At 39.6% G+C, this 72,089-nt stretch overlaps 1 protein-coding gene and 2 long non-coding RNA genes across 7 annotated transcripts; 1 reads left to right on the top strand and 2 right to left on the bottom strand.

Annotated features, from left to right (window-relative positions):
* Positions 1-25,584: 25,584 nt before the first annotated feature.
* On the bottom strand, positions 25,585-27,967 carry LOC113945397. The gene is made up of 2 exons (XR_003527068.1): positions 27,684-27,967; positions 25,585-27,498 (listed from the first exon to the last, which is right to left on the bottom strand). It is a non-coding gene; the product is annotated as an uncharacterized LOC113945397 (long non-coding RNA).
* A 4,750-nt stretch (positions 27,968-32,717) lies between these two features.
* LOC113945398 lies at positions 32,718-34,731 on the bottom strand. The gene is made up of 2 exons (XR_003527069.1): positions 34,593-34,731; positions 32,718-32,968 (listed from the first exon to the last, which is right to left on the bottom strand). It is a non-coding gene; the product is annotated as an uncharacterized LOC113945398 (long non-coding RNA).
* Positions 34,732-46,184: 11,453 nt separating this feature from the next.
* DAZL (deleted in azoospermia like) lies at positions 46,185-57,689 on the top strand. Of its 5 annotated transcripts, none has more exons than XM_027639486.1 (11): positions 46,185-46,298; positions 48,372-48,506; positions 48,828-48,919; positions 50,237-50,288; positions 51,438-51,504; positions 51,831-51,970; positions 53,281-53,361; positions 54,161-54,217; positions 55,295-55,396; positions 56,144-56,239; positions 56,838-57,689. In XM_027639486.1, the coding sequence occupies exons 1-11, from the start codon at positions 46,293-46,295 to the stop codon at positions 56,889-56,891; spliced, it is 882 nt and encodes a 293-aa protein (XP_027495287.1). In that variant the 5' UTR covers positions 46,185-46,292; the 3' UTR covers positions 56,892-57,689. The 5 variants fall into 5 exon arrangements, with proteins under 5 accessions (XP_027495287.1, XP_027495286.1, XP_027495288.1 ...); XM_027639485.1 differs by having other exon boundaries at positions 56,141-56,239; XM_027639487.1 differs by lacking the exon at positions 46,185-46,298 and adding an exon at positions 47,003-47,135 and having other exon boundaries at positions 56,141-56,239.
* Positions 57,690-72,089: the final 14,400 nt, after the last annotated feature.

Genomic DNA, 72,089 nt, shown 5'->3' with positions numbered 1-72,089 from the left:
GACTTAGTTGTCAAGGAGTATGACTGTACAGGGGAAGAAGGAAACAAGACCAATCACATGGAATGATTATGAATGCAAGAGCTCCTCACATTCACATACAATGAGGAAGTAACAGACACAGGCTACAGAAGAGATTTTCTCTTTCAGACTGCATTACCAACATTGATATGTTCCATATGTATTTTGTCCAGCAGAAGCAGCTGAGACCTAAATGCATTCTTGGCTATTTGACATTAGTCATTTCAATTCTTAAAGTCACTTTCTGGGGAAAAGGGTTACTTTGGGGGGGAAGGGTTGCTGCATTTAAAATTCTCTCTTTTTTCCCCTTAAGTTCCTAAGTTCTTCCTAAGCAAGAAACAGAACATTTATTTCCATATCTATGAAAAATAAGATCAGATTACTGACTTTAATATTTTTTAAACTAATTATATTTGTATCTGCTTTACAGAGAAGACTAAAGGCTCCAGTCAAGATCAAGGCTCATTGCTGTTGACAGTGTATAAATATATGGGATTGTCCAGTTCTGAGCTGGCACTTAGCCATCCTGCTTGGAATACAAACAGTGTGATACTCACAGAAGACCGCATAGACGTTCTCTGGGTAATTTAGGAACCGAGATCTCCAAAATTTCTGACCCTCTTCCTGAGCACTGGATCATCTTTCTTCAGAATGTCCTTCCCTAGAGAAATGTCTTCTGGTGCATATATGTGTAGCTAGAAGGAATTTAGGAAAAAGATCAGTGAAGAACTGAAGCACTGTATGTGCCAAAAAGATTCACCAGCATACATCCACCCTGATTTCTACCACTCTGCATCTCTTTTTTTTTCATTTGTTTTAATTATTTTAAGGCACCTTATACACTTTAATCTGATTTGAAGTCTCAAGTAAGAGGTACTATAACAAAAACAGCCATTTTGCATAAATGATTCTGTACAGGTGCAAAGGGTGATGGTGTCAATGAAAGGAAAATCATCTCAATCTTTATTAAGTACAGCATTTTAACATAAGTTAGCAAAAAAATTCAGGGACTGATTTACTTAACTTCATATCTTTTAAAACCTTACAAAACTTCCCTGGGTATTTAGAGATGCAGGTGTGTTTAACCCAACTCCTCAGAACTAAGTTCAGTTCTTTTTTTGACCAATTATCTCAGAACTTTCAATTCTGCTGATTTCAGCAATTCCTTCTGACTGAAGAGGCACTTAAAATGCTTAAATATTGTTCATCTGGAAGAAAAAAAAATTTCTTTGGCTTTTTCTTTTTTTATCTAGCTTGTTGAATTATTAATAATGCTTTGTTTCACGTTGCTTATCAGCATGATTCCTGGATTATGAGTACGGACACACATACACACACATTCCCAACTATTTTCTTTGTTTCTCCATTCTGTGGTGAGTATCCTTTGGTTTTCCCAATAAAATACAAAGCTGTGCTCTGGAAAAAAAATAGATGAAGTTACATGAAGCAGATGAAGTAGATGTTTCCAGCAAGACAAACTACGTGAAAGGAGCGAATAAAGCTAAAGAACAATGTACTGCACTGCTCCCCAGTATCAAGCATGGAAAACACCTCACAAATACTAGTTGTAAATGTAAAAATTAGTTACTCAAGGAAAAGAGAAAAATTGGCCAGAAAAACCGTAGGTTCCATAAATAGGTACTTCATTTGAATTTCTGGGTTTTGGAATCAACTTAAGATTTTAATATGTGAATGACTTACAAATCCAGTGGGAATCCAAAATTAATTCAGTGGAAGAAACATCTTTAACCTAAGGCATTAAGATTGTTTCATTATATGTGAACTAGTTTTCCTGAAATTGTCTAGTATATTTTTAAATTTAAATAGGGGTAATGCAGGATATACAGATATACTACATAGTAATTCTTTCTCTAACTTGTAGTTAAAGATTGACCTCTCAGTTCACTAGCACAAATTTCTGTGAAGTATCTGACAGGCAGATCAAAGCTTCCATCTTGGTTGTACACTTCAACACAACAGTTTGACCATTACAAATCAACAAGTATTAAAACATACTATTCTACATTCTGCCTTCCTTTCAAATGTGGACTGTAATTAGCTGTAGCCTCCCTTCTGCTCTACCTTAGCCTAAAGAGTAGTACTGGCTGTGTGTGGAAGTATGTACAGTTAGATATATAGCTATAGTTGATATAAGGGTTCCTTGGTTCTCAGGCTGGCAAAAAGCCAGTCTAACAAAAACAGGAGGACAGTTATTCCCAGTTATGCTCAGCATAAAGTGCTGGGCAGCAGCATGACATTACATATTTTACATCTTATTATCTGTGACTTAATTAAAACTACAGAAATTATCTGAATATCTGTATTTTGTTCTGTAACTTAGAGCTCTCAGGGCATTCTTTATCATGCTTTGAACTAAGAAAAATTACATACAGGACATTTCTTTCTTGTACAAAGGCAGCAGTTAGAAATTCAACACATAAATTAAAAACTCTCTGTGTACTAATACGAGCATGAGGTTAGGTTGGCCAAACCAACTGAGAGTATGACCTGCAAAACTACATCTACATTAGCTACCCCGAAGGGAATTCTATTTGATTCATAGTGACATGCTTGGGCTCACCTTATATTCATTTTCATCAAGGTAGAGAGGATCACTTGTACTTAGATTTTTCCATTTTTTGCTAAGAGCAATCATCTACGATGGATTTTTGTGGGCTGCAGTTCGTGGACTTTGGACCCTCCAGAGAGATGAGGATCAAGAGGGAAAGATTGTACTCAGTCCTTCAGGCATGCTGGTTGTCAAGCTCCATTCCTGGGACTCCAGAAGCAGTAACGCACAAAATAGCCCCCTACTGCAAAATGAGTGCAAAAAACCCCCTGTAACTCTGAGTCACTAATAAGTTAATCATGATCTCTGTCAAAGTCCCTCTGCTTTTCAGGCCTATTCCATGTTTCAAGTACTTAATCATGTTTCCTTTCCATTCCCTAGTATTGCTGCCTTTATATAGCAATAGTCCTGTCTGCAGTAATGCCAATCATTAATGATAAACTATATTCCTTAAATAAATGAACAGCTATATTATAATGTGAAACTGTCCTTTTTTATTTTTTACTTTTCCTTTCTGGGACTCTGCAGACTACAGCCATTTGCAACAGGTTTTCTTAGGACCTTGTCTTACAGAAGACAAAATGTTCTGGCCCTAATCCAGGAAAGCACTTAGATACATGTTGACATTTAAGTAGATGAGTGGCCTTAGTGAGGTCAATTGGACTACTTACTTGTGTAAAGCTAAACCTGTCCTGAAATATTTTGTTTGATGGACACAGATTATTCAGCACTTTGAATGATTGAACCCTTCATGAGATCATACACAATTATTATTATTGCACAAATATTTTATGCAATAATAATTTCCCTCCAGATTATTTGAAATAAGCAAGTTTATATTCAGTAAATAATTAATGTATCAAATTTCAATCCAACCCCACGGAAAAGGTATATGATTACTCCCAGTAAGTATAAGGTATTTCTCATTACTGTTGTGTTTTCCTGCTGTGTTTTGGTGTGTTGAGATTGCAAGGATAGGACATACAAGGGTCTGAGTGTGACCTCAAACCTGCCCCCCAGAGAATGGCTAAGTCTCTGTCTCCCCTCTTTTGCTCTCTGGCAAACACTTGCAGCAATGCTAGTTCCCGCATGTTTGTGAGGGAGTGTTTTTTTTAAAACAGGGCAAATGACCAGACCCCAAACTTGTTAGCATTTTTGATGGAAAAAGAACATCAAGATACCTCAGCATTATGTTGCCTCTCTAATCATAAGCTAGTATTGCAGCATGGAAGCTGAATGTTGCTTCTTTGCCTAATCCAGTAAGTCGATTTTTAAATGATGTGAGACACAGTTCAGACTTAGTTTTTATTCTTCCTCTACATTCACTGAATGGCTGTCTGCCCTCATTACTGGTGCATTTTTCCTATACAGCATCGTTAACAGAAATTCACAAAGAGTGAGATTTTGTGGTCACTTACAGGTTCTTTCTTGGAGGTACCAAGCACAGAAGGGAAAGAGGATACACTTTTTCTGAGGCCTCATAGGAAAGTCCAGCCCTGTGTGGCACTTACTTATATTCCAAAATAACCTGCTTCTGCTGGGACATACTGACAACAAGGCTTTAAGATCTCAGTGAACCACTCTACTAGGATAAATTAATTTGTTAACAAGTGAGATGATCGTGGAGCCAGAACAGCAGGGCTTATCTTCCAGCTTCCTTCAGACTTTCATAAAATAATTTAGATTGATGATTTTAGCAAAAATCCCAAGGCTTTCTATTAGAGAAAAATGTCTTCTTGGTCCTGATATGTATACATTACCTATATAAGTAAACAGGAAATATTAATCAGTGAGATCCTAACTAAGAATTTTTTATTACTTGTTTACTTACATTTTTTATGATCTTCAAGTTGTTATAGAAGAAGAAATGTGAAAAGCTAACACACCTATTTGAAGGGTATCATCTTCTTTATGCATTCTTTCTCCTGCCCATGAACTCTGCCACCAGTTGAACGCCACAGAAAGTTATTACGGAGGAGTTTGTTTCTGACCTTAATTTTTCCAGTACACACTAATCAGTGAAGTGATCAGTGTCCAAAGATGTGTAGCTCCTCCTTCCTACCACACTGGTGTTCAGCATGAAATAAAGCCAACAGATAAAGCCAACAAGGTTTACAAAGCCTCTGAGTTTAACTAGCTGCCAGAAAAAAAAAAAAAAAGTTACATTCAGTTCTATTCAAATTAACACCTTGAAATTTGAAGACTATCTCAAATCACACTTGGGCTACACAACCCTTTTCACTTCTCAAAACAATGTTGCAGCAATAAACTGCCTCGGCACTTCCTGCTCGCTTTACCGCGAGGAAGGCCATGCGAAAAGCCCGTCTGCCTCTGACACTGGTCGGCAGCAGGAAGCCAGGGAGGCATCACAGAAAAACACGTTAACCCAGCTGCTTAAAACCCTCCTGAGCACTTTGTGTGAGCTTGGCCAAAGGTTAAACTGGTTCCTATGAACTAATCTCTTCTGCCTTGATTTTATGCTGACTTTCTGTTGCTTGTAAAACAGGAAGCAATGGCCAGACTGAACTTCAGCTAAAGTATTTTCTGGTTTTGTTTCATGACTGTTTGTTTGACTCAGCAAATCTATTGTTTGTTGATTGTTTTTATTACGATACCTAGGACTTCAGTAATTCAGAAACTGTCAGAGCATTTTGGCTTTGAAAATATACGTTCATGACCATTCACAGTTCTTAAGAATATCCGTTCAAAACACTTCTGCATATTTGTTTTGTTACAACACTATCAATGCACTATTCTAAGGAGAACACACCTCCAAAAAGTATTAAAGAATGCATATTAAGAAAAAAGGAACATTTCTCTTTCCAAAGTATGCAAATTGTAAACATGGCTTGAAAAAATAAGCCTAGTCATTAAATTCCAACACAAGAAAATACCCTGCTGCATTTTTCAGTGTGAAAGAAATTCACAAAGCCCTATGAGTACCTTGACCCAAACTCCTCTTCAGATCTACCTGCAACAAATACCAGTTTTATAAGGCTTCTGCTCAAGTGTGTGCAGTTGAGCTTTCTCTTTCTCTTTTTCTATCAGTGTTTCCAAAGTGCCTCCCTCTTGCTTGTTACCAGGCAACAGAACAATATTGCTCTGCATGCACATCCAGCAATAAATGACATTATACTCTATTTTTGCAGAGTTTCTCAAAGAAAATAAAGGCGTCCTGAAATACTGTCTTGTGAGATAAATAGCTACTGCCCAGAAGACATTTAAATGCTTAAAATACTGATTTCTTTCTTCATAGAAAGGCAGAGATTGGGGGGGAAAAAAACAACAAAGAAAAAACAAACCCCTTCTCTAATAGAGGAGCTCCCATCCAAAGTGAATTTATAATGCTTAAATAGACCACACTGCAGAAGAAAGCTGCTTCCGTTGTTATTTCAGACAATTAACAGCCTTTTAGGTTCTACAGCCACTTGCATAAGCCTTTATTTTACAATCAAGGCAAAACTAATGAAGCAGCAACAGACATCATCTTAAAGTACTTTTCAGTGTCCTAAAGACTAAAATGCTGTCTTTATGACAAACCCTTTTTTTTCCCTGTTTCGTTTTCCGGTTTGATGTCAATAAAAGCCAAGAAAGTTTAGCCGTTTGCCCAATAATCTTTGCTTTTGATAGCAGTTCTTAAAGATGGGCCCAGATCCAATCTAACAGCAGACCTTCTCTTAACCCAAATCATCATTGAGGGGGAAGGATCGTTTGCAGCCCTTCATCTGGAATCAAATCGCATTTAAGAAAGGTCCGACTCTAGGCCTTGACCAAAGTAAGTCTAGGTTCTTCTGTGTAGTTTTGATTCAGTTTCAGATCTCACATCAGATTCAGGGTCAGATTCACTTTTATGTAACAGTAAGAAAAGAAACTGAAGGCTTTTGCAGTTTTTTCACCTCCCCCCCCCCAAAAAAAAGAAGAGAAAATTTAATTTGAAACAAATAGCCCATATAATCCTACCAGAACATGAAAGGTACTGAATTTTTAATCCCTAATTCTTGCATACAAAGGTAGGCAGTGGCATCAGTGAACACTCTTACAGGTGTGTTACACAAATTTTTCTTAAAACAATGTCAGGGGTGAAATCTCAGAATACTCATCAGCCTATATTTTGATTCTGCAGTGCTCAAATTGCATCATTCTAAAGACATTTTTAATTTAAATTTTTAAGGGTAGCTTTCATTTTTGTTACACTTCTGTTAGACTTTTTTTGTTGTTTGCTTAGGTTTAGATGTAAAACTGTAAGTGATTAATGTTTTCAGACTAGATAAAAATCTATTCCCAGAATTATTTGACTCATGACCTTCAGGATAGACAGTGCATCAGGATATATATGACACCTGAAAAAATAGCTCCATCTCCTGCTGCTGTTGATTTAAAGGTGGTATACAGTTACTTGCTAGATAACAGGAGAAAGATTTGTGGTTTGTTTTCTTGGATCTGGGAAAATGCAGTACAGCAAAATGATGCATTGTCAGCTTGTCTAGATAACATAAATAGCATTGCTCAATGCATATATTTGACACCTTATTTACTCCAAAAGTCAGCACAGATGAGCATGGAGTCTGTACAACAAACATCTTGGTTCTGTCTCTAGCTCTTGCAAGAGGAACCAAGTGCAAATACAGGATTAACTTATTTACAGAATGGCTGGAGCATTAGCGGGTGATTGCCTGTAGTGGGAATACTATTCCTTGGTCAAAAGAAAGACTCCACTCTGCACTAAAATATAAATAGCAATCACAAGAACTAACACCTCAAGGAATGACCTGGCTTGTAGTCTACTGCCATTTCTTGTATACCAGTCCTTCCCCATGTACAGCTTGTTTTCACCGAACAAAAAGTATTATTAGCTTCTTTTACAATTCATAAAATCCAGTACACTCAACTGTACTTGCTGAACCTTATATAAAATCCCCAAGTGGTAGGCAACAGCATATTTTCTCTGCAGAAGAAAGCAAACAATTATATCAGATGAGATGAGAGTGAGTGATAAGATGATATGTCTAGAGAAAACAGCTAGATCCCTTATGTGTTCATTCTAACAGTTGACTTTATTCATCGAATTTTTTTGAGAAAAAAAATTCAAGTCAGACAGTTCAAGTGGCACTTGAACTCCTCTGAAGACAACTTCATTTTTTACCTTATCAAAGTTATAATATTTGAGTAGTCCTGCTAAATAACAGGGAAGAAAAAACACTTAAAAGTATTTATTTTTTATATGTTGCCAATGATGAGGAACAATATTTGCATATTGAGTCCCTTTCCACATATACAGGCATAAAACTTGCAATTCCAATTATTTTAAGCTAAGCTAAATGACAAAATAGACTGTGCTATCTCCTAAAAAACAATCAATAGCCACTGTAAGGATCAATAATCTAAAAAAATATTGACTGCTCATGTCACAACCTGTACTTTCCATTACACAATAAATACAACTGTAGATCAATATTTGCCAGATGTCCTTTTGGAAATGAAACATCCTGGCTATGGTCTCTGTCTTTAACTTGCAAAAAAGTACTGGTTCTTACATTTCATTTAAACATCCCTTGGTGTGCTGCAATATTCCAGTAACAGCATCTCCCAGAAGTCTCGTTATCTTCCTTGTCTAAACTTAGTGAGGGAGGTACTTTCAATAGCTTTCATTAATCCGCCCCACATCGTACAAATCAGACTTCACCATTCTGACAGTACAGATGTGTATATTTGGAAAGGGATGAGAGGAAAGTGCCTGATCCAGTAATGAGGAGGAGTTCCTTATCTTTAAAGATAGCTGACTATCAAGACTCACACTTCGCTCAAGCAGGTACATTTCTCTTATACATCTATGTTATTGACACAGGTGTATATCCTAAAAACAATCACACCTTCATTAAAATGAAAGGCTGAACAGCACAAAAGCTCCTCAGCTGTTAAAATCCCACTGCTGCTTCCCCAGACAGATTTGAAGCACTGAATTTGTTGAGCATGGAAATGTTCCCATCTCTCAGTTTCAAGTGGTATGGGCACAAGGCGCTCAGAGCTGCAGCACTGACCAAGGCTCCACTGGTGGGGCAGAGCAGTGGCACTGCTGACAGGATTTCTCTACTCTGAGAAATGCGATGAGAACTGAGAAAGTACTGTGGCACATCTGAAGGAGGAGCTGGATTTTGTGTTGTCAGAGAGGGAGAGAAGGTTTAAATATGAAATTTTTAGAGACTGTCAAAACCAAAAAGTGCAAACATTGTTAACATCTCTTTAAAATTCTATCAGGGAATAAAAGCCACCTGGATATGTGTCATCCGACAGTTGAAAAAACGTTTAGCAAACCATATGCTGCCCTAGAAGACAGGTCCTAGACAGATCCTCCCTGACTGGTCTGAGAGAAGCAGCCAGTAGCCATTGCCCAATCCATGCAGCACCACTGTGTTTCCTCTTTCTGCAATAGCTGCTGCACAAGGTCCTAGAGATAGCGTGCACTGTTAGGGAAAGTATGGATGCATCTGTTTTCAAGTGCGCATAGTACCTCTTTCCATTTACATTCCGGCAGTAGGGATTCTAACATCCTCCTGATTTACCTGTGGTTATTAAATAGAGTCTAAATTTCCTTTGCATTTGATTTTGCACAATATGATTCTATATAGAATAGTTCCCCTTTATCAATATAATTCTGCAGTAACTTTACGAGCATCCTTAGTTCTACATCAGTGAGAAATGGGTGCAAGTGATTTCAGTCAAAGACTAATATGGAATATGACTCTGAAAATTAAAAAGTCAATTGCTTACATTTTACTGTCTTGTCTGAGCAGTCCTGGTGAATTTATCGGTACACTAGTGCCTCTGAAGCAGGATTTGGCCCAGTGATGCAAGATGCCATTAGCATTTCAAAACAGGCAATGTTTTGCAACAGTGACAAATATCCTATAACTCACATAAGTTACATATACTTGCACAGACTTCTGTTTGGTCATACAAAAGATTGATTTTTCCCTTAGATTCCAAATGGCTTAATTATGGATCCCTTATTCTCAATCCTGCATGCCTACCATCTCAACATTAATTAATTGTATGCTTCTCAACCCTGTATCTTCTCAGTCTCATAAATTATTCTGGCCCTTTCAGCCTGACATTAATTAAAGCGCCTCACGATTCATGCTGACACACTTTATCTTGGATTCAAACTGTCTTTTAGTTCCAAATGTACATACCAGTCCTACAGTTCATACTGGTCTCTCCCATCTTTAGTACCTGTAGCCTATAATGTATCCACCAGCTTCATCACTTTATCTTGTCCACTGTCCATCACTGCTCCTTCTGCATTTACCTAGGTTCTCCACTCCTTTTTCAGCCTCAGGGAGGAAAGTCCATAGCCCTGAATGCCAGGTAGAAGGAGAAAGAGGGCATTTTAGCAGAGACTGGGGCACAGGGAAAGCATAAAAACATTGAGAGCTTTTCTTATAGACTAATTTATTTTCTTAGTGGATTAATACAGAAGTTGTTTTGAGCTATGTATTCATACGAAGGTCAGTAATTTTTCAGCTACTAGTTATTTCTGCTATTTTGAGGAAAATGCAAAGTTCCCAATAGTGACTAATTCAGGCATCCTGGGCGGGTTTGCTTAGCTGGGTAAAAGAGCAACAGTGTGGTCAACTCCTGTGGGAACTTTCCAGCCCGATGGCTCTGCAGCATCTGTATTATGGCAGCTCCTGGGAGCACACAGCTGTCAGCTGGAGGCTAGTACAGCCTGCAGGGATGATCTCATGCCAGCAAACACCCTGGAGGCCTTGCTGCCTTCCCCAAAGGCTTCTTCCCAACTACAGGATGCTGGTGCCAAGCAGGAAAGCCAAAGCCCTGGAGGCAAAAGAGCAGGGACACAGAGAGGTCTCAGGAAAGCTGCAGCAGCAGGAGGGTTGCAGAATATCACACTGAGAGAAAGAAAATCATGAGATGAAGGTAGGGAAAAAACCCAACCTATTTCTAGCTATGTACAGTGTTCTTCCTCTACTCCTTCATCTCTTTTTTAGGATTTTTAGGAAGAAGCTGACCCCTGCCACTCTCTCAAAACCTTCATCTTCACCGTGAGCACATTCCCAGGAGCCCACAGGAGTTCTGAAGCTCTGGCTGTGCATTTCGGCCACGGCTACAATAAGACTGTCACAGTCACAGGCAGACCAACCCAAGGATGGCAAAGCCTATCCTGCTGTCTCAGGATGCTACTTCCATTCCACATAGCTGTAGTGAGAGGTTTGAGCTGGATGTCTTACTGTAGCTGGGGAGCTTGGCACCATGCACTGCCACACTGTAGTGAGAAGCAGGATTGGAGGTACAGGATTGAAGCAATATGCTGTGTATAAGAGCTGTGTTGTCCTAAATGTCGCAACTGTTGGCCCCTTTGTGACAAGAAAAGAAGCAGAAAGAGTGGAACAGCAGAGCAGACAGAGAAAGAATCCAGGCTTGGGGATAACACCAATAAGGGAAGGATTATTTCCGGTGAGAGAGCAAAATTACAGCTCAGAAGGAGGCACTGGGAAGGGACAGTGACCATGGAGGAAGGAAACCTGCTCAGAATTTGCATTTTATTAGAGAAATCTAATACGATCTTTACAGACATATATGCCAGATCTTTCCCTTAGTCCAGCAGGTTATTATTCTCCCTCTCAGCTTTACAATCAGAGGGCTAAACACCGTAGCAAGTCTCAAACCTTTTTAAAAATAGCCTACTTAAACTCTTCTTTATTTCATTATAGGACCATGAAAATTTCCAAGTGTATTTTTTGAAATTACGTTGCCAAGAACCTTAGAATCCTAGCTGTAACTGTCAGCTAATGCAATTTTTCCGAACAGCTGTATTTCAAGGAAAAATACCAGCATCCCAATCCAAACAACAATGACTTGGAGAAGCCTGAGCAAAGAACATGATGCAGAATGCTGTAGAAACCATCAATATATTTTACTAATTAGACTAGAATTAGCTGGAGTTTTAGTCAAAACATGTTAACATTTACTGTGCTAGGTACCCTGCTGACGTTAACATGATGTTGAATTACAGCTACATACGAATAAAAGCTTTTTCAATGAGCAATGAAACCAATATTTTCCTAGTGAACTTTTGAACCTCTATTATTTCGAAATGTATTAACATTGCTGGTAAAGAAAGAGAGAGATTTATGACTGATGGTTTGGAAATTTTTGCTTTGTGAGGGATTCTGAGGACAAAACAGTCATGAGAAATCTACCCCCTATCTGCCCAAGCAACTTGTGCTCCAAAGCCAACCAGGAAACAATCCCAGCCACTATTCAAACAGATGCCAAGAACAAATATAATCTGTTCAAGAAAGTATGTTAATAATTCTTTAATCCTCAATAGATGTGATCCATATATAAAAAAGCCAACAAACATATGGCCGGAGATGTCACCATGAAAGACTGGAAAGAATTGAGCTATCAAAATCTATCCTGACAGTCATCAAGTGACATCGCATGCTTCTATAACTTGCTGAAGAATGTTTCTGGTATCATTGGTTACAGTATTACCCAGTAATTTATAACATAATGAAATATTCAGTGCAATTTCCCCATTTGTAATAGGAATAAGGGAAGTTTTCACTAGTTTATTGGAAAAGTTAATTCAAATCTATTAATGAAAAGCACTTTTTTTTTTAACAGATAAGTACTGACCTCAGTTTTCCTCCTTGTTACTGTCTTTCTTGTATCCCAGTTCTCATTGATACCTTCTTATCTTCCATGTTATCTTCTACTGAATGTGTTGGTAAAGACTGTCTAGTCTGACCACAGGCATGACAGACCAAAGAATACAACACAGCCATCTATGGATCAAGCCCATAGAATCTACTTGGGTTATACCCAACAAAAATGCCTGGTTTTCACTCTTTAGTTTTAGTGCTTTTTCCTTACTCTTTTCTTCTCCTCCAGCAGGCTGAAATAATTCATATCACCAGAGACATAGGAGCCGTATGACGCATTTCCTTGCCTGTGGGGTCCGTCAGCTGAGATATTGTGTTTGATTTCTTTTTCTTTGTTACATAATTTAAAAATATAGTAATATATAGTAGCATAATTTCGAAATTTACCACAGGCCACAAAGAGAAGTAATGCATTTTATTGGAGTGGAGTCTATCTGCACAGATATTGTAACTACTGAAATACCATGTCTCAGTTTAATGAGACTGAAGTGCTTTGCTAAGGAGGATGACTTATGAGGAAGACCGAACTCCTCCCTCTAAGCAATTGTAAATCCGAAATTAAGAGGCTCCAACTGAGGAAGTATGGAGAAATAAAAAATAACAGCCCTTTATTAAAGGATATATGTGTATTGGCAGAACAACAAAAAAGCACAAAACCAACCAAACAATAATCCTGTACCCAAAAATCCCCTTCAAAAAGGAAACAGTCCAGTACTTTCTGCCTTTTGGAGCAATTCTAACCACGGCCAGCAGGGGGCGCTGTCGGATCTGGAGGAGCAGAGCCTTCAGTTGCTCGGTGTGGGCCAGCAGGGGGCGCTGTTGGGCTCTGGAGGTTGCCACGTGTGGGAGAAGCCGAAAATGGAGATCTCCCCTCCCACTGAGAAGGGGAAAGGGAAAAGGCGAAAAAAGGGGGGGGGGGTTCTTCCCACAAAACTCACGCTATCTGCGGATGGCTGTGGCCAGGATTTCCCCCTCTTTGTTGATGGGCACACGCCGCTGCCAAACACGGGAGTGGAGGAGGGAAAGGGCGACCTCCTCCCCAAAAAGTTCCTCCGCAGGTGGGTCAAGCCTCTCCGGTGAAATCCGAGCAGGTCTGAGCTGGGGGGCAGCACAGGGCACAGGAAAAACAGAGACAAACTGGGTCCAGAAAGCAGCCAGATGACCAGGCCGAAAACAAAGTGAACCTCGGACCCCTCCAACCCACCTCAACAGGGCAAAAGTGAAGTGCCTCCCCTTTCCCAGAAGAGAAGAGAAAAAAACTTCTCACCTCCAACTTCCCTTCCCCCCCCCCCCCCCCCCCCAGTCTTCTCAGGGCTGTCAGTCTGGAATGTGGTTCCTTTGTGTGTGTCAATCACCCTAGGCAAACACCTTCCTCCTCCCTCCTTCAACATCTTTCTTTCACAGGATGCGGTGGAAAGAAAAACACTCCCCTTTGTTTTTTTAGAATAAGTAAACCTATGACACCATCTCTCACAAAATCCATAAGCTGGGATTTGACTTAATAGACTGGGAATGTTGTTTAAATGGTTAATTTATTTACTGCCTCTCTAAAAAAAATTATGTAGAGAATTCAAATTCTGTTTATTCTAGCCATGCAAAGAGCTTAGGGAGTATCTGATAAAAGATGTAATTAAAAGTATATAGTATTGTATATTGATAATGCATTCAATTTTTTTAAAATAAATTACTTTTTTTCAGTGGATTTATACTTACAGATCATCATAAAATTTTTTCTTCCCCCTCTCCTTACTGTCCTTATCTGCCTTTCCCACTCCTTCCCTTATTTTTAAATACCTCCCACATTTCCTGGCCCTCATGCTCCCCCTCCCTCCCACTTCCATCTTTTCCACCTTTTTTTGCACTATTTTCGTTTTCTCCATTCTTTCTTTTGACATCCCTTTGAGGATCTATGAAATAATTCCTTCTGTACTGTTCATTATTCCCCACCTCCATACAATATCCGAAATACCATAAATGTCTGCCTGCATCTCTCGCTCCCTTCTCAGAGCCCCCGTGCCTCAGAATGCTTTCTGCACATGCTGCATACCCTGCAATCTTCTCCTGTTTTCCCTCCCGCTATTCATTCAAGCTCTTGAAGCCCATCCAGTTTCTCCTCTGTACTCTAGCTCTTTTTGCTGCCAGAAAACGGTTTAGTTCTCATATTTCTGGGCAAGGAAACAATCTCCATTTCCTATCTCACTTCCTGGATACTGTTTCACCATCAAATGTCTCTGTCCTTCATATTCAACCCCTCTTCCCTCTCAGTCCTAGCAGTTCTTGAATTTCTGTCTTGCTTTCTGCCATTTAGAAGTTCAGATATCACAGCATCATTTATCCCTCATATGTCACTGCCTCTTTTATTTGTAACTAATCCAATGTCAAATATAGATAACCAACCTATCCCAAATTCCTCCCAGAGTACATAGTTCTTGAGAGACAGTTCTTTCTACACAAATTATTTACAGGTCCAGTGTCATTGTAGAATAAGGAATGGTATTTCCCCCTCTCAAAGGTACAACTGAAAATCCCATTCAATACAGTTTCATGTTCTGTGGTGCTTTGCATTTAAATCACAAAAGAGATTTTCATTAGCATGTTGGCCAAGTTAAAATCCTTGGAGAACTAGCAGTTATTTTCCCTGAATATCTCGAGTTTCCCCCAGTGCTTGTTCCCTATTGTAAATATCATACATTTTTTAGGTGATAACTGCTCTTTTGGTCAGTTCTGTTAGAGCCTTGTACATAATTTTGATCATAATTTCATTCTAGTGTCCCACATCCCTAAAACCATGGTCAACCTTCTCTTTTTTCCTCTAGGAATGTCTACTTTACAGCTTATATATTTAACCTTTAACTCAAGAAGGGAATTCTCTGCTAGATTTTTCTGAGATGACAGAAGTCATATGTGGCCTGGCTGTTTGCTGCCTTTTTGAAGAATTAATTAAAGCAGTGCTTGCTTCAATTCTAATAAAGTAGCAATATTCCTAGATATAGTATAAACTTTCATATTCAAGGGAGGGAAAAAGAGCATTTCACTTGGGCTTACAGTTAACTCCTCTAGTCTAGACTTCAAAGTGAGACTGTATTTATGAGATACAGTAAGTCCTGAGGGCTCTTAGTCTGAAAGTCACTGATAAAGTCTCTGAAAAGCAAAGAGTATGGAATCTTCCCTTTTTCTTAGAACAAAGTTATGATTCATGATCAGCAAGAAGACTAAAATAAAATTAAAAAAAAAATCAAAAAGAAAAACAGTGATTAGAGAGTCCAGTCACATCAGATCTACCATATTAAAGTTCAAGTTGTTAATTCTGAGTGAAGGTAAATTCTGCATTTTCTCCTAACAACTGCTGAAGAGATCTTATCCAGACTGCTGTCGTTATGGACAGATATTAATCTCAGCTTCTTAGAAATGTGTCTGTAACAGTAACCAGGGATGAACCCTGTGTTATTTTTCAGTGCTGCCAATTCTACACTTAGGATAGAAACCTGAAGATTAAACTTGTCCATCATCTATACTCATGATCGCTGCAGCTACTTGTTGCTCAGGATTGCCCTCTTTATCTTAGAGGAAGCTTCTTGTAGGTCACAAAAACCAGAAAGGTCTTCAAATAAATCTGGTCAGAAAATTCCTGTCCTTCAGCCCTTTTCCTTTGCTTTGATATACCAACCACAAGGAGAGGGAAGTAGGAATGTTCCTGGATGGTCTCTACAGCACACACACACACACACACTTCAAAAGAAGCAATCCTCCCTGCTTACTCACCAGTTACTTGGTCAGGGGGCAGCTACTGCTGTTATTTTATAGCACAAAGTGGTTGTACAGCATCAAAGAGCGTGACCGATTATTTTCATTATTGTCTATACAGCATGTAGCAGGCTGCTGCCAGCTTGTAAATTCTAAATGCTAAAAAGTAGTTTTGATTATATTTTATTATTGGAAGAACAGTCCACTCTTCTTGGAAACATTTCCTCCTTCTCTCTCCTCCAAGACACCCATAAATAATTTCAGTCTTTTCAGAATAGGGATTTCAAAGTGCCCTTTCAATTAAAAAGTGTTTTTACTAGCTTGGGTGGTTCTCTGGTTACAGTTTGGTTTTTATAGCTCTATTTATAGGAATATGGTAATCTGAAACTACAAGGGAGGGAATACCACTGGTTCTTCCAGCAGCTGGAGATGAAGAACATTCCAGGGTTAAATGGCTCTTGGTTAATACTTGCAGTAAGTTTGTCTATAATTGTTCTAAATGCCTCAGAAATGTCTGCATAAGTGGGAAGATTATGGTTTTGTGGTTGTTTGGAGTTTCTGAAATCCCCTTGTTTCACTGTGTTGCATCTGTGAGTCTGCTAAAAAAGATAAAATATAGCTGAAATTTGACATTTCAAAATATATAGCTGGTGCAAAATTTCAGGAGTAAAATTTGTGTGGTGTAATTCAAGAGCAAAAAGACAGCTGAAATTCTTCCAGACGTGCCGTCCTCAAGTACATTGCCATAGACATTCAAGATCGAACACTTCTCAGTTAGCAATAGCTTCAGGATGGATGTACCTGTATTCTCCCTCCTTCCACACTGGGCACAGGTATACAGCATGCATTATGCTTGCTCACTTGCACAACCCCAAGAGACTAAAGAAGCCCTGAAAGATAGGAAGAAGAGCAAATGATCAAAGTGCATATGGACAACTTATCTTGAAGGTTGCTGTTTACAGAGTGGATCTGTGCACAGACTGCCATGCTCACTGTACGCCACAGGCACAGACAAAAGAAGAAAAGATTTAATTATTTTCAAATAGAAGGACAGAGCTTGTTTGACATCCCAGGAGTGACACGATGCCTTGTCCCTAGAAATGAAAAGTTTCTGAAAAAATATCAGTAGGTTAATAGTTTGATTTTCATGAAAATCTGATTTAGCATAGGCAGAAACAGTCTGAGAGGAAAAAAAACCCACACCAATTTCACTTATTTTGTGAAAAAGTCTAAACCCACTTTTTTGTTTGCTTTAGAAAAAAACAAACAACAAAACCAAAAAACCCCAAACAACAACAAAAAACAGCAATGTGGATGACTAGTGCTACAAAAAAGAACTAACCTAAAGTCATACTGAGGAAGGTAGAAGAGAACAATAACTTCTCAAAAGTTTTGAAACTCTACATGGGACAAATCAAACCCACAAGACCAAGCAAAACTCTGAGCAGCGTAACAGCAATCACAATCTCTACTATGAAATTCCCAACCTGATCTACTGTGGAATTACCCTCAACTCAGTTCAGTCAGTATAAATAAGCAAGATAACCGAAAGTATGATTTATATTTCTCCACTTTTCAATTGTTTGTTTTGTATGCCTTCAGGTAATTTGGGCAAGACTCTGCCAAACTTTTACATTAAATGCTCCAAGAGAAGAGGGGAAAAAATAGGAAAAATGTTTTCCGTGCTTAGGTAGATAGATAAGTGGATAGAGAGATAGATGGATAGAGAGATAGACAGGTGCTGAGCAGAGATAGAGGGTATATGACATGGAAATGCTCAGTTGCAAAAGGGAGGAGATGAGGTAGGTGTGACAGGTAGAAATGTAGGTCTCCTGACCCAGTTTTAAAGCTGAATATATATCTTTACCTAGGTCAGCAAATGGAGATCAAAACAAGACTCTCCAAAACCTTGTTCATAAACTAAAAAAAACTTTCCTGCCCTAGTGTATCAGTTGTATTCAACACCAGTCATATTTTATTTATTGTATTTTTATTGTTTTTGCAGCATATTACATAATACTGTAGGCACTACGCAGAGACCCTAAGCCTAGCTTTATGCTAGAAATTGTACAAATACATATAAGGAAATGCTTTTTCCTTCAAAGAACTTGAATCTACTGTTGCTTATAACTTATATTTAAAAAAAAAAAAGGTGAAGAAGAGAAAATCATGAACAGAACTATAATAATCGTAGAGCCAAGTGAGCAGCGAGGTTTGACTTTGATATTGATTATGCTGGAATAAATTTGGAATGACCAGAAGTCTTAAACCAGTTTAAAAGCTGCATCAATCAGGACAAAAGGACAGGAAATTCTGGGATTTCTGGGAACTAAGGAAAAGCCACAAATGCATTTTACATCATAAAGAGAGAAAAAGTGAAGTTAAGAAATGATGCAAGGTTGAGAAATAAGATGCTGCCACTTGTTCAGGAAGCATTTGAGATGCGTTCAGGAAGCACACTGATGCCCTTGCTATGAAGTGAACCTGGATGAGACCAGAAGGGACTTCATATAAGCAAAACCATTTGGAAAATTGAAAAAAAAATTAATTTGGTGGAAAAATAGCATCTAGAAAGTCCATCAAGCTGGGAAGAAAAAGGAAAAAGGAATAAACTAGTACAATAAAATAAAACAGAAAATATGATGGTAGGCCACTAAAGGTGCAGCTCAGAAGGGTTAGAGTCTTCCCGTTTTCCTCTCCCACACTTCCCATATTGTGTTCCCCAGCAAGCCTCCCCACAGGTCTGACTGCTGTTGGAGAAACCTGAAAGACACTACCTGGAAGGAGGATAAGCCCAGCAAGGGCTCCCAGGCCTCACATGCCCTCTTCCCAGGAAACCAGTGCCCAGTCAGCCAGCTGTTTTGCCCACAAGCACCTTCCCAAGTGAGGATGGGGAAAATACAATTTCTCATAGGTGGTTCCTACAGCCAGGAACTGAGATTGTCAGTGTAAGTGACTAACTGCAGGAAAAATTCATCTCTGGATTACTTTGCTATTTCTTAGGGTGGTACATAGCAAAGCATGAGCCACATAGCAATCAAAATGTCTTTCAGGTGGTGGCACGAAAAGAAGTTACTTGGTGGACTAACTGAAGACTTGGAGGGGATGCAAGGCACCTCTTCTTGTCTGAGTTTCACTTTTGGGTTTTTCCCACTTTTAATGAGATGACAATATAATGGGAGAAACATAGAAAGTCTGTACACAACAACCAAGCGCAGGCATGATCAGTAAGATAAAGCTGAAGTAACGGGACTGTATGAAAAAAAGATTCTAAGAGGGTTGATTTTTTTCCCCCCTATGTTGCCCAGTGATAAAATGAATACACAGACAAGTGAAAGTGAAAGGCTTCAGGACAGACATAAGGGGTAATTCTAAAATTTGAACATCCTTCTTGTACCATCTTGTACCATCTGATTTTCATGACGGAGAGGAAAAATTAATTCCTGCTGCCAAAGTGAGAATCACCAAATTAGGTATATTGTTTCTGTCATTTTATTTTATTGTGCTGGAGCTAGAAGAAGAAATCAATAAGTAGACACTAAAAAGGTACATCTCCACAGAAAGCTAATCAACCTATTATTGACTTACCTACAGTTATTTTTTGAATAGAAAAATACCAAGACAATTTTCAATACTCACATATCTTGACTGAACACAAAGCCTTGGGAGCACATAGAAGAGCCATCACAGTGCCAGAAAGACAACAGGAAACAGCTTTCACTGGGCAGAGGTCACTCCTAGAATACAATACTTCACAGCTAAGGATTCACTAGGCACTTGAAATGAATCTGGAATTTGCATTATATTTTCACCTCTAAATACTATAACCAAAAAAAAAAATGCAAATGTATTTTGGAAAAAGTTTTTTAATATTTACATGTTTGATTTCAGTAATATAAATGCTTATCCAAAGTTAGATGCCCACTCACCTGAAACTTTTTGCATTTAAGTCTTCCTAGCAGGAAACTATCAATGTCCACAACCAGAGTGGACAAATCCTGAGAAGTTATGAGTAATGCAAGAGCCCACTCACACTGTACAAGTCCCAGGACAATGCGTTATGTACCATTTAACATTCCTCAGTTTTTCTGCAGGGCAATGATTTCATCTGCAGTGCATCTGCTCTCTGTCTGCTGGAATAACTCACCTCATTCATTCAGAGGATATTTTCTAAAAACAGAGCTGCTCTCACGTCTCAGTTTAAGGACAAATAGCCCTTTTAAAAACAAATGTCTGGCCAAAACTCTTATAGTAATTGCAAATGTTATCCCATAATTTAAAGGAAAGATCTTTACTGAACAAGGCTGTTTCCCCTCATATGCCAAGAAGACTTTTGGTTAATTTTCTTGCTTCTCATATATTTTGTATTCATTTAAATTTCAATTAAAGAATTATTAGAATCTGTAGAATTTGCTTCCTAAATTAAATAGTAATTTTTTGCAATCAGTATAACCTAATAGATCAACCTCAAGTTAAACTTGATTTTCTGATGCACTCAAGTTTATTGCTCAGAGTGGAACATATCTTAATATAGCATTCGAGTTTCCTTTTTCTCTACAGATCAGATCAGAACAGTAAGCGGGCTTACAGAATTAATCCTCAGAATCAAATGAATCAAATGACTGCTTATTGATTTAATAGATGAGGGGGTTATTTGATTTTGAAAATGTTATTTGTAATTGCTAATCATGTTTTTATCTATGCCCATTGGTATTTTTATAGTGCAAAATACATGAGGGGTAAGTCATCTTTAATAGATATAAAGAACTGCATCATCTACCACCTATACACCTAATCTCTCATTATGCGCAGCGCTGAAATTCCAAGTAATCCAGTATTTCCAATGGCACTCACAAATAGTACTGGTGAAAATGTGTACGTGCCATAGTAAGTGTAGTAGCCTAGTTATCTGGAGGAAAGCCTGGTTTAAAAACTACCAAAAGAAGTTGGAAATAAGTATCTATTCTCAGCCTGTAGACAGATGTTGATCTTCTCTGAAGATTCATGTATATCCATGGTGGAAGAGGACGGACACGGGAACGTGACCTTCCACCTGCCGTGGAGGCTGTCACCTCGGCAATGTTGTTCTTTCTGACTGAACAAATACCTGCTACTGTGCAAAACTAAAGTTACTGCGATACTCCTCAAAGCAGTTAGTTTAAGCCCTGTTCATTTTATCAAGCTTTCTGATACCCCTTAATAAATAAATTTCACAATAAGTAGGATTTTCAAAAGCATTTCAATTACATCTTGCCTAGACTTGTCTTTGTACAGGATCTGTTACGATGTTTTAAAGAAAGAGCAAATGAAAGAGATCTGTTCTTTAGTAGTTTAAGTTCTAGTCCTCCCTGTGAAATTCTGAATAAAATGTGTTCCCAAGGGGTTTACAGTAAAGGGGTTTATAGCAAAGCCCAAGGGTTTATGGGAAAACCCCTTGGGGAGACAGTTACTCGTAACTTCCTTTCCCAAACACAGAAATGCTAGCCAACAACATTAACATAATTCAGACTTTCACATGCTGGTGGATGTATTAGCTGATGGTATTTGAGCTGCTTTGAAATGCTGCCTGAGCCTACAGATGCTGCCTTTAAGCATCAACACCAGCTTTGTCAGGGGGCAATAATTCCACTGCTGCTGCATTCAGGAACAGTTATGTCTTGCTGTTAAGGCTGCTCCATCCTGTGCTGGTTGCCTGAGACTTTCTCATACAAAATACTTGAATCAAAGCCCTTGTCTCCCGCCTTCCTGGTATTTAAATAAAGCAGTCTTCCTCCACAATCTGCATCCTTCTGATGTAAAAAGAAAAAGCAATCATGTAACATTGGCTAATTCTTGTGGTTGGACTGCTTTTTCAAATATAATTTTCTACAGGAGACATGTGCAGAGCGTCATTTTTCACAAGGAAATGGCACAATCCAAGAGCGTAATCACACTGGTCATTTGCTCCATCTACCTGTCTCTTCATCTTTCTGTGAGTCCCCAACATTTAATGATATCAGTTTCCAATTATATGATCATATTGGTTTATGAATCCAAAGGTTGAATGAATTGTATGTACTGCAAATTGTATCTACTAAAAAACTTGTTCTGTTCTCTAATTTGGCAACCCTAAATGTGATTCAGAGTTTAAGTTCACAAGTCTTTAATAGTTTGTTTCTTATTTTGACAATCCTACCAAACTGTAAGATTGTTAGTCAACCAGTATTCGTACAGTTCAGCTGAACTCATCTGCAAACTACTTAAATTCATGTCCAATAAAGTGTAGCCTGTGGCAAAGCAGAATGTGCCTAATTTGTAGCCAGAATTTCCTCAAAGATTTATCAGCAGTCTATGTTGTAAATACATGCTGTATTTTCAGCAGAAAGCATTGTTATTTGTATAGTACTGGAAGCTCAAAGAACCACCTGCCCACACAAGCTATCAAGCAAAGGCCTAGGGAAAAGCTGACCTTGTAGCCAAGAAAGTGTTACTTGCCTTGAACTCAATTTAGTGATAGCATAGAGTAGATGTGGCAGTTCTGAAGACCACTGTTGGATTCCAAATTTTAGATATGAGAAAAGAAACTGCTAAACAGAAAACCTTGAGTCACAGAAGCTGGGGGAAAACCCTTTTTAGTAACTTCATCACTGCGGATTCTTCCTGCCTCCTCCAGCATGATGGAAGAGACTCCTGGCATGATGTTATCACATGCCCTGCCCAAGCCAGAGAGACCATACCCCAATTTGATCAACCTATACAGAAGACCTTTTGTGTTACCTGTCCCCCCGGTAAAATCCCCCAAGTTAAAGCAGGTTTTTCACATGAGGCAATTCCTAAGACCCCAAGATTTGTCAAACCTGTTTTTTCCCTTACCTCATCTCTGGAAAGTCCTCAATTGTAATAGAATGAATATGCAAGCCCCCTGTTGAATATGTAAACCATGAACTGCCATGGCCCGGGGTGGAAGTAGGAACACGACAGCATACAGGGGTTCAGACAAGGTGGAAGGTCTGGAGCTATCGCCTTTATTAAGGGACTGCACCGGCTTTTATAGGGTTCGGGGTGGAAGGCACTGGAACATGAGTGGAGCATGGGACAGACAAGGGAATGAACCAAGGAGGGAAGGTAGGAGGGAAAATGATGTTAGCACTAGCCAATCACAGGGCTTTGAGCACTGTGGCAAACTTTGGCCAATCAGAGCAAGGGACAAGAACAAACAAGTCTGAACATGTTGAAAATGACTATAACTGGGGTACAAGGTAATATATAACATGCATTAACAAAGTCTGTAGTCTGTAATAATAAAGTCTATTTCCAATGAGGATATAGGTAGCAAAACTCGAGGCCACTGATGTCCTTGGTGCTCTCTCAGTAACTTTCATACAGTTCACGCCATTTTCTGAATCTTTCCCATTCATCATCTTCAACAGTCACAATGAACCCTTTAAATACGAAGTCGTGAACCCCATAAAGGATTCCAGTTTTCTGCCTCCCCTGGGATCATGACAACTTATTGACCTCCACAGACCACAAAAAGGAGGAGGGAATGAAAATTAGGGTCAGTGGCAGATGGCCAATGTCCCTGATCAAACAGATGAAACAAGGTCTGCAGAGTACCCAAGAGCTCCTGGGCGTTCAGCCTCACAGGCTCAGGGCCAGATTTGAGAAAGGCTGCTGGTGGCCTTGAGAGAAAGACAACAGAAGTCAGCAAGGGCTATCCTGCTTCACAGGATGCTGCTTTTAAGCTGAAGCTCTTGCCCTCAGCTCCTGCGTGAGGTGTCCCAGCTACACCTGTGCCTGGCCAGGGACCATTTATCTGGACCACACTCCTGACACTGTGTATTGAGGTTGTCCCTGCATCCCAGTGGAGATATGCCTGATGATGGGGACTCCAGCGTATTGGAGGCCCCAGTTGAGGAAGTATGGAGAAATAAAAAATAACAGCCCTTTATTAAACGATACATGTGTATTGGCAGAACAACAAAAGAACACAAAACCAACCAAACAATAATCCTGTACCCAAAAGTCTCCTTCAAAAAGAAAACAGTTCAGTACTTTCTGCCTTTTAGAGCAGTTCTAACCATGATTGGCAGGTGGTGCTGTTGGATCACTGGAGGAGCAGAGCCTTCAGTTGCTCGGTGTTGGTCAGCAGGGAATGCTGTTGGGCTCTCTGGTGGTCACTGGGTGGGGCCCCAAAATGCGAGAGAAGCCGAAAATGGAGATCTCCTCCCCATAGAGAAGGGGAAAGGAAAAAAGGGGGAAGAGGGGGTTCTTCCCACGAAACTCACGCTGTCTGCGGCTGGCTGTGGCCAGGGTTTCCCCCCCTTTGTTGATGGGCACACGCCGCTGCCAAACATGGGAGTGGAGGAGGGAAAGGGCGACCTCCTCCCTAAAAGGTTCCTCCACAGGTGGGTCAAGCCTCTCCGGTGAAGTCAGAGCAGGTCTGAGCTGGGGGCAGCACAGGGCGCCGGAAAGCAGAGGCAAACCTGGGGCCAGAAAGCAGCCAGATGACCATGCCGAAAACAAAGTGAACCTCAGATCCCTCCAACACACACCCTCTCTCCATCAGGGCAAAAGTGGAGTGCCTCTCTGTTAATGTTTACCTTGGCTGAACGCCAGGTATTCACTGGTCCTGGGCCCAACCTCCCTTGGGAGGGAAAGGGGAGGAGGAAAGGGGGAGAAGAAGGGAAAAACTGTGAAAACCGTAACTGCCAAGAAAAACAGCTTTATATGTACACAGAGATAAAAAAAACCCATAAAACTATACTCACAGAGAAGAACTAACAACAAAGATTACTTCCTTACAACGAACACTCTTCTCCCCCCAAGAAGCAGCCCATCCACCACCATGCAGCTACCCTTACTTCTTTCCCGTCTTTTATATCTGAGCTGACGTAACACTGTATGGAATATCTTACTGGTAAAATATACACCAGGTGATCTATCCTAGTTCTGTTTCCCTCTCAGAGAGGGTAACAAACCCATTACACTCTCATTTCTGAGGAGAGAGAGAAAATCCCCCCTTTACAGCAATGCAGAGGAAAGAAAAGTCCCCTGCCTGTTTTTTTAGAACAAGTAAACCTATGACAGTAAGTCACTCCATCCCTGCTTTTCCTTTGAAGCAGTGTGGCAAGATGGAATTGCTACTCATCCTTATAGAGGAGTATCTATATCAAGCATCACGAGGGATTCCCCTGCCCTCTTCCTTTTAAAAACCAGCTGTCAAGTGGACTGAAAATCTTCCTTTAATTGTCTGGACAGTCTGCTAAACAGCAGCAGTCTGCTGCTGGTGCGCAACAAATGGAGTTGGATTTTTTTTGCAGCCTGTCTCAACAAATCCATGCTTGTTTTGCTTTAGGAGCCCAGCATTTTCCCTGCTACCAGCTTGTCTCTGCTTCAACTATCCACTTTCCTGTATTTTAATGCAACACCTTATGAATCTCTGTCCTTTTTCCTTCAAAATGCAGATAAAATTGCAACCTGATCCTTTAATTACCAAGTTGGAGCTGGGTAACGCTCTTCTGGTCATTCTATGACAATATCTCTAGGACTTCACAAATAATTTAGTAAATCAGACTCCACATTTCATCCAGCCAGGTTTATTTGGTTGTTCTTTTCTCTTCAGATCAATATATGTATAAATGAGTTTATGTATAAAGCAGTTTATTACAGTGATCTGCTACCCAGTGATGAAGACAATGTGTCTGCCACCACTGAAGTTTATTCTGGAGGTGCAGTCTACTAGTAGACTGTGTAGAAATTAGCATATTGAAGACAGAAACTCAGCTGAGATTTCCATTTACTGCCATCAGAGAAAACATCATATAAATAGCTGAAATGATGTCACTTTAAAAAGGTACACTAAACAATAGTTGAAAACATTGAAAAATAACTTGCAATATTATGAAATATGTTACTACACAATAGTGAAATATAAGGAAGCACAGGCACTGTTTTCAATAAAAGGAACTGGAAGTACCTTAGCTATATGGTTTCCAGATTTTATCATGTCAGGTTTACTTGCTTTGGCTCTAGCTACCTCTTCTGAACAAAACAAAAAAAACCCCAATCCACCAACCAACCAAAAAACCACAAAACCCACCCAAATCTGCATAATAGCACAACAAATTATATATAATATTAAAATAAAAACTATATATATATATATACACACACATGTATATATATATATGTATAGCTGTTGGGAACAAAAACTGTTGTTGTTCCCAGAGTGCCCTTCAGGACTTCAGAAAGCACTGGTATGTGGTCAGTGCAGTATCTTGTGTTCAGTTTGAAAACAAGGAATATTTTTTTCAAACTTTAAAACACACAGAAAACCACCTGGGGAAAAAGCACAATTTGTGAGCAAACGTTATGAAACCTTTGAAATCTTTGTGCTCCCTCTTGCATTTGGAAATATTGGTGCTATGCATGTACTGCAAATGTGTCGCCAGCTGTCAGAGACACCCGATACGCGGCATGCTGTGATCTACATACTTTGTATACGTGGCCTGAAATAGGGGTGAAGGAAAGCAGTAGAGAAACACAGTGACCCAAGGGATCAGGTTTTAAGCTTTTGGCTTAGGAGAATGTGTTTACACACCAAAATTAGACAATTTTATTCTGCAGAAGTCAGAAGAGTATGAATAGCTTGTGCTATCCCTGGTGCATGATTTAAAAGGTGCTCACCTTGTAATAGTTTATCCCCTCACAGCAGAATAAGCTGTAGCAGTTAGTCTGTCCATAAATGGTGTGTGTGAGGAATTGCACCATGTAGCTCTACTGGAAAAGAAATTGTAACCCTACCACCTCCCATTCTTCTCATGTTGGTATAGCTATGTGTTGATCAAGACTTAAGAGGAACAGCAATTTGCCAGGGCTGAGAGTGACCGTGCAGACAACAGAGAAAAGCAAAACAGTCATGGAAGAAAAACCTGAAAATATATCAAAAAGCATCACAATTGACTCAGGTCCTTATAGTTAATACATAAAACATGCCAATACTTTAAATGAAGGCAGATATTACTCAGTTGAGCAGCAGTCATGAAATCTTTTGCTAATTCAGGAAGTGCTTAAAACTGATCAGGGAATTGGAGTATGTGGTTTTTTTATGGTTTAGTGACTGAAAATGATGATACAAATGAAACCACTGAGCAAGAAAGTTCATTTCAGGTTAATGTACAAACACAGCTCGAAAAACTCAGGGCTCCATTATCTTATGAAAGTAATCACAGCATTCATCTCTACCTGATGCAGCATGCTTTTCTAGTTAAACAGCCTTACAGATGATGAGCATAGCTATAATTTTTCAATAATGGAGTCACTGTTCACAAATTTAAACACAATTGTAAAAAAATCAGTTCAGGAAATACATACTTTTCAAAACTTGTAAGAAGAGGAAAGTCATTAATTAGAAACATAGAATAGTCCGTCCTGCCATCAGAGATCAATGTTTGTCACTCAAGGTACGTCCTTGTCACACTTCTGTTCACTCAAGGGCACCTTTCATTAAGAGGGAGAAGAAACGACAGACAGGAAATCGCAATTTTCTCTTTTAAAAAAATTCTTTGTTCACTGCTAAACACATCTAGATGAAATATAGCGTGAAAAACTCTTCATTTTTACTGATCCAAACAGCATCATACAAAAACAGACAGACAGAAGGTAGGGGCAAGATCTGTCCTCACCTGCACAGCCCTCATTGCCCTATGCATGTTCCAGCTCACTGTGACAACATAACTGCAAAAAACTCTTTCCTCCACTGACTACGTTGTGGCCACATCAACTTCTAAACGCATTTAAAGCAGCCCATTTATATCAGTAGAAATGTTTGGTTGTCATGGAAGGGCATTTGATGCAAAGGTAACATCCACTCCTCCAAGCGCGCAGTCCCTGGCAGCCTCCCAGACAGGGGTGCAGAGCCACTCACGTGCAGAATGCTTGGTCCAAACAACAGCAGTGTCTCATGCACACAGGCACGATTTCAGGTCTCCCCTGTTGTCCTTGTCAGCCTAAACCATCTTTTTTTTTAAACCCCATCTTTTTCCATTCCAAGTGCCAAAAAAAAAAAAAAAAGGTAAGGACAGTGTTATTGTAACATGATGCTGAGGGCATGTGCTCTACACAATGAGGGCATGTAGGGGTTGAGATGATGTTGGGATAGCAGTGGAGGGCTGGGAAGAGAGAGAGAGCAAGGAGCCAAATCAAGTGCAGTCTCTACTGCCATCTGGAACAGCAACTGAGGTAGAGCCTCTAGACACATCCAAGTTTTCTCCTACCAGAGAACCAGCTGCTTTGATCCAAAAGACAAGCTGGGACTGAAGCAACATGTGTGCAGTGTGCACGACTGGGCACAGACACAGGAATGAAGCAGAAATCTAAGGCAGATGCACCCGACTGTAGACCCCCACAAATCCGCAGTGGGGGGACAAACTGGAAGACAGCAATGTAATGGAAACTGAACCTGGAAAAATTCAAACCAAAGCGAGAGAATCACAGTAAGGGCAGAATTAATTACTCATGGGAAATGATATATTCATTGTAACTGTAACTGGTTCAATATTATTGAGCTCCTTCTAAGAGTAACGCAGTGGAGTGATGGGCACAGGATAACAGTTTGTGACAGAACTAAGGTAAACACCTGCCACTGAAGCAGCCCTAAAAAACAATTATTTAATTACATAGGTTTGCATCTGTCTTCTATAAAATTTTATTAGCTTTATGTGACACTAAATAACTTAAGAATGCCTCCACATTTGAGAGAAATTCTAATCTATCACCATTCAAAAAAAGGACATTCTGTTTTTCTCTGAAAATCCCCTCTGCCAACATGCTAATCATATTATTGCTGATCCACGAGAGGTGAGGGGGTGGAGTAACTTAATACAATGAGAGAAACATGAACCAGTGAGTATAACACAAGGCACAGACATGCATTCTCATAAGCCTCATTTCACATTCAATATAACTGCTCTGTTTTACTGACAGTTTAAATCATAATGACAATGAAACTGAAGACTCCTACTGACAGTAATATAACTATCCAGCACTTTCTTCATTTCTTTGAGCAGCTTGAATACATTCAGAGTAATAAATAAAAATGTTTGTGGTTGGTGAGACAATGTAAGGTTGCAGATAATTATTTATTATTTTTTTTAAATAACATTTCTTTCCAACCTTCAAACAAGCTAATGTTCCAATCCACTTGGATGCATAGGGGAATCAGGTTCTAAAACATTCCCATAAGTGAGATTAAGGCCCAAACGAGCCCAGATGCTGGATCCCAAAATGACAACTTAACTTTATTTTGTAATACAAAGGAGCAGAGAGAAAGAAGGGACATACAAAAGTAAGAAAAGCTAAGGGTAACTGTTAAAAGCACAGGACAGGAGTTGCCACCACCATGAAGTGCCACTGGCTTGCAAGCTGGTAGATCTCCATTGGGCTTCTACCATGGTTGCCTTGTAGCCTCCAAGAAACAAGCTGAACTGGCAGGGTAACAGAGTGGCAGCAGCTCCTGCAGCAGTCCTCAAACACCCTCCGGAGTCACCGTGCACAGCCTTAAATACCCTCGCTGTGCTAGCCCCTGGATGTCCATTGGCCAGTTCACCAGTATCCAAGCAAAGTTCGCCTGGTACCGAGACGGGCCCTGAGCATCCATTGGCTGGTTCCCCAGTCTCCAAGTAAGATCTGCCTGGCTTACCTTATATGGGAGAGTAAGTCCTTGCCTTGTTCTTGATTGTAACAACTTTTTATCTTTTTTGCTTATCTACCTGCCTCTGATGGCTTGCTAGGTGCCTCCTGGAGTTTTGCAAGTAGCTCAGCTCCTGCAGCAGCCTAGCTGTGGCATCAAGGCTTTTTAGCTCCATGCTTGAGACAATGGCAAAGCAGACTCCATCTTTTAATCACTTTATTACAGCTTTCAATTAGGCTGGGTTACTAGAGGTCAGAAAAAATAAGAATTTTGTAAAATCTTTCAAATATTAAATCCTTTTCCAGAACAACTCAAATCCTGTGAGACCTCCTTGTATGTCTTCTAATGCTCGCTTGAGCAGTAATAGCCTTTTATCAAGTATGGAATGCAACGAGCTGTCCCCTATTGCCAAGATCTTCCTTTCCTACAGTACTGCAGGATCAAAGCACAAAGCTCAGAAAAGAAATATTTAAGTAGCAAACTAGTTCTTTGTCTAATTAAAATGCTTGAAGCCCACGTGTTAAACCCCAGTTTTCTACCATAATGACCTTTCTCTCCAGTAACATTCAATGATGAACACTTCTATGAATATGTAACTCCCAGCTTGTCTACACAAGGGCACTCATACACCCCTGCTTCTGTCCAAGCATCTGCACCAAGTACCATAGGGTTCAGCCAGCACATTTACTTCAAACCCCAAATCAACAACCCCATCCTTAAAGCTACTCCACCGTGTATTGTCAGGCCGCACATTCACAAAAACACTGTAGTCTCTTTTCCCTTCACCTGTCACCCAGGGGTCTGGCTACCACTCTTTGATGTCAGCTTTAATACAACCAGACTGCTTTGAAAAGTGTAGTATGAGAAAGAGCTGTAAGACATCTTATCAGGGGCCTCTGCACTTGGCTCAGGAGTTGCATTTGAGCTCAGGTCCCTGCTATCAGTCCTTCCCTGAGTTGCATTACAGATATGGCTGTGCCTGGCTATATCCTTTGCTGATCCTGTGATTGCTTTCTGATTTGAATTTGTGGCTTGGGCTCATACCTGTCTCATCATTACAGCCGCTTCTGTGTAATTTTGTACTTTGTCATTCAACAAGCAGTGGAATCAGTGAATCCTGGTCTATTATGGATTCACATACACTACAATTACTCTCCTCCACCCCTTACATCCTTCACTCAAAAAACAGCAGGGCTGCTCTCATTGTGTCTACAAGAGCTCACTTATACTAAAAGCCTGAACTCCCAACCCACATTACCTCTGCATCTCCGCCATACCTCCAAATCTCTGACAATGTGAACATTAGTTTTCTGAGTTTCTTACTCTGCTGAAAGGAGTAAATGGAAAGTCATGACCAAAGCAGATGGACCTGTGATAGAGGCTACTTCTGGCCATTTACTGAAGAAATCCATTAATACAACAACAATGGCAAATGAGTAACAAAGTCTATAGTGCTGATTGTCAGCTTTTCAAATAAAAAGCTAGTCTGGCATCAGCCTGTACCAAATCATGCTTGTTTTGTCAAGCAAGAGAAACTTTTGGAGCAGCTTGAGCATCCAACCCTGACTACTGATGGAGAACTTATAATCACTGTTATGACAACTCGCTGATGTGCACCACGAGCAAAGTGTATTGATTTTGTCTCTAATTCCTCCAGAATAATACATTTATGAGTTATTCTCCTTTATTGCAGAGAAAGTTCAGTCCAGCTCAAAGTATAGCAGAGATAAATTAAATTTGTTATTATTATTAGTCTATTTTGCTGTCAGTATGCCATGTAATTTCTGCTCAACACCACAGACTAAACAAGTAGCTTTATATTATTCTTCTGAAACAGCAGCAAAAACTTACCCAATTTGTTCAACTGCTTCCATAGTAGAAGACAGTATTTAGAGTATTTAGGAAAGAAAAAAATGACCAATACAAGCAGTCAAACATTACATTTTCATCTCCTGATTTGTTTTCTATGACACATAAAAAGAAAATCACACTACTTCACACTTCTCTGAGTCTTTTCAGTGTTGACTGTACAGTAACAGGCAAAGGAACGTGATCCAGCAGAAGCTGAGTTTATGGCCAAAAGACAGGGTGTCGCTAAGCTGATATACGGTAGTATGTCCTGTAAATGTTCTTCTTGTTTCACAATTCATCAGCTAACACTGGACTTCAGGCTGTTTATTAAAAACACTAATCATTAGTTCATTTAAAAGCATTAGATTCAGTTTCAAATATATGGCATATGTTTGAGAAACAAACATGACCCACTGAGTATCATTTGAGGGCTGTGAGTGCTCTGTTAATTTGAAAAACACACTGTAAATCAAGATTTAAAAACATCTTTGCACCATGAACACTTGCATTAATCCTGTGTATAGACAGAGTTGGCTTGCAATCATTACAACTCTATTTAGCCTTTCTAGATCTAACCAAAGAAAACATTTTCTTTCTTTCTTGTCAAAACAGTGAAGTATCCACTCAGGAGATATGATTTATTTGATAGAAATGTTCAGAGCAGATATTTAAGTTCTCACAATGGCTCATTCCTACAGAGACTGACAGCTGACTGAGTTTATTTATTGCCTGGTTATCACACAAAGTCAAATTCTAACAGTGACTAATGCTTTGCACAGCTGTAACTGCTCCCTGAACTACCTCATGTAATCGATTAAACTTGAATCAATGTTATGGGAGTGTTTTACAATGTGGAAGCATTTTTGCTTGTTCAATGCAGCCAACTCCCCTGTAGGAGTATGCACATCAGGAACTCCAGCAGTATGAGTCAAAAATCATATTTACATGCAGTGCAGCACAGGATTTGTTTCCTCAGGTGGTTTATGAGATACAGTCTTGATTAAGTGACCATCTTCTAAAGCATTGATTTGAACACTACAGAGACTCCAGTGCACATAGCCAACATTAAATGTATCAGCTTACAGCCACCTTCTGAATGCAGCAGAAACAATAACAGCATCGCTCACTCCCAGCATGCTGTACTCGGGATTTCCAGCAACATCAAAACACTACTCCGGCTGTTCATGCAGTCTTTATTAAAGTGTCCAAGCAGCTCGGAGTGTGCAAGCGAGCCCTTCTCCAGGCCACACAGGGCAGGCTGCATGGGCTTCCACAGCCTCGCTGAACTGGGAGTTTGACGACCTCTGGCTGTTTTCAGTGTCCACAGCCAAGGTCTTCTTTTTTCTCTCAAGCTATCTGAAGGGCACCCTCTTCTGTCCAGCACCCAAACTGCAGCATCACAGTAATTTTCACAGATGTTTCTTGATTCTGTAAATGAAAATTGCATTATTGAAGTTTCTCTGTGAGATTAGTAATACCATGATCCAGCCTGCTCCATGATAGATAGAAGACTGTTCTCCATCTGTTAATGAAGACAACAGGTCTAAAGGAAAATTAAAATATTACAGTGAAGGCAGGAAAATTTACAATGGGTAGGATTGATAGAACTGTTTTTCCAGCAGAAATGCAGGCACCTCAGTTATAAGGAGTATGATGAACGTTATTCACTGCATAATTCTCTGAAGAGCTATCCTTGCCGAGTAAATGTAAGAAGCTTAATGTTTTTTTCTGGGTGGATTGTCTCAAATTCCAAGCTTTCATTACAACAATTCAGGACTAGGAATTGTTGCCATGTCTGCTTCAGAAAGAGGTTGTTTCACTTGGTTTTGTCAAAGTTTTATGGAGGCAGTGTCTGTCCCAGTACATATCCATCCCCACAGGTATGTATTTATTTTATTGAAACAAAAGAAACCTTCTCCCTCCCTTGTTCAACATCTTTCTTTTACAGTGATGCAGGGGAAAGAAAAAAATTCCCCCACTTTTTTTTAGAACAAGGAAACCTGTGACACATGGTCACAGCAAAATACTTTACAGGTTTTATAAATTCAAGATTTCATAATATATTTGAAGGTAATAAGAGACACACTGCCTGTATCAATAAGAGATGCACTGCCATACAAATGCATAACTAAGCACTGACCTCACTGAATTTTTACCATACTTCACTGTCATATCCTGTGTAATTTTAGACCAGAAGAATATTTACTTGGATGGGGTATAAAACAGGGTGTATCTCTTTTGATCCTGCAATTTTTCATTTTATTACAGCCACCTAATCATGCAGTTAGATACAGATTTATCTAGTGGATAAAAAAAAAAAGATCCCTGTTTTGCACAATTATGGGAATTTAAGCATTTACACTAAATCTATTTTCTTTTGCACAATTTGTCTTCAGAGAAGCAGCTAAAAAAAAGACTTCAAAATAAAATCAGAATTTTAGAATCAGTAATTCTATCCATACGTTTACAGAGAAAATTTCTACAATGTGGAAATATTCTTTAAAAATATTAAAGACAGCAATTGGTAAAAATGTGTACTGTAGCTAAAGAACTAGCAAATATAAGTCTTCTTGCTATCAGAGCTTGTATACACCAGATTGCCCCCCTAACCCTGGTAAATACAGCTGAGGAGCTTGAATGAATTTGCCGCACTAAATTGCATGTATGAGTGACACCTGTGGGATGCTGGAGAAGATGAATGTTCCTTCCCTTATGAATTTGTTCCTGCATACATGGGGTACTGAACCCAGAGACACACCAGGGTACAGACTAGGAAAATTTGAATGCCCTTAATGAGAAGAATAATAAAATGGAATGAAGTGTGGTAGTGTAAATGCTCTGTCGTGCTGCTGGGGAGCAACAAGAAGAGTCTTCACAATGAGCTGAGAGCTGGAAATACAAGATAAGAGACAGTCACAGAAAACTGAGAGAAAACTGTCAGCCACTGTGGGGCACTACGAGCCACTCAAACTATGAGGCAAAAAGGGCAATAGCTGTGAAAAAGATAAGTATCACAAAGAAAGCAAAGGAGAGGTGTTTCTGATAAAGATACCTGAATATTGAATAATTCTGAATTCTCATCTCAAATGCTGTGTACTGTCTGTGTACTCTTCAGGAGAGATGAATTCACTTTGGACTACAGCTACGTGGATGAGCACACAGAACCCCTCTCTGACATGTGCAGTATGATTTAGTCTGCAAAAATAAAGGTTAACAGGTGTTACAATCTGCTTAAATACTGCAGAAAGAACTTTCAGATTTGAATATTCCTTTGAGCAAAATTAAAACTCATACAAGTCCCAAGCCATGCGCATGGACAAGCACATCCCATTCGAAAACCGCGCCCTTTGTACTCTTGGCCACCTAAGATGTTGAATATTCAACAGGTATTTTACCTTTAAAAGGTAATTTTTCGAACTCAGGAGGGAGGTGTCATCCTCCCGCCTCATTGATTGACAACGTACCCCCCTGTACAGCATATAAAGACCTACCACGCAGCCAGAGTAAATTCTTCATTTCATATTTATTGTACCCTACCTCAACCGCGAAATTCCCTCGGTGTCAAGCCCTGATGGGGCTTTTCACCTTACAGTCTTCGCGAGGCGCCTAAAATTCCTGAAATTAAATGAAAGATGTAAAAAAATTCCAACACCCCCTGCTTTCCACTTAAATCAATTTACTTATGATAAAACTGGATTATTTTATTTCTCATATGAAGTGACCCTGTCAGGTTCAGTGCTTCTCTACACCCTCAGTCTGCAGGAGTGGGGGAACTGTCTTCTTGAAACACTCCCACAGTTAAAGCCGTGAATACAAGTGGTTAAAGCCAGAGGCCTGACCCTGGGTTGGCATTACACTGATCACATCTTTAGAATTGTGTTTAAAAAAGTTTACTCAGCTGATTTTTACATGATCTTACAACTAGTTATTTATTCTCCTTTGTGCTACTTATGTTGTGAATTTTGTTCTCTTACCAGAATTTCATAGACAAAAGAACTAAAAATACAAGCAGATAATGTAGATCACATCTAAGGAACCAGCTGCAAGCTGAAATCTGGCCTTCTCCATCCTTCTGAACTGCACATGTAGCTTAAAGCTGAGCATAAAAAAGAATAATCAAACAGTATTTTTTCACTGTCATAGACTCAAACATACTAAATATATTGGAAAGTAAGTAAATTAACTTTTAAGTAATTAACCTTTCCTTCCCTCTTGGAATAGCAGGCAACATTTCTACAGTGTTCTGAAGGGAAAAACCTTTGTAGTTATATTTTTAGTTTTGTGGTCATATTGTTAATTTCCTACTGCGATAGTATTGATTATAATTTTGGAAAAAGAGAGAAAACAAAACAAAATCTTTAATTTGATCCCAAGTGCAAGAAATGTATGGTCTGTATTGAAAAGACCTGAAACGCATCTGATGTTGTAATTAGTATGACTAACAATACCTTTAATATGCCTTCAAGTAATCCTTATTCCTTTAGTTATATCACAAATCAAAAAGTATTCATTCTCAATCTATCATTAGTAATTCTCATGAATAAGAGGAGCCAATCTGTGGCTCCAATGAGCATTAAGAATATGCTACTTCACAGTTGGAAAATTTCATTTGTATTTGATTAATACTATTTTCTATGATAACACTTGGACATTTACTTCATGTACTGGTTAATTCTTGATTTGCAAGGCATTTTGTAAATACTTTTCTATGGTGACTTTTAAAAATCAGGTATGCCGAATGTCAAGAGTGAGGCAGCAAGAAGAACAGACTGACTGCAACAAGGATTGGGGATAGTGAGGTAAAGTATTGATTTCTTACTATTGTGAGAAGTTCTTAACTGGGCTCCTAACAGTCCTTATTTTTACCATGCAGGAATCATACTCAGAGGGATTGTTGACTCATATCCACTTCACGTAATCCTGTCAAGTTGCACTGACAAAAGCAACCCAGATGTAGGTGTAAGTATGCAAAATGATTAATGGCAGTTAAGTCAAATGCAAATCAAAAATAAACATTTGCCAATCGTTGTGTCAAAAGGTTGAGAATTCTCAGTACTAGAAGTCAATTTAAGATTGTAAGGCTGAGTGCTTATTTCAGGTCCATGATTAATTAAGCGTTTGGAATCCAGGTAGCCTCTTTTTCCTGAGAAAAGCTCTTTGCTTTTAACAACTTCTCATATCAAAAGTCTTACTGATCTCCAAATCGTCATCTACCAGAATCGACAGCTTATGACAAAGATTTGGGCAGCTTCTCAATTAACAAGGAATCAGCATTACAACTAGATAGTTATTTTTCTTTTAAAAGAATTTCATAGTCTTACTATTAACCTGTCCTGATGTGTTAGCTGAGATCACAGTATAATGACTCGGTTCAGGACTCCTTTGATCTCTAGCAAAGCCTGAAAGAACTATTATTGAAATATTTCGTCACCAGAACTTTTTAATCTTTTCATAATTCCCGAGTGGATAAGGTTATTGCAATGTAAAGCCATTGACATCAATATAAATAAAACTCTCTTATGTAGGCAAAGTTCCATGTAAAACTATCCAGTAACTTCTAGTCATTTGAATTTTATGAGACAGAATGAGGAAGATAAATTAGCTAAAGCACAATTTGATTCCAAATGAAAATAAAACTTAACACTGTAACAGTTGAAAAGAACACAAATATTGAGTAAGTGGTACAACAGATAAAAATTATTAATCTTTCCCATACGATATATATATATATGAGCTAGAAAAATATAAATGCTTCAATTATTATACTGCATAATACTTCTGTCTCCACCTCTTCATGTTCAAGTACTTTGTTAAAAAACTGAAGAAGCACAAAAAGGTGGATTTTTTAATTCAATATTCTTTTGTTTTGATTCCTGTAGTATCACATGGTAGAAAACATGCAGATAGCAATCTTTTTCTCAGCCACATTATTACTGGTCAAAGTAATGTACTTTCACTGAAGTCAGTGAAATTGTAAAGGTTTTAAGGCTTGATTTGCTGACAAAAGGAGTAACTCCAGTATCCAGTTGCATACCTTCTAACTCAGGTAAGTCTCCCATTAAATTAAGGGAAAAAATAACCCAGCTAAAGTATAGAAAATCAGGCCCATAATCATGATGCCAAAGAAAAGGTTAAAGTTCAGATTTTGTGCTATGAAGTAACCTTATATGAAGGATAAAGGCTTTAAAACCTCCATCAGAGATGTCTTTGGACAGCCCAAGGCTCTTGTGTGGGTCCTGCAACAATACAGACATTTTTCTTTCCCTGAAGATGTTAAAGAAATAAAGGGCAAGATGAGCCTACACTTGTCTGTCCTTTCTTTGGCACAGTTAAGAATGGGCACCAGAGCTGCTTTTGTTCTCCTTCCTGATTTCTGCTCTAGTACAGAAATAGAACAGCAAAAATCTTGTCAGAAGACTATCAACTGTAGTTTTTCTGTAATTTTTGAGCAATCTACTCCGCACGTAAAAGTACAAATGCAGCTGTAAACAGAGTTGTTCATACTTTCACACACACACTCCACTCCTGCGATCTTAGCAAACACTACAGTGTAAACAATCCCTGAGCTTGCCTCCAAATCCAAAATGGAGCTACCTTAAATTAGACCTTGACCATCAATTTTTTTCTTCTTAAATAATTTCAGAAAATAGGATTCTTCTGCTTCTGATAGACCACCCATCAGTTTTCAACTTGTTAGCCACGCAGACCGGAGTTCTGAGAAATAATTGTTCCTCTACTTAGATCACGTAAGTTAAAAACACACTCTTACTTTAATGAAGATGGACAAATTTACTCAGCTTAATGGTTAAATATGAACTATTCTAGATAAGAAAGTCATTAAAACTGGAACAACTATTCTCTCTCAGTATTAGAATATCGGTCAATGAAATCAAAGCGTTCCCAGCATAGACACACTGGATTTGTACCACTGCATAATTCCTGGAAGGAATATAATAATAAGAATAGCTTTTCTAAATGAGAGGAACAGATGTTATGACAGAAACATCCAGTGTAGACATCTGTTATTAAAATTATGTGCTTCAGCTTAATCATTTAAAAACAGTGGTAAAACACATTGAGTACTTTAAAGTCAGATCAATATGTTTAAATGATAACAGAAATAAAAATTTGTTTTGTTTCAGTAAATTGCAAATAGTGAGAAGTCCTTGTCTAAAGGACTAAAGGTAAATTAAATTCTGGTAGTTCTACTTTAATTAAAATTGAAGAAAATTAATTTTTCCATGGAGTACTCACCATTGGTTACAAACATACACTCCATAGTGAGTATAAATAATTGTTATTTATGAAGCAGTGTAGTAGCATGACCATCCTATAAAATGAAACAGGTCACTCACTAATTTCTTAAAGGATAAAAATATTTTTAAAAACAAACCTTAAAAAAACCCCCAAACCTTAAAAGTTAAGCACCTCTCAATTCAAAATTCTCAAGCCATTTATGGACGAGAAAAAAAAGAAAGACAAACATAGAGGCCCTCTAGCTCTCTTAACACAGTCAAAAAAAATTCCTGTATCTTCTATTCTCCTTATGCAGATATATTCCACAACTTGTACTGCAGCGTTTGCTGTAGGGAGGAATCGTTGACTTTGCACAACTGCTCTGGAGTTGTCTCATACATTCAGAATAACTATGCTTGTGTCTGAGCCTCCAGTCTTTTCAAACTGGCAACCTATCACAAGTGGGATCCCTCAGTGATCGGTACCAGGCCCGATGCTGTTTAATGTCATAGGTGATCTGGATGATGGGATCAAGTGTACCCTGATGAGGTGCAGATAATACCAAACTGAGTGGGGCAAGTGGACACTTGGGAAAAGAGAACCAACCTGAAAAAAAACCTGGATAGGCTGGAACAGCGAGCCAACAAGAACCTTATAAAGTTCAAAATCAAGATTATTTTTTTTTTTCAGTTGAAAGCTGCCACAGTTTATGGGGAAGGGATGCTTATTGGTCTTCATCTGCAGGAGGCTCTGTGGCCTCCTGTGTGTCATGTTTATTAGGTAAAGTCTATATAAACAAAATTTTAAAATTGCCACCCAACAAAATTTACTGTACACACCATCAGTAAAAAGGGCCTTAGAAGCTTAATTATGGACATTTGAAGAATTTCGAGTTGAACTGAAAGGTAAGAGCAACAAAAATTAAAATGTGTAAGACTATCTTATTTAACCATTACAATATTTCCTTGGTATTGAAAACTGTGTAATTTCTCCCTGAGTGAACAACATACTCCAACAATTATTTGTTTTCTCATTTTCTTGGGGTTTTTTTCCAGTTTTTTCCCACCCTTCCTTCATAGCTGCTGGAAGCAATATTGTTTGAATCCTTCACAATACTGGTATCAGAATATAAAATTATATTGCCAAGTATCATAGTATTCAAAGTTTTTAACACGGACTAGGTATAATGGTCTATATCTCTCTGCTTCATTGCTTCCTCATCAATGTGATCTTGTCAGAAGGCAGGACCTGTCTGGCATCATCCTATGATGAAGGCTGCTGATGTTGGGATCCCTCTGGTGCCAGTGGCATCCTGGCCTGTATCAGGAACAGTGTGGCCAGCAGGTCCAAGGAAGTGATTCTTCCCCTGGACTCAGCGCTGGTGAGGCCACACCTGGAGTACTGTGTCCAGTTCTGGGCCCCTCAGTTCAGGAAGGACATTGAGGTGCTGGAGCAGGTCCAGAGAAGAGCAACGAGGCTGGTGAAGGGACTGGAGCACAAGTCCTATGAGGAGAGGCTGAGGGAGCTGGGGTTGTTCAGCCTGGAGAATGGGAGGCTCAGGGAAAACCTCATCACTCTCTACAACTACTTGAAAGGAGGTTGTAGCCAGGTGGGGGTTGGTCTCTTTTCCCAGGCAACTATCAGCAAGACAAGAGGGCATGGTCTTAAGCTGTGTCAGGGGAGGTTTAGGTTAGATATTAGAAAGAATTTCTTTACAGAGAGGGTGATCAGACATTGGAATGGGCTGCCCAGGGAAGTGGTGGATTCTCCGTCCCTGGAGGTTTTTAAGATAAGACTGGATGTGACAGTACAGCCTAACTTTTATCTCTCCACCTTCTCACTTTGCAGAGTGAAGGCCAACAGCTACCTGTCCTAATCTTTGGAAGACACACTTGGGAGAAAGACTGAGCCACAACTGCCCAACCAGGCTGTGCAGATCTGGGCATCCCTTTACAATCACTGTCACATCATAAAACTACCACAATACCAGTACATTTAGTCAGCACTGTTTATCACAGTTCACCTTCACATTGCTTACAATTGGTGATACTGTAAATGAAGGAAGATTGAGATAAGGCCAGACCTGTCCACTTCAAGTCTTTTCAGACAAATGCATAATACTTTTTAAAACAGAAATAAATAATGTATTAGGTAACAAGCTGGCTTTCTCTTGCTTCCCTGTATAACAACTATCATTTAGAATACCTAATATGGAATACATAACTCTCCCAAACTAATGCTATATTTGTAGTCCCACTCCAAAGCACTACAATGAAAGGGGCAAATATCACGTGAAATGTGCAAATGGACCTGTACTGTCAAAGAAGTAACAAGCTGATATACCAGGAACACTGCCAGAGAAGGTATTTCAGTGCCTGTCATAGAAGCCCACCTGGGACTCTAGTTACTCATATGGATACATCTAGATCCAGCACATTCCAGTAAAGACACTGCAAATGAAACTCACTCAAAAGTTAATTAAGGCTTTTGTGCACATGGAACTGTTCCTAATTAATTCCATATGAGGCCATTCTTAATACAAAAGTGCCTCATTCCATTTTAGTTAAAACAAACTGGTTTGTTCAGGAATGACTTGCCCATAAATAGAATTAATCAAAATCATTTGTAGACTATTTTAATTACCTGTGACAAAACAGGATTAAAAACACCTAACCAGTAGGCTTTAATTCCTGGATTTAGAGGTCTGTCTGTAGGGATCTCCCTGTAAAAGCACCTTAAATTAAAAATGTGATAAAAATATTAATTAGCAATATTTTGACTTTTTAAAACAGGTATAGAAAAAAATCAAAGAAAATACATCATTGTGAAAAGACACAAGTCTCAAGCTTCTGAAGAATGGCTTTTAGTTTTCAGGCCTTGTAAATGCCTCCGTCCTCTCACTTCATAAAAAACTCGAGTTGAGAAGGATTTATAAAATCACATTGCTCTCAAATCAAGTGCACTTAGCAGGGAGTTAATGACTTCAGGCTTAATGAGTACAAACACTGCAACAGAAAAAACCATAGTATAATACCAGAATCTATCTGAACATATTTGTTGGCTTCCTCTGGCAAAAGAATGTTTAGGAAGCTATTGTCCTTCCTACAGGATTCTAACTGCTTTAGAAAAGAGTCTTAGATGTGAAGTTTGCAAAAGATTTTGTAGGATTTACTTACACAACAAGAACTTTAATATGCCTGTGATACAGACTGAATGCAACTTTTTTTTTTTTTGGCGGTATATTCATCTTAGCTCTGAGTTCCACTACAAATGCAGTTACACTAAGCAAGACATTTGCATAATAATACCTATTTCAGCAAATGCGCCTTTCCAGCTATATGTCATGTAGACATTAACTGAGTTTAAGTCATTAGACTTTGTATGACATAACCAGTACTGTAACTTTATCAGCAAACCTGCTAATTGTGGACAGTCATATGCAAATAATCCTCGATCATCAGGAGATGCCACTAAGAGGTCCGTCTGTACTTGTTTAATGGCTTGTGAACAGCTCAACATGCTGTTAACTCTCTGTAACTCTCCGAGAGCTAGCTAAACTCTATTATTCCACTTCTGACTCTCTTTAACGCTTTGTGCAAGACAGGAGAACAGGAACCAGAAACGTAGTTTTTATTGTAAATTTTTAATTCTGCTACCGATCTCATGAGGTGATAAGTACCATTCATCGTTGTCTTCCTTCTCACTTCAGTCTGGACAATGTTAGCCTCATGGTATCCATAAATAAACCGAAGCAGCCTCATAAGTGTACCAACGTGGAAGGCAAACCCCTGCGGGAGGCTAAGCAAATCTCAGCTAACGCTGTAACCCGAAAGCGGCTGAAAGATAGGCACGACAAAAGTTTGTAAAATCGTGCATGGCATAAAAATGTGACAAAAGCACCAACATTGTCTGTTAAGTCCTGAATGAAATGGCTCTAATTGTCAGGAGAAAAGCTTAAGCAATCAAATACTTTTTCCATGGAATGCCGATTTGCCTTGTGGTCCCTGGTGCCAAACTGTGTTTTGCAGGCCTGAGTTCAAGAAGTGACCAGAGAAATTTATAGGAAAAAAATCATGGAGTATTTTCAAAGCTATAGTACAAAATAAAGTGTGTATCAGCTTTCCTACAGTGATTAAAGTTATTGGGGTTAAAATTTAAAGAACCTGTCAGAATTTAAATGCCTAAAGGCTAATCCTAATTAACTGGTAATGTTAAATATAGACTTGACCACAGAACAACTTCATACAATGATTTCAGCATTGTCCTGACTTAAGATTATGGATAACTCAAGTATATATGGTTTAGGTCTTAAGTTTTCACTTAATTATTGCCTGTATGAGTTAAATTTATTATCAAACTAATTAAAGTGTTCTAAAATAATGCAGTTTCTAGAAAAATGACCTCTTAAAAGAATTCCACTACTGAAAACTAAGTAAATGGATTAATGTTGAAAATAATTGTCTGGTTTTCATCTGAATCAAGGGGAGAAAAATATAAGAAAAATCAGTCTACAAATGATCCACTACATTTCAAAGGATTTTAGCATGCCAGTAAGAATATGGATTCGGGTTTGCTTACTGAGGCCAATAGAAACTCTATTAGGGGTTTCAATGCAAATTATAACAGCATGGAATTTTTTTTTAAAGGCAAATATTCATCACAATATTATAATATATCCCCTTAAATAGCTATCCCAATGCAAACAACCATAAACCAAATGTCCAAAACTTAACTAGATATAGAATAACCCTTTAAAACTGACTGCTGTGAAACATATGTGGCATTTTCTCTTCAGCACAAAATAGGAAACTCAGAAAACAGACATTCAAATTCTATTTGGCAACTCAGCATCTTTTTCTCTGGCACGCTTGTCTAAAACTTATACTCTTTTTCTTAACCTAATAGCTTGAATATACTTTTTATATCCTTGTTTTCACATTCACATATCCTCTCAGAAAAGTTAGCTGCTTTAGCTTTACAGAAAGACTCAACATGATTCTCAAGGAAAGGTCCCAAAATTGTAGAGTCATGAGAAATGCTGTAAAAATTCAAATGCTGTATGATACTCTTGCTATCCACTTTTAGTTCTACTTCTAGGAAGACTAAATCTAACCCGAGCTTTAAGGTATGTAGTTCTGTACTTCTGACTATTAAATTTCAAGATGTAACCACTAATACTTCTATCAGATTAGCAATTTTTCATCACATTTTTTGTAGAATCCTCATCCACTGCAGCCTATCAGATCTGAAAACGGAGGCTCTCCCTGCATTATTCTGATTTACCAAATTAATTGATTTACAAATTTACTAGTTAATGAAAAAAAAGGCAAAAGAATACCTGTGTATTAAAGTGGTAATTACTATATGGTGTAGCAAAATATAAAATTTGTTTCTTCTTCTGCTACTCAGTGCATTTAACAAACTAAATTTAAAAAAATCAAAAATCTATTGAGCAATAACTCTTCCAACAGCAATATTGATAAAACAAAGACAATAATTTCCTACTCCGCTCCCCCCACCCCTTTTGAGATTTGTGTATTGGCAGCAGAAGATAAATTACCCTCTCCTTTATTTTAAGCAACCGATGTTCTATAATTTTAGAAGCTAATAGCAAGTTAAAGAAAAACAGGACACAAACCTGACTCAAACCCACCCCACAGAAGCTCAGAAGGACTGCTTCACAGAACTAGAATCTATAATGCCTTGTTAAGGGTTGCTTTTCTACAGCAACTACACTGTTCTGCTTTTGCGTTGGAATCACACTAGATTTGTTAAAAGAGGACAACATTCACCATAATTTCTACAGCCAAAGATAAAGAATTCTTTATCTTAGACCAGCATTCATATTATCACTTTCAGGACAGCTATCTTCCATTTAATAGCAAACAAGAAATCCTTCCGAATACTTCCAGTTAGGGCCATAAAAGAGGAGTAAAGAAAGTAAAGTACACATTCAATCCACCTCCCAATCTGGCTTCTGCTCTATTTTGGACAATTAAGACTAGGTTTAGTTTCAGGATTTATTAAAAGGAGAAATACTCCCTTTGCACTTAAGAAATAGTCATACTAACTTGTTGTCACTCCTAAGGTCAAATATTATTCCACTTTTTTAAACTAAATACTATGTATTATTTTCCCCTCATTGTTGGGAGTCCATTTTCAAAATCTCAGCCATTGCAAATAAAAATATAGATCTTATAAAGTATTGTAGAATGTCTTTTATTTAAGTAAGGACGCATTAGCTGCAGGAAAGCCAACACTTACCTTTAGATAATACTGCAATCCCAGCAGCTTTAACAAAATCTCTCCTACGGTTAACAGAAATACTACTTTTGTGATCAGGGCTTTGTTACTGCTATTACCCAAACCAACTCTGGGTCCAGGTATATCTAGTGCAGCAGTTTACTTTTAATATGTGATTACTCATATCCCTTGGTGCACTGTTAAAAAAAACCTCTAAGCATTACAAGAAATAAAATTTCATCGGAATAAAACAGCTTACGTTAAATACATTCCAGTTTATCAATTTAGCCTTCTACTTTCATTTTTCATCCTAAAAAAGGATCATTCTTATGCTTTTGCCATTAAAAACCCCTGCGTAAATAAAATATTTTACTAACTAGCTAAGTTAGAGGTTGTGTTAATTTTGTCAAGACATCCATAAGTTTCCCCTCTCCCTGGAACTTTCAAAAATAAGTGTCTGTTCTAAACATCTGACACCAGTAGCAAAAAACTATTTAAAACTTATTTCCAAACTCTGTTGCCTTATTGTAGAACCAGAAGGGCTTCCAGAGAGTTTTCTTCTAGAAAGGTCTTCAGCCACTGGTGATGAAACAGCAAGTTGCTTTTCAATACAGCCCGTCATGGAAACAGATTGTTCTAGAATAGCTATATAACATTGGTTCATGAAAACAGCGATGAGAAAGCTACAGCTTCTGTCTGAAAAGCTTTGTCTCAAAGCTTCTTCAACAACACACCAGTGCCACAAACCAAGTTTAGAGCGAGTTCTCGTCAAAATGCCAAGAGCTGCTCCATCACAAGCACTCAGCAGCAACATCCCGCACAACAATGCCGCAAATGGCAGGCCTAATCTCATTTCCCAACAAAGAAAAGCCACGGTTTCCTCATCCCTTTGTCTCCAGTTCTTTTGAAGCATGGCCATCAGCAGAAGCATCAACATCATCATCAGCGGCAGCGGCAACAGCCGCCGCGGTCGCCCCAACCGGGCCGGTGGTGGCAACAGCAGCAGGACCATCAACACCACGGACCCCGGGGCTCCCCACGAGGGGCGGAGAGAACGAATGTGAGAGAGCCACCCCGGTTGGTGTAAACCTCTCCCCGCCCCTTTCCACTTGGGGCTCCTTAAGAAGGCGGCCGCGGGGGGTGTCGGTTTTCTTTCACAGGTGACATCGAGCACCTGGCTATACTGTCCCCAGGTTTTCTCAAAAAGTTTCATTCTGCTTTTATTTGAAAAGCCTCGTTTTTTGGTGTGTGGGCGCAACTTCGGCTTTGGTGAATGATGGTAGGTGGAGGGAAGAGAAAGAGGCGCCGTCCCGGGACAGTGGGTACTGGGGTGCTGGGAGGTAATGCGAGGCGCATGAACGCGGAGCCACCAGGAAGAAATTTATTACAGAGAGGGTAATCAGGCGGAGTTATGTTGCTTTATAGCGGTGTGACGGGGTGGAGCCCCTGAGGGCTACCAGCATTTAAAACACCTCGAAGGTTTTAAAATCTAACCAGATGAGGGATTAAGATTATGGAGGGAATGCCGCGAGTGAAAAGCCACGGAGTTGTGCGAGGGAAGGTGGGGGTCGGCCTTACGGTCTGGCGAGGGCTTGGCGACGGACCGCCCTTCACACCCATGAGCGGCCATTTTATGGCGGCGGCGCCGCCATATGGACTCAGCCGCTCGCTGCCGCGGTGGTGCTGCCGCCCTCCGCACGGCGCTTCGCCTGTCCCCGGGCGGCGTACCCCGCCGCGCTTAGGGTCGGCGGGAACCCTTGTCGGGGGCTTCTGAACAGCTTCCATTGTCCTCAGAGAGGATCTGAGGAGTGCGAAACCTCCTTCCCCGCGGCACGTCGGCGCTGGGCATGTGAGGTGCGAGGGCTTAAAATGGTGGCGGCGGCAACCACGGGTCCCGCTCGCCCGAGGTTCCCCGTTTCAGCTTCCCTCACCCACCAGAAACAAACTCCGCCCTCGCCCAGTGAGCTGCCGGCGCCGTGTGGGGAGCTGGAGCAGCTGCCGTCGGAGCGCGCACCGACAGCTCACTTCCTATTTGTTCTTAGTGTTTTGGTTTTTTTTTTTTAATTTGAAAAACGAGACTTGCGACTGAAGCGTAGATGCTTCAGACAGTATACGAGTGAAGTGTTCTTTTGTTTTGTGGTGTTTTTTTTTTTTAAGCCTCTTTAGTATCAGCTGTTAGCGTGCAGTGCTGGGCTGAGGGCTCCACTTAGTGCCCATCGGGAAGGTTGCGGTGGGAGGGCTGTCATGGAAACTGCGCAGCGGGACGTGAATCGTAGGGTTTAAATGTTAAAATTTAAAAAAAAAAAAAAAGGCAGGAAGTGTAATGCTTACTTTAAGCAAAGAGCGTGTTGAGTCCAGCGGGAAGCCTGAGAAACTGGGAACTTGTGCATTTGTGTCCAGAAGAAAAGGTTTTCCACTCCTAGACGAGCGTTAAATTGAGCGATATTTGCAACCCATTTGAGCAGCCATCTGGCCCCAACAATAGTCTATTTTCACTTTTTCTTTTGCCAAAAGACTACTGTAATGAGGACGTTAGTCCAATTTCCAGGCATCAACTTAAACTTCGTGCTTGCTGGAATAATGGAGAGAGCAAACTGACTAATTTTACCTTGTGATGAGAAAAGGAAAAAGATATGTTAATTCCAGTAAGCTGAAATTTATTTTTGAGTTGGCAAAAGTTCTGCATCAGAGTACTGAAGTCTTGAAAATCAGCTTTAAAGGAAGATTGTGTTTCTTGTGTTCATACTGTGAGGCTCTCACCCCTGTGCATTTTTCATCTCTTTTTCGAGTTCTAAGAAGCACTTTTATTAACAACTACTAAAGCTTATTTTTGATGCTTACCAAATTGCCAGAATGTCTAAGTAGCCTATTTATTCTTTCAGCTATTTAATGTGTAAAAGGGTTAAATAAGTGTATTATCCTTAAAGGTTCTGTTCTGCATCGTTAGTGAGACACGAATGCTCCTCTTCCACGGCAGCCAAGGGTGTACCAGCAGTATGTGTGCACCAGCCTGCTTCCTTGGGCTGGTTCTGCTTCTTGCTGGGTGGGTACTTCTGCTGAGAGCTGTTTCCCGTTCTAGGCTGCCAGAGAATTTGCACAGCAAAGTGAATACTACTTCTGTCATGGTTTGCTGGAACAGATCTAGAAAGAAAGAAGCCAACAGTTACCTCAGTTTGAGGTTGCAGTTCAAATGCCCTTTAGCTGGGTAGGCAGCCAAAGAAGTGGTCTTCTCACTTTTTGCTTCATTTTTGTCGTTAATGTCTATGTGATATTTACAGGAAGCTGCAGGCATTCTGCTATCTTAAAGTGTAATAAGTTGACTGTAATAAGTCTTCTTGGTGATATTTTTCAGTCTGTAAATGTGGAGACCCAGTGTGCAAGTGCCTCAGAGAGTAACACCTATTCATCAACAGTCAGTCAAGGTTATGTTTTACCAGAAGGAAAAATCATGCCAAACACAGTCTTCGTTGGTGGAATTGATTTAAGGGTATTTATATATTCATATACTTTTAATTGTTTAAGATATGTACTTCAGTGGGACGAAAATGGAAATTTAACTCCGGGTTTGTGGGGGGCTTTTTTGCATAGTGGTGGTGGGGTTTGTTTGGGTTTTTTTTTCATGTGTGCATTTTGCCAGTCTTAAGGTATTGAAAAACCATAGGAGAATTTTGGAACAGGTGTGCCAAAACAAACCTTTAGTTCTTAAGGTAGTAGGAGATGGGCTTAAAAGGATGGTACTGTTTGCTTTAAGTCAGTTCTAAGTCAGTTGAATGTGTTTGAAGAAGTTCAAGACTTCGTTTTCTTTTAGATGAAAGAGGCAGAAATTCGGACTGTCTTTGAACAATACGGTGCTGTGAAAGAGGTGAAAGTAATCACTGACAGAACTGGTGTTTCGAAAGGGTGAGTACAACATGAGTGGTTGTTTTAAATTGCTGCTTATGCATAATTCTATCACAGGTAATATGAGCAGATACTTAGCAACACACTTGACACGCTTAAGCCGTAGTGCTAGCTGTAGTTTTCTGTTTTGGTGAATTAACACTGTTAAAACAGTAAATCCGTATTGCCCCTAACTAAGTCTGTGTAATCTTAAAAAGAACAGCCTGATTTTTCTGGCTTCAGTCTATCCGTTCAAGGAAAAGAGGGTTATTGTCCCTTAACCAGTGGAAGCAAAGCTTTAAACTTGTGTCATGCTTATGCAGACAGTTCTTCTGCAGAGCTTTTCTGATGGTGAGAGTAGTTAAAAATCTAGAGAGAGTTCAGGATGGTTAAGAGAATCAAGATGGTTTATTCAGAGCAATGGGACTGCACTCTTCTGACACTTGGTGATAAGTTCTAGAGTAAAACAACCCAAACTCACTTGGGTAAAGAGTGAAACTGAGTACGTGAACAAAGTTCAAACTAGGGAAATTCCCATTGGGTATATAGAAAAAAATCTGGATTATTTTGGTGAAACCCTTAAATAAGGAAATGTAGGACCTTAGCCTATTGAATTCTGGGGAAGCTATCCCTGTTTTGAGGTTATCTCTGCTTCAAGGAGGAGACTGCACCCTCTGGGGTTTTCTCCAGCACAATTTTTTCTAAGGTTCTATGCATAGATTCAAAGAAGTCACATTTTTTTAGGCGTATGTAGTAATGCATGAGCTGGAAATGAGTTTTATTTGCTCATATCCATTGCTCGTCCTTACAGTGAATCCTGATGTGCAATTAACCAGTGCATGTTCTGAATATTGATAATGAATTGACTGACCTGATAAACTGGACACAATTTTTAATACAGTAAACTAAGGAGGCAGTGAAACAAAGAGAAAAATCTCTTCAAGGATTGCTTCCCCCACTGGTGTCACTGTTCCTGTAATTAATGCTTTTGTCCAGACCCCTATAGTAAATACAAAATTTGATGATAGTTCAGATCTTAATTTTTTTACCTTTCTGAGTTATTAATACCAACAGCAGTACTCATTTTAAGAAGCTGAAATGGAAAAATAATCTTTATTTCTATTTCATATTAGTCTAGAATCTGTCATTCAGTTTCTTTCACCTGGCCTAGTAGTAGATGCTGCTAGTTAGCAGTAAATACTTTCTCAGGCTGAATCATAAACTAATGTCCTACTTGACGTGCAATATAACATACCTGGCATATATGTTGTTAACTGGTCTTGTTCTAACAATCAAATCAAACTCTGATCACTGAATAACCTGTTTTTTCCTTTTTAGATATGGATTTGTGTCTTTCCTGGAGAATGTGGATGTTCAAAAAATAGTAGAAGTAAGCTCTTTTGCTAAATTATTTGAAGTTGATTTATGAAGGCTAGAGACAGGTTCAGGAGAAGCCAACTTACGTAGAGTAAGTTAGAACTAGGAAAGTCTAGGGCAGCCAAAAAAGTAAACTTGATCAACTGTCTGCCGGTGGTTGTATCTTTATGTATTTACTTAAGTAAGAAACAAAATTAGTGTTAGCCTTGGTGTGTTTAGATGCTTGCTTTTTGTAGTGGATGATTGTCATAGAATCCTTGTCCTTATGTCAGATACACAGACCTTTTATTATTGGAGATAACATTATCATGGAAGACAGTTTTTTACTTGACATCTCAGCAGCTGCAGTATGTTTCTCTTGCAGTATTTTGTGCATTTTGGTGGTACTTGGAGTGCAAGTATTTTTTAAGCTTCTTGGACTGTGCTGCAGCTGTTCACGTGTTATAAATTTTCCCATAGTTAACACAGGAGATGAGGGGTAGAACTGTTACAGCCCTTCTGCTCTTACAGTTCATTATCGGAGAAATTTTAAATCTCAGTGCTTACAGCCAAATCAGCTACTTGGTTCTGATGGACTTCAGTAGGTCTCAAACCATGGACAGAGCTTTTTGTTTTCCCTCTTTCTCCCTAAACTGAGTACAGTAACTGTGAAAATACATGTATTGAAATAGTTCCCTCTCTGAAGCAGTCATTTCCTTTAGTATAGGTGGACAGTTTCTAACATGTTACGTGAAGCCTGTCAGGAAGTTGGTGGGAACGAAGGGAAGTGGCAATGTAAGTAGAGTTTCAAGGGAACCTAGGCTGTGGTCACTCTGTATTAATATTCTCACTGAGGCAAGAATAATTAAAACTTGTATGTATAAAACCACAGGGCTGACAGTCACTAATATGTGATTGCAAGCTACTAGTAGCACATGTTGCTGTTAAGGCAAGTGATATGAAACAAGTGTGGAGGCAGTGAGTAGGCAAATGAGAGTGCTGAGAGCATTGCAGGAAATTAAAGATAAAAGACATGCAGTGTTAAGAAGGAGAGGAGAATCAAGGCTGTTGCACCCGTTTGTGAGTTGATGGTACTGTGGTGTAGAAGCAGAGTCCAGTCTCCTTAAAATCCCACAAACCAGTCACCTTGCTGATTCCTTACAGAGAACTAACTGTCTTTCAGACACAAATCAACTTCCACGGCAAAAAGCTGAAACTGGGGCCAGCGATTAGGAAGCAACAAAACCTGAGTAAGTATATCTAAATAAAATTGTTCATATAACAAATATGTATTAACAGGTTTTTTTCTTAATTATGCATCAGTATTCTTGCAGATACTCTTCATCTGATGCAGTATGTATGTTACAATTAAACCTTGGTGTTCTGACTTCTATGACTTCACTTGTATAAATGATGTACAGCTGTGATAATAAAACTTGGGTTGGTAGCACAATATAATAGAGTTAATGTTGAGTTAAATTTAAAAGTCAGAAGTCAAGATTTTTTTCAGCTTAATTTCAAATTCTTAAGGAAATACATGTGAAAAAGCCTTAATACTGTCTTTTCTTTGCTTCAGAACAAACTTCTTCCATACATCCCAGATCCTTTGTCCTTGGTCCTTCTCCGCCACAGTTCCACAGTGTATGGGGTAGTCAGAATACAGAGACGTATTTTCAGCCTCCACCTATAATGAGCCCAGTAACACCGTATGTTCAGGTAAGGCTGTTCATGGCACTGATTTTGAATAATTAAATATTTTTGAAGGTGCAATCAGATCAGATTCCAATCTGATTTGCCTCCTTGTTTTCATGTTATCTTCCTGAGTAAGAAGCACACGACTTCACTTCAAAAGAATGCCAGCAACCTTGAAAAATTGCTTGTGTTGCGATCTCTTTATAAAGAGGAAAATACCTTCTAAGAATGAGAACTGTTGAAGGTGGAGCTAAGATTGAATTATTTAACAGTTCTTAAGTGATCTTGTTTCTTGTTGATGTACTTAACAAATCAGATCTGTCCAGATTTTTAATGTATTGCTGTCCTGCCTCAGAATAAACTACAAGCTTCAAAATGTATTTTTGTAAACAAGTATGGAGCCAGAAGTTGTCTCTGGTACTCTTGTCTCCTCCTAGCCAAGCAGATTCTTGGTTTTAAACTGCTGTTGTGTCTTAAGAACAGCAGATGCTGTTGTACTGCATCTGCTGCTAATAGCTGTGGCCAGTACAGTATTGCCTGCAGGGCATCACTGTATTGATACTTCGGATAAGGTTTAGGTAGAGTGAGTCCTGTACTGTGAACAGACCAGATTAGACTCATACTGCATTAGCCTGCATATTGTGGCAATGCAGCAGGGCAGTATTAATTACCAACTGATTTTGCTTTCTATATTTTAAGCAAGTGAAGAAGAGCAAACTGCAGTGACTCACAGAAATAAGGCAGAGAGCTTGATAACAGTATTCTTGCTGATCCTCTTAAGTTCATTGGGAAGGTAGAATAGCGTAGGAAGAAAAATACTCACTTAAATGCTGGAATGTGCCTTTAAACTATTTTCTGAAGAAAGGTTCCAGGTTATTGTTGTGTCAGAGTAGTTACAGGGAAGAAATACTGTAAAATGTCTGAACTGGAGTATTTAGCTTTCCTTTGGCTCCTAGAAACTGATCTTCAGGCTGTATCCGTTATTGTATAGTAGTTAGTCTGCTTCAGGTCTACTACAGAAAGTTTATGGCGTAACTTACTCTTCTGAAATGACTTCAAAGATCAGCTACAAGCAGATAATGGGATTTGTAGATGTCTAAGACACTTTAGAATCCCACTTACTAGAGATTATTAGTGCCTGAAATGCTGAAGCCAAGCCCCGTGGGAAATCTGTAAGGGTCTCTTTTAAGTAGTGAGCCTAGTCTGAACAGGAACTGAAGTAACAGTATAGCCACATACTTCTGAAAACGTGCTTCTAGCTAATACCTCTACAAATAAAAGTACTTTTATCTTGCTTCAAACTAGCAGTTTTAAAAACAAAGCTTTATTTGCAGCCATATCCCTACAGTTCATCACCAACTGTACTGCTAAAGCAGCAAGTTCCCATAGGATATCAACCGGCTTATAACTATCAGGTATGTAAAGCTTTAGTAGCAGCAGAAAGGCTCTTGGATACCTGACAGAACAGTAATGAAATGTTAACTGAAGTCTGATCTTTCTGTGAATTCTGTTTTCTTTCAGCTCTTCCTTTGCAGATATTAAAACCTAGTGATATTTTTATTCTAATAAGATGGAAACTGTTGAATACCTTAGTATATGCTTTGTTTTCTTTTAATAGAATATAGTTTTTGTTTCCTTAAATACACAGTGATAAAACAATTTCCAAATTAGGAAAAAAGTACATGGATTAGTAGAACTTTTTCTTGTGGGAAGGAGCTTTGTGTTTGTACATGCTGTAGCAAGGGTAGCTGGTGTTAGGTTACTTAAAAGTCTTAGCAGACTATACAAATGTGGGGTGTATATAGGGGGGATGCACTCTGGCACTCTAAAAACATCAGAGAAGGCACTGACTGATAGTGGGTTTTGAACTCAGAAGTGAAACGCGTGGGTAAGACCTGTTATTAAACTTAAACTAAAAGTTTAGAAACTGGAAGCAGCTGGAGGTTTGAGATTGATTTCAGTGTGGCTGCTGTGATTTCCCTTATTTTTCCCTAATATTTAGAAATCTTTTTTTTTTTTTAATTTGGAATGAGAAGAGGAAGGAGACAGTTAAATAACATAAGCAATTTTGTTGGACATAAAGGTATAGACTGTTGTTTAGTGAAAAAATCCAGACATGAAATGATATAAATGGTGGCTCTTGCAGAGCAGTTACTTGTCCGTGTTGGAAATTAATGGATTAAAAAGCTGGTTCTTGTCCAATATTTGTTTAAGGGTCAACCACAGTGGGTTGCTGGGGAGCAAAGAAGTTATGTTATGCCTCCTGGTCTGGTGAGTCTACAAAGTTAAACTTCTGAAACCGTCTTCTCAATTAGCATGTGATTTTTACTGTTTGATACTTAAAAAAAATCAAAGTATTTGTTGTCTGGATCTGTATGTAATCAGATCTATAAAAATCTTGCTGTCAAGAGCATGTAATTGTTTAAGATTTCTACTGAAGTGGTGCCTTTCTGAGTTACCAGACAGAACAGACCTACCTGTTTTATGGCATTACTCTATACATTCTGGTCACAGACCTCTGGAATTTTAACATGAATGGAATCGGTCTTTTCAGGAAAAGTCAGAGGAAAAATAAGTGATGACCTGATGGACAATGTTTTTTTAAAATTTAAAAAGTTTCAATGTTCTTTGCAAATACTGATTTATTTTTGGCTCCTTTCGACAGCTTTTAAAAATCATTTCCCAGGCTGCTACAAACTGTAGATGGTGCTGCTGGCTTCTAAAGAAATTACTTGCGCTCTATGACTTTATACAAGTGACATCTATGGAGAGAGGAAAAATACTGTGTATTTCTTTAGCAGTGTTGGAACTTAAAGTTGCTTCTTGGGGCATTTTTGTGTTCTTTAGGTATAATCTTGTGGTTATTGAGTGCAGTTTCAATTAAGTGTTTAAAAGCTGTAATACATAATTTTATTCTGAATGATACTCTTTTTCTGAAAGTTTTTAGAAGTTGCTGAAATACTGATTACCCTGTTGGCTTGAAGTAATTTTTGTTCAGTAACATCCATGAGTGTGATACAGCCACAGTATTTCACTTAACAATTAAATGGTAGCAGGTCAAAGAGTCTTCAGAGTAGGACTGAGTAGGGCTTTCGTTATTAGATGTTTTAAGCTTGACTATGAGTGACAACTCTTCTTGAATTGTCTCTGTTAAGCAACTGAAAGTACCATTAGTAACTGCCTTAATAAAACAGATCAGCATACAGCATTTTCCCACTCGGGACACTTCTGGCAGAAGTGTGAAGATAGAGTTGGCACAGCTTTACAGATAGATAGATGAGGATCAGTGAGAATATAACTGTGCATGCAGTGTTACTGAAGTATTGCAATACTTATAAAACTATACAGGTTTATGCATCAGTAAACCATCACTCTGAAGATCCGGGATTTATACAGACGGAATGTGCTATTCCTGAGCCCGTGCACTTACCTGCTAACAGCCCACAAAAGGTAAAGTCTTTCTCAAAACTTTGATATTCATTACCATAAATCCTATTCCCAGAAATTTGCACATCAAGATTACGTGGCTTGGGTCAAGGGCTTGTGACAGGTATCCTAGGACGTTAGGTTATGGTTGCCACTTATAGCCAGTTGCTCAGTCCTGTGTATCTGATTGATGTGTACAACTTCAGAAGTCTTATGTTTCCTTTAAACTATTAGTGCTTGTCTGCAATGCTGAGGGCTGTATAAAATGTGTGATCTACTTGATTAAATATACTAACGTTTTTAAGTGACAGAACTTTACCTATCACCTTTACTTTAATCTGTAATAAATTTAGGGAAAATTACAGGTACTAAAAAAGCATATTAGATAGCACTACCTGCTGTTTTAGATTTGTTTTAAGCTTCAAGCATCTGTGTTGGTAGTGGTTACTCTCTTTTTCACTGTTTTGTGGAAGCTGACCCCAGTATAGCCAATAGTTGGCTCTGAATTCAGTTTTCTAAAACAGATTTGTTTTTCAGCTGCCAGCCAGCCTATTCCACTGAGGGGAGATAATGTAACACTAAGGGGGGATAATGAGTTACCAATATTAAAAGTTAGGGAGGAGAAAAAAATGACAAATACTTCAGGGAACATGCGGCATTTGAGAACAATCCTGAATGCCAAGTGAACCCTACGACACACCAGCATTGCTAGGTAGTACTACCCTAACTAAGAAAATCAGTATTGATGCACCTGTAACTGTATTTCAGAAGTCTGTGGAGAGGGGCATGCAAACAGTAGTGTCCTGCCTGTCTAATCCTGAGAACCAGCTGAGGAATGACTCTCTGTCACAAGACGACAACATAAAGGTATGTAGTGAAAGCAAAAAGCAATCTTAAAATACAGCTGACCTTCGATTTGTTCACCTACAGGATACAATAAAGATGAAGGGATTAATATCTGGAATGCCATTTGAATTTTTTTCCTTCCTTATACATGTTTGGCTCTCAATTGCTTAATGCTGGAAAGAAGTGCTGAAATTGGGTTCAATGACTTTAATCAAGATGGCATGAATTGGTGAACATTGCTAATGGACAATTAAGAGCATAAGTCTGGATAGTGACTTCTCAGTGACAAATGGCTGAAAGCAGTGGGTTACTATGTAGTTTATACAGAGGATGTTGCATTACGAGCCTTGATAGTCTGTTAGTTACCTACCCACTGTAGATGGTGGCTAGTTGTGCTTTGTCTCCGCTTTAACCAATAAATTGTAGTTCAGGTTGGTAGGTGGTCTTCTGAAATGGGAATACAGAGGCTGTATTTATCAGTGTTGTAGACGGGGAATAAACTACAGAGCATCTCGATATAGTTTTCGTGAAACTTCAGTTACCTTATTCTGATGATCTGATTTGTTTGTTTGTTTGTTTGTTTGTTTTTTCCGCTGTCCTGTGTTTTATCTGATCCCAGGAGAGCAAAGTGTATCACTTCCGAAAAGGAAGGACGGGATTCAAAAGTGTTTGATAAATGAAGACTTCAGAGTATCTAAATTAATTAAGTTGATGTTACTTCAGTTCAGCAATACATTCAGCATAACATTTCTCAGAGTTGCTTCAAGTTAAGTTTGTGTTCATGTTCGACCTGTTTTGATACAGTTCCTGCTTGGGTAATTTGAAGTTTAAAGTTTGTAAGAGTTGACAAACTTCAGTTACATTGTTTGCGTGCTTCCCCAGTTTGTTTGCTGCATGTGGATTTTCTTCTGAGTTTTAACGTACACTTTGCATATTACACAGGTTTGCTTTAACCACAATTTGACTCACCCTGACCGGTTAATTTTTGCAGTTTAAAAATGGAAATAGTTATTTGCCCAAGAGATTGTATTTTAAAACTGAGTTCTTAAATCAGGGCAAAAGAAGATGTAACTGAGCTGAAGCCCTTCTTAAGTCCTAGTTGCCTTTAGACAACATAATCGATGTGATTGTGTTCATTACTGACGCTTTATGTGCTTGCAGTCTTGAGCGTCACTATTGGTTTTGGGTAAGTAATGAAGAGAATCCTGACATTTCTGTATGTAACTTAAAGTGCAAGAATGTAATTATCTGTATTGGCTACTCAGTAGACTATGATTTTTTAATTAAAAAATCCTAAAAATATCTGTATGTTAAAATTCTGAGAAAATACTGCATTTAAAATATGCTTTTGTTGTGTGATGCAAACTGTTAATCAAAGACTAGCTGTAAGACTATTTTAATAATCATGTATATTTTAGTTGTGTATTTTGAAACAATGAAATAAATTTTTATTTTGCCTTGGCTACCTAAATTTCTAGTGACAAATCTAACTAATAATTTGGTAAAGCTATTAAAACCTTAATACTCTGTACAAGAATTCCAGTTACTACGAGTGTCCAAGGACTGCTTCTCAGGAGTGTTCTGGATAAATTTAATTAAGGGGGGGTGGGGGACGATGTCAGTTTACTGGTAAAGGTAATTGTTTCTTTGCAAATGCAGATGTCATTTTGACTTGATGTTCTAGTTGATTTGTTTGCCCTGGGCTATATTTAAAGCTTTATGCTGGAGCTATAAGAAAACACAGAAATGCGTATGTGTCGCTCTCACTGAAGAATCTCAACACCAAAAGAAGACATAAACCTCAAGATACCTACACGGAGTGCACATTTTCTGTTTATTTGACCAAGTTTTACTCCCAGGACCATCTGGTGAGTGAGTTGATGGTTCAGTGTGTGTGAAGTGGTGGTGCTAGATACGAACTATTCTTACAGGACTGCTGAGAAGGTTTATCACAGGGAAATGCATAGCCAAGGCCTTACAAGTGCCCGTTTTTTTTCTCTTCCATTACATCGTGTTGTGCTGGTTTTGTTAGCCACATCCTTAGGGAATTTTTTTTTTTTAAATTCCCGTCTTGGAATTGTACATTTTGGCGCAAATGCCAGTAAAACTAACAAGCTGTAACTGAGAACATGCATTTATAATGTTGTTTTGAAGTACCCTGTAAACATAGCACAAAAACAGTAGGTAAATCTCTTTTGTGTTGCATTCTGAAAGTTGAAACATCTATTTAATGTGTGTGTGGCTGAAGGCATTTCTAAAATGGGTGCATGGTTGAAGCTTCTTGGAAATTTGTACCTCTTGTATTCTCAAATCAAGTGGACTGTGTTAATTGTGAGCCAGCAGGCAGTAGTGAGGCTTGGTGGATCTGCCTTGGCTTGTGTGCACAGTATGTATGTTCTGTGTGAGACTCAAAAGCATTGGGTCTCCTTTAAATATTAAGATAACTCTTTGTCAAAAGAAGCAGATGTTTAGACAAGATACCAAGTAAATGCAAGCATTGTATTTTTCTGTTCTAGAGCTATGATGTCGTGACAGGGAAGAATGAGACGCTTAACATGAGAATCGGCAAGCTTCCTTTATTGATCACTACTAACAGCTTAATATACACTTTATAATTAGCTCATACATATTGCAAAAGCTATATGGTTCTGCTTAAATGTTGACCTCATATACTCTACTCCCTAACATTGTTGACACTTAGATGTTAATTCTGTCTTTTCACTCCCTTCCTTTGTTGACACAGGTGGCTTTCAGTTACTTTTTGTTTTGCTAATCACAGTGTCCTGTTTACCAGCCAATTAACATGTCCAAGGGCACTGTAACTTCCTTATCTCAGATCTTCTCACGGCTTAGACAGGCTGTGTTCTATACTCTAACAGCTCATCCATAGCTTTAGCTATATCCATATGTCCCTGTCTTGCTAGCCAACCCTCTACAATACCCCTCTTTTTATTTGAGGCCAACAATACTTTCTCTGTCATAGCATTTACACGTTTAACAATACAAGAAAAAGCAACACGAACTATTACTAAAATTACAATAATTGTCAATAACCATCATAGGTTTTCTTTAACAAAACTTAAAACTTATTCAGACATAGAACCAAAAATAGATTGAAGCTACGGGTTTATAGGACTAGTTGCTACTGTGTCATCACAAATAAGAAACACACTTGGTGGAAAAATGTGTGCAGTGTTGTTAACCTTAATGCCTGGAGAGGAAGGCCTTACTTCAGCTCTATATGCTCCAAGGCCTTGATTGTCACTGTTATTAGTACCACAATAGTCTCTTGTATTTTTGTAATTAAACCCTGGGGTATGTGAAGTGACATTAGTCTAGCTGGAAAAGTCGTGGCTTTGATAAACACTTAACTCAGATTGAAATAATCTTAACATAAAACAGGTTTGAGTCCCATTATCACTTGTGTTACGTACAGACAGTGATCCCATTAAATCTAACTCTTGGGGATCCCAGGGCAAAGAGGCGTTGAGAGCCTTTATAAGGCAGGCAGATGCATTAGAAATAACTGTTTCACTCTCACACGACGATGAAACTTAACCAGTAAACGCTAAGTTCAACCTATACACTGAACTAAAAAGCATGCCAAATAAACAAGTGCGAAAAGGACCTGAGGCAGATGCTAAAGACAAACAAAAGGACGATTGACTTGTTTGATTTGCTCGAGTAACCCACATGTTTTTCTGATGATCAGTGGTGTGAAGAGTTTTAACACTGGCAATCATGCTCATGAAAAGAAGAAAATTTATTACACAGCTGTTCTCAATTTTGTGGGAATATAATCCGATGATAGGGAATCTTAACATCTTTACCACACTAATATGCAAAACACTTGATTGAGACTGGGCGAGTATCCTCGTGCTGTTATACAGCACCTCTCGCCGTTCTAATGCAATTTAATGCTGTTCTACTGTTTCACCCAGGCTCTACAGTTCCTTTGTGTACAGGCTAGGCAGTTTGTGCCAGCTGGGCCTTGTAGTCTAAAGGTGTACAGCCACTCAGTTAAATCAAGGTGCTGTTTTACAATTAATATTGCTACCAGGTGTTGCACGGGAGGGGTTTTGAAGACAATATATAAGGACTCTTTAAAACAACACTTCAGCTCTGGTCACACTGATCAACTTAACTGGTCTGCTCTGGCCTCCAGCCAGGAGGCCTGAAGACACACTCTCCACAGCGCTGCAGATGTTTTGAGAAGGCACGCAGGATGGCCTTGACAGTCTGCAAGGGCCCCCCCTGTAACGAGTTGAACAACCAAGGCAGTAACATCGACAACTCCTAATTTAAATCCTCGAAAACACAGAAAAGGTCAAAGGACTCTGCCTTCTGCACAGCTCACACAGCTACAGCTCAGGGACAGCATGACACATGAAAAAAGAACAGCACTAGGGGAAAGTCTCTGCTTGAGATTTAACCACTATAAACCTTTGAAACAAGGCTGAAATAGAACACTAAATTTGTGTAAGAACCTCTTATTTAACTTCAGTCTAGATCATATGCTTAGTCAGACAGGGCTAGTCTTGAAATAACTAAAACCTCACTAGTTTTCATAAGAGTGGAATTACTCATGGTGGGAATTTAAAGAATTCATATACCATTCAGAATAAGGATTCACTATGGTTCAACAGAATCATGTTACACATCTCTAAAATCTTGATACCGTCAGAAAGTATTTTTAAGTTTACACAGTCACACATTCATGTAGCTTTTCTCTTTCACACAACATTCAGGTGGCCACCTCAAACACTCTTCACTCACACACACATTTTCAAGCAGTCATTGGTTGTGTACTTCTTATCAGTTTCATAATTCAAAGGAAATTTATGGCATAGGTGCCCACAGCAATCTGTAAATCTTGCATAACTCTCTATGTGAAAGACAAATGTAGTAAGAAAGAACAGGATATTATCTTGAAAATCTTCAACCCTTCTTATAGAGCAATGATTTTCTGTCATAAAGGCAATAGAACTACTTCTGCAGGGGACAGAACTATATCCCCTTTTGTCTCATCGTTATTCTTAAATTGTTTTTCCCTTTTTACCGTGTTTTACCGTCTTTGCCCCCCTCACGCCCCCCACTGCCGAAGGACGAAGGAGGAGGAGGAGGGGCCGGGCTCATCTAGAGAAAATCAGCAGAAGGAACTTAACCTAATCACAGGGTCTGCTTAAGAACAGACAAAAACATAGGAGAGGGAGAAAACACTTGCAAACAGACACGTTTCAGAGAGGGGGTGACTGGTGTAGCGAGGAAGAGGAAAAGAGAGAAACAGCTTCCCCCCCTCCCCCGACTGCACCTTCTGAAGCTTTTGCTACCGTCATTAACTCAGCACGGCGGCGCAAGCACCCAGCGCCGTGAACACAGCCACAAATGCGCAGCGCAGTCCCGCAGCACAGTTCAGATGAAAAGCTGGAAACGTCTTAAGATGGAACTCAGTCATAGTGTTCGTAAAGTTCATCCCCGGTCCATCAGCAGTACTTTCACTCCACAGCCGTCGTCCTCGATCGTCCTGGACATGCACTGCCGAGACGCTAGCACCGCGTTCATTTTGCCGGGGCCGCTCTGTTGTCTCTGGTCCCGCTCAACTCCCCTTTTGCACGATTTCTCCGTATGATGGCGTCTAATAGCATTCTAATGTCTTCACTGTGCTTTAATGTCTTTTACTGTTCCAGATAACAATCGCCAAGTTGTAAGGAGGGAAGCAGCAACTTTTTCTCCCTTAGAGTCAGCAGTAAAGAGCTTATCTGTAAGTTCTTTCCGAGTAGAGATAGTAAAGGCAGTTACAGCGTTCGCTTCAAATCTCTGGCCCTTACATGAAAGCAGCATCTCTCGCAAAGCCAGTTCGTCTAATTTTTCTCTTTTTAAAGCAGGATAGACTTCCATATAGATGCGACATTAGATCTCTCTTTTGCTAAGAGTTGTTCTCTTCATCAAAAACTATATTAGGGTCCACAAAACAACCTTTAGCAACCCCCGCCACAAGCAATCCTGGTAATTCTTTTTTCAAATCTATACCCTTAAGTCCCCACTTTTATAAAAAGCACTGGAGTAATAAAAGCACCGCTTGTCTTTCCATACCTATAAATCTTCAGCGCGCTGTTGCAGCCCTTTACAAGACGTCGGCGGTGTTGTCGGCCAGGACCCTCCTGTGAGGTCGCCTGGGGCACGGAGTCCAGCTCTTTTGCCTCTTGTGCTGCTTCAAGACCGACCGGCTACTGTGTCAGACCGTGGCTTCGGGGGATGCAGATTCAACTTACCCCCTGTTCAAGTGTCGGGGACTTACAGATTCAACTTAGTCCCTTGGGGCTTACAGATTCAACTTAGCCCCTGGGGGATGCAGATTTAACTTACCCCCTGTTCAGGTTTCTGGGCTTACAGATTTAACTTAGCCCCTGGGGGATGCAGATTCAACTTACCCCCAGTTCAGGTTTCGGGGACTGCGGGTAACCCAGCAGGGTACTCGTTATCGTCCCTTGTTCGGCGCCATTTTGTCGTTTTGGCTGAAGAGCCCCAGTTTGCTGCTTGTTGGCCTTTTCATACTTTCTTTACAAGCTTTGCCCCCTGACAGAATTGTTCTTGGACTGAGACAGCCAGACAGATGGCATTCTTGGATCTCCATTAGAATGATTGTCTGGCACAGACACTAATTCCCTGTCAAAATGGAAATATTTTTTTCTTTCTAGGTATTTGTGTGCTAAACCAAGATGAACTGTGTATTAACATGAAGGTGATCTGATCCTCAGTTGCTACAAAGAAACAAAATGGTTTTTCCTAAAAGTCCTCTAACAGGTATACAGTCTGTATTCCTTGCAGGAATGACTTGGTAGACCAGCGTTCTAGGATAGATGAATATTTTAAGAACTTTAGTGTCTGCCACTTTCAATGTTGCTAACAAAGTAAAATTTTTTAAAAAAGTGATCCAGGCTATCGAGACAATGGGGCTTCTTCAGATGAAATATGGCATCTCAAGAAAATCCTAAAGTAGCTTTACAACCAGATGGATATTTGCTTCGTACTTTTTTATTCCTACTCCTAAAATTCAGGCTTCACCAGGGGACACAAGTACACATACTTCACCTGTAACTTGTTTTAAAAAAGAAGGCCCCAGCTGAGTTTATACAAACTTGGCTTTTGTATTGCCCCAGTGATTCTTCTGGCTTTTACTTCTGTGAATAAATTCAAAGGGAGGTTTTTTTCCAGTAATATGAACTTATATGTACTTGGTGCTCAAGACAAACATGAAAAGGGAGTTTTCTGCTCGTTTACCTTAAGGTTGGGAGACTGTAGCAAGTACAGTAATGAGGGCAGGATTTAAAAACATACTGCTGTAAAATACAGTGTCAGAGCTGAAAATAAGGCTACTCATGCTGCTAGTCCTAAAACAATTACCCTATGGAATCTTGGAGCTTCTGAATATGTAGTCTAATAAAGATGTATGCTGTAGTTAATTTATTTCTCATGTAGTGGGGGTATTAGAGGTACTGCTTGTGAGACAGTGCCTCTGTGTCTGCAGTAAACCTGCTGTGTTTGGAGTGTGTGTAATCATGCCCTCTAAGCTTTTAACTTAACCTGTTCTTGTAGGTAGTTCTTTAGGTCAGGTGTTCAAATTTCATTGTATTGTTTGAACTATTTGGTGTTTGGACTAGATGACCTTTAAAGGTCCTTTCCAACCCCAGCTGTTCTATGATTGTTTTAAGGAGTCTGCTTTCTTTTTTTGGCTAGAACAAACCTAACCATTTCCCCCCATTATTTTGTGCTTGCTCCTTTATTACACTGAGTGAGCGTTAAACGAATGCTTAAGCTTCTTTTAAGGTTTTCCTAGAACAATTAAAACAATTAAACCCACCAATTTCAATAGAAGTCTTCTTTCCCTGGGGAAGAATTTGTGCTTAGAACTGCAGATTCATACATAGTTCATTTCATATAATGGCTTGGGTTGGAAGGGACCTCTAAAGGCCGTCTAGTGAACCCCTCTGTAATGAGCACAGATATATTACTAGATCAGGTTGTTCAGAACTCTGTCCAACCTGACCATAAATATGTCCAGGGATGGGGCATCCACCACTCCTGGGCAACTTGTTCAGGTGTCTTGCTGACCTCATGGAAGAACATTTCTTCTTTCTGTCCAATATACATCTACCTTCTTAGTTTAAAACCATTACTTGTCCTATCACAAGAGGGCCTATTAAAATGTCTCAATCTTTCTTACAGGTTCCCTTACGTGTTGGAAGGCCACAGTAAGGTCTCCTTGGAATCTTGTCTTCTCCAGGCTGAACAATCACAGTGCTCTCAGGCTGTCTTCATGGGAGAGGTGCTCCAGCCCTCATGGCCCTCCTTTGGACCTGACCCAGCAGGTCTATGTCCTTCCTGTGGTTGGTATTCCAGGTGAATGCAGTACTCCAGGTGGGGTCTCACCAGAGAGGCAGAATTGTTTCCCTTGGGAGGGAAGGGGCCATACAGCCCAGTGTTGTGGCCTGTAGCACAGCTGTGCAGCCATCCAGTTCTTGCCATGTCAGCTGACTTTAAACTGCATGTAGGTAGCAGTTAAATTATTAAAATGGGATTAATGGCTTCTGTATGTCATAATAAGATAAATGATGCCTTTTTAAAAATATGCCAAGGGGAGCCTGTATGCACATGGTGGAGTAATCATTTAGAAATGCGTTAGGAGCACACGCTTCAGTCTTTTTCTTTCAGGGGAACAGTGAGGTAGGTAATAGAAATATGCATTGGTCAGAGGACATTACCTAAATCTGAATCATTTTGGTTGGAAAAGACCTTTAAGATCATTGAGTCCAACCAGCGTTAACCTAACGCTGCCACATCTACCACAAACAATCCCTTAAGTGCCATATCTACATATCTTCTAAATAGCTCCAGGGAGAGTGACTCCATCACTTTTCTGGGCCTCCTGTTCCAATGCTTGAAAACTCTGTGTGTGAAGAAATTTTTGCGAATATCAAAACTAAATCTCCCCTGGCACAACTTGAGGCCATTTCTTCTTGTCCTGTTGCTTGTTACTTTGGAGAAGAGACTGACCCCCAGCCTCATTTCAGGTAGTTGTAGAGAGCAATAAGATCTCCCCTGAGCCTCCTTTTCTCCAGGCTAAAGAACCCCAGCTCTCTCAGCTGCTCCTCATCAGACTTGTGCTCGAGACCCTCACCTGGTTCCTTGCCCTTCTCTAGACATGGCGTGGTGACTCATTGTTTTTCTTGTCGTGAGGAATCCAAACCAACACAGTTCTCAATATGTGGCCTCACCAGAGCCCAGTACAGGGACACAGTTGCTTCTCTTATCTTTGTGATAGAAACCAGGATGCTCTTCCCAGCTGGGAACACTGCTGGCTCATGTTCAGCCCTGCCTCAGCTGCAGCCTAGCAGCCAGCTAAGAACTGATGCGGAGCAGGGGAATCCAACTGTTAAAGCATCACGAAGGCCTGGGGCAGGTGCTGATGCAATGTGATTTCTGCCCAGTGCTCTGAGTGTCGAGGCAAAGAAATTCAATGAAGCACAGGAAAAGGGTAGGAGTAATCTACTACTCTGTTAAGAAGGGACTATGATTGCTAACTGGGCTGAGGTACAGAGGTTGTATCTTCCTGTGGTCACAGTGGATGCCCTGAGGGGTAACTGAGTTGATCTTTGCTGTGTGGGAATTACAGCTGCTCCTTCCCTATCAGGGGCATTTGGCATTCGCTGCCCACTTGATAGTATCTCAGGTGAAACAAATGGTGATCAGGTCACAAGCCACCACGCCCTGACCCATGGGACGGAAGAGCTGGGTGGAGTGAGCAGCTTGGAGGATAGTGCTGCTAAAACTGATGCAACCCCCACAGGATGGGCTTATGCCTCCTTGCTGGTCAGGCAAGCCAGAGTTGACCTCTGTGAGCTGCTGCTGTCAGGCTCCATGCTGGTTGCAACCCAGGGGGTGTAGAGCCAGGTCAGACATGTCAATACCAGACCCTGATGCAGCTGATGGTTGGCCGTAGCCCCTTCCATAGTGAATTTGGTAGATGCCAAACTGCCAGCTATAACCTGTTGCACAGTGGGAACCATGTCTGTGACCATTGTGATGATGTCAGTACTATCTAGGTGAATTGCAGGCATTGTCACATAATGTCAGTTTGGGGTCGTATCATGACATGTCACATAACACATACCATCAGTTCTGGACAAGATTTTACCAATTTTGACAAGGGTGGATGGGCTACCTTAACCTGGAAAAGGGGCACACACAAGTATATTTGATACCTAGCCAAGTGCTTCATCATTACTTGGTGACATGCATGCACTGTACCTACCTACTATCCAGCAAAACCACAGCCAAAGGAACGGGCTTGGAATCAGTGGGGAAAGGAGCCTGTTGAGCTTGACTCTAGTCTGGCACTGTAAGGAAAGACAAGAGATGTTGAATAAGTGGGAGGCCAGGCATGTCTTTGGCAATGTGGGGTGACCGGCCCTCTGGAGTCATGGCCATTGGTGAAATACCACTATTGTTAGGGTTTTTCACTTACCTTTGGGGGGTGGAGTGGGGGTGTGAGCCTGGAGGGGGTTGAGTCCTGAAGGGGGCTCTCACTTCCAGCTGTGGACCAACTTCCCCATTGGCATGTCCTTTGCAGCCCCAGTGTCCCTGCAGCTATAGGCTCCATGGGCTCTCTGAACCCTAATGACAGCTTGGGGCTGAGGTGCCCAGCATGATGGGTGGCCCAGATGGTCTTTTTCTGCCATGCAGCTTTCCATCCACTCTTCCTTAAACCTGTAGTGTTTCATGCAATTTCTTGTGACCCAGTTGCAGAATCCAGCAGTTGGCCTTGTTGGACTTCCTAAAACTGGACCATCAGCCCAGCCTTTCCAGATCTGTCTGCAGGGCCTTCCTGCCCTCCAGCAGGTCAGTGCTTCTGCCCAGCTTCATGTCTTTTGCAACCCACTGAGGGTGCACTGGTCTCATCTAGATCATTGGAAAAGATATTAGACAGGACTGGCCTCAATACTGAGCTCTCGGGAGCCCCACTAGCTGACCAGCTGGACGTAACTCCGTTCACCAACGTTTTCTGGGCCCGGCCATCTTGGTGATTTTTACCCAGCTAAATGAGATTGCTTGCTTGGTACTCCTGATTCTACTTGCACTAGAATAGATATCTTTATACATAGTTAAGCAGCTTGTTTACTGAATTTCTTCTAAGGAAATGGGTTGCAACAATAGGATGTTTTGGTTTAACCCCAGCCAACAATCAAGTACCACGCAGCCACTTGCTGTCCCACCAGCAGCATTGGGGAGAGAATTAGGGTCTCAGCTAGAAAACTCGTGGGTTGAGATAAAGAAAAGCAAAAGCCATGTACACAGGCAAAGCAGAACAAGGAAGGAATTCACTGCTCCCCATGGGCAGGCAGGTGTTCAGCCATCTCCAGTGCATAATGGTTATTTGTGCAGACAAACACCATCACTCCAAATGTTCCCCCCTTCCTCTTCCTTCCCTCTCCACTTTTTATACTGAGCATGATGTCAAATGGTATGGAATATGCCCTTGGTCAGTTGGGGTCACAGCTGTGTCTCCTTCCAACCTCACATGAACCCTCAGTCTGTCTGCTAGCGTGGCAGTATGAGAAGCATAAAAGGCCTTGGCTCTGTGTAAGCCCTGCTCAGCAATAACAAAAGCATCTCTATATTATCAACATTGTGTTCAGCACAAATCCAAAACATATACCCATGGTAGCCACTGCAAAGAAAATAACTACCTCAGCCCAAACCAGGACACAGATCTTTATTGATAAGATGCTGCTTGTAAGTGCTAGACTTCATCTGTTTTTGACAGTGAAATAAGTCTGTCTGGTCTTTTTCTTTGAATGTTACAGTATTTATAAAACCTGAATTGTCAGTTGTGCTTATCTCACTGTTGCATTAGATATCCCCTGACTTAGAAGACGGACAGATTCTGAAATTACTTGTTTTCTTAGGTGGTCTTGGGTAGTTTAATTAATTAAAAGCACAAAGTTAACAGGTTTTAAAAGCAGATTTTTCAAAGTAAGATAGAGAGAATCAATAGTGGCAGAGTTTCAGAAATTATATATTAGTGCTATGTTGCCTGTTAGTAGACTGGGAAGTCTGGGCTGATGGGCTTTGTTCTGCTGTGGTTTCTGGGGAACTCAGTAAGGTGCACAGCACTTCAAGAACACCAGTCTGCTAGAAGATGGGGAGCTGCTGTGCTGTGTGATAGCTCACACCAAAGCCTGCTTTCTTACACTGACACAGTACCAAACATAGCTACTGGGGTGAAGAAAGCTTGAAAAGGGATTTTTTACTTCTGCTACATGTAACTTGATTGTTCAGCTTTTAAAAACAGCATTTTAGGCAGTTAATTCCATACAGGAATATCTGCAAGAGGTTCAGAAGTCTTGAGCTGTTGAGTCAGGAGATTGAAATAAAAGATAATCCTGGAACTGACACTTCAGTGAATTCTTCTATGTCCAGGGAAAGAACATTTTCTAGGCTTCTTGTGTAAACTCAGGGCCACTACAGAAACATTTTATGTCTCAGCACTACTGAGCAGTTGTCTACTGATTCCATTTCCCTCAGCTTGGGAGGGATGAACATGATGAAGCACATCTGCTTCTAAAATGGCCCTTATTCATGTTTTTTCAAGTTATTAAGCAGGTCCTAACGTCAGTAATGTCAGCACTAACTGCAAGTGGAGCTCCTTCAACCGAATGGGGTTTGCTTACTTATTCTTTAAAATAAGCTTTAAAACTGTTCTTCAGAAGAGCATTTTCAAATAAACGAGACTGAAATATTTTTGCATTATAAGCCTTGACTTCTGCCTCTTCTAGACTCTTTGATGTGTTTTTGAGAAACCATACCTGAACATAACACAGTATGGTGACTGAGCTGGGTGCAGATGAAGGTGTAGGAATTCTTACAGGCTAAAGATACGCGAGGAGTTCATTGTTTTTGTAGCATTTCTTATTCACATTATGCTTTGTAATACTTCAGTGAGATAAGTCTGGCTAGTATCTGGTTTATAACCGTCTCGGTTCTATTTCTGCACGTTAATCTTCATGCTGTGGTGGACCCAGCTGTGCAGTCCATCTTCTACGCAGAATGGTACCAGTTGCCATGACAGCAGAGAGCTACCTACTGGTGACAGAATAATAGGCATGTGACTTCTTTAGAAAGTGTCACACTGTCATTTAGTCGTGAGCCAGCAGGTGGGGCATGAAGCTAACAGAAGCCAAATACTGTTAATTTAAAAAACCTTTCTCTTGGGCAACACTACGGTCTGCCTTTTTACAATAAAAGCTGTCCGTCGCAGAATATAGCAGTTCTTATTGTAGACTAGTTAATTTCTGGGTTAAAAAGTACAGGTGTAAGATTGCCAAAGGTTGTGTTATGAGTTGTAGTGGGTTTGGCAAAAAGGCAGGGTTTGTGAGCAGTTTTGACACTGGTTCCGAGTGTGTCAACAGGATAGAACTGGGCACTCATAGGGAAACAGGACTGGAAAGTTTAAACCGCTGATGTATTCCATAGCTGAAAAATTTTTGTCAGCTTATTCGTAACTCTTTTCAGTTCCTCTCTTTATTTGTACAGTGCTTACAAATAAATCCTTAAATGAACTTGACAGTATTTCAAAAGGATGTGAGTCAGAAAAGGCTTTGGTCCCCTATTCTGCTTTCAGGTAAGTTTAGTTTATTCTGCAATCCCAAGAATTTGATAAATACACAACAGTTAAAAAACCCATTAAGAGATACTCAAAACTCAGTATATTCGGAAGGTACTCATTTAGCTACCTTCTTTGTTCCCTTTTTTATAGAGGTGGGGTTGAAATGAGTAAGAACATGGACCACTTCTTTAAACTGGGTACTCATTGCTGGTCTCTCTGTTCTTGTAAATGGAACACAGTCACTGGCAGTGGATGGGAACTCAGTGCTACCAGTGCTCAGTGTTACCTACTGTTTTCAGTGTTTCCTAGGACCAGATCCCTCTAGGTTGGTTGGAGGAGGGGAGTTGGTTATCCAGCAGAAATTGTAGATAATTTAATTTTGTGTTGCTGTGTCTGCTTTCCCCAGGGAATTGTGATCTCTATGAAATGTTTGCTTTCTTGGGTGACATTTTCCAATATAAATGACGTTTTATGACAGTATTATGAAGCCAACAGTGAATAGACTAAAAAAAAAAAGGTTCACTTACATATTCGCTTATCTTGTTATTATAGAAAACACCACTAAAGAAGTAAAAAAAATAAAGTAGTATTTTTGCTGAGTTTCTACATTTAACAATGTTAGGTAATAAACATATAAGCATATTAAAAATAAACAGTCTTAGTTAAGAGCTGTACATGCCCAGATCAAATTTTGTCTAATTCATTATTGTACATAATTATTGGAAACCTGTCTCTAAATGGAAGAGTAAAAGGGCAAGAAAATAGATCCTCGAGAACACGCTCAGCTTCTAGTAGGTTGTTTTGCTCAGGTTTTGATCTTTTATTCTTCCTTTTGGTATACATTGAAGAGAATACAAAGGCAGGCTGTACTAGAGTATTTTGCCACAATGTCATAAAATGCACAACATTTGTTGTATGACTCCAATATGTTTTGATCCTTGCTTTACAGACTTAGTAATGCTTTAACCTAAATAGCAATCCATTAACTTGCAACAAAGCTGTTACTGAAAAAAAACCCCCAATTAAAAAATGAAATTATGAAGCAAAATTCTTTCACGGATGATTGGGATTCTTTAACGGATTTTTTGCCATACTCAATGTTCTGAAAAGAATTTAAATTCTGTATAAAAAATCCAACCCTGTGATGGAACTGCCTAAAAAGAAAGCAGTAGTAGATAGTACTATGTGTTTATACCTAGAGTTTTCCAGAAGTACTCACTATCTGTTGTGAATATAGTACATGCTGCCTAAGCAGCCAAAAATATTCCGGTATGCAGAACTAGAAGCAGCTCCTGAGGTCGCAGGACAACCTAAGTCAGGAAACTTCTCATGTATATGATGAGATATCGTCTGAATAAGATTGTTATAAAATATGTAGGGGACATACGTAGCCAATGATGATTCCTGACGTCATCTTGAAGCTTTTGAGTTTTGGCAACAGGTCTGTTACAAGCCGCTAGAGTGGTCTCTTAATCCAAGTGGCAGGGGTCTGTGTTTTGGCAGCAGACGATGTATTATCTCAAACCAGCCTGCTTGGCTTGTAACGTGCAGCTTCAGAAACTAGGAAATTCATGTTTCTGTGTCTGTTCCCTCACATATGTACAAGCTAAGGATGACACAGAATTGTATTATAGTACTGTTAGTTATTTTGGAAAGAATGCTTTTCAACTTGGAAAGCAGATGTCTCAAACCTAATTAGAAACAGAATTCTGTCTTAGTTTAAGGCCAGGAGCAGTTAAGGGGGATTGGCCGAGATGCCCATTAAGTGCCCCTGGCAAGGCTCTGTGGGAAACGGAGAGAATCTCTGTCTTGCCTTACTCGAGAACAAAGTTTGGTTTACTTTCACCTGAATTAAATAACATGGAGAGTTAAACTTCAGACTCTTTAACATGTTAGGAAACTGAAGTTTGCAAACTAGATTTTTATGATACTAAATTTTAGGAGGCTTATTATCTGCTCTTTTAACCTGTGTGTTGCACTTCATATGTAGTAACAAAGAGGTGGAGCTAGTGGGGAAAATGAAATGCTGTAATTAGTTACAAATACCATTAGTTTTCTTACTGTATTTGTTACTTATGACAAGGGTATACTTTAAATACACATACTTAATTGTAAGGTCAAGGATGAAACTTAATGGTTTTATTTTTCAAATACTGTTTCCCAGGTGCTTTGCATGGCAGAGTAAGGTTTCTAAGGACTTGTAGC

This window comes from Corapipo altera, unplaced genomic scaffold (assembly GCF_003945725.1).
Source record: "Corapipo altera isolate COAL_440 unplaced genomic scaffold, ASM394572v1 44, whole genome shotgun sequence".
Lineage (NCBI taxonomy): Eukaryota > Metazoa > Chordata > Aves > Passeriformes > Pipridae > Corapipo > Corapipo altera.
The sequence above is the reverse complement of the archived record's forward strand: the minus strand, read 5'-3'. Positions and strand labels throughout refer to the sequence as shown.

Excerpts from the sequence above, each read along its gene's own strand:
- DAZL (XM_027639485.1), top strand. Across the intron at positions 51,505-51,830 it reads TAGGAAGCAACAAAACCTGA|AACAAACTTCTTCCATACAT; the intron begins GTAAGTATATCT and ends TCTTTGCTTCAG. Across the intron at positions 53,362-54,160 it reads AACCGGCTTATAACTATCAG|GGTCAACCACAGTGGGTTGC; the intron begins GTATGTAAAGCT and ends TATTTGTTTAAG.